At 40.1% G+C, this 72089-nt stretch overlaps 1 protein-coding gene across 2 annotated transcripts; it reads right to left on the reverse strand.

Annotated features, from left to right (window-relative positions):
- Positions 1 to 8447: 8447 nt before the first annotated feature.
- Positions 8448 to 40773, reverse strand: TSPAN8 (tetraspanin 8). 2 transcript variants are annotated; one of them, XM_059683642.1, is made up of 8 exons: positions 40572 to 40773; positions 26583 to 26645; positions 22390 to 22524; positions 20915 to 20989; positions 20707 to 20814; positions 15834 to 15968; positions 12986 to 13069; positions 8448 to 8737 (listed from the first exon to the last, which is right to left on the reverse strand). In XM_059683642.1, the coding sequence occupies exons 1-8, from the start codon at positions 40629 to 40631 to the stop codon at positions 8684 to 8686; spliced, it is 714 nt and encodes a 237-aa protein (XP_059539625.1). In that variant the 5' UTR covers positions 40632 to 40773; the 3' UTR covers positions 8448 to 8683. The 2 variants fall into 2 exon arrangements, with proteins under 2 accessions (XP_059539625.1, XP_059539624.1); XM_059683641.1 differs by lacking the exons at positions 26583 to 26645; positions 40572 to 40773 and adding exons at positions 23467 to 23552; positions 24439 to 24580.
- Between the last annotated feature and the right edge of the window lie 31316 nt (positions 40774 to 72089).

Here is a 72089-nt window from a genome sequence, read left to right on the forward strand (position 1 = left end):
ACAGTTTGGGTCTGGAAGATACATATTCTAAGTTGGTGAGGGACCAGCAATGCCCCAAACTCTCTGCCTTGCTTCTCCTAAACATTTGGCTATTCCCCAAATTTATCAAATATCTCTGAACAGAACACACAAACTTGAATGTGTACCACAGCTGCACAGGTGACATAGATGAATGAGAGCCCATGGTGGCCATGTCAAACTGGAGCTCTAGCAGCCCATTCAAGGGGCAGGCATTGTAGAGCTCTAGCCAATTCCTCTCCATGGAAATGCAGATCCAGCTGTGCCTGATCTTCCAGAGTTTTATATTAAGTATCCCAATTTTAAGTGCTAGGAACTATTTATACACTGCGAAGCAATACAGAACACCTCTGAAAGCAAATGCAGGCCAAATCCCACGAGTTTAAGACAACTGCCTCAAAATGTTAAGTTCTCAAATGCAAAAGCTAGAAGCACTGCTGATTATTTCTGCTTTCCTCTCTATCCCTTCCTCCTAGAGCAGTGGTTCTCAACCTTCCTAATGCCGCGACCCTTTAATACAGTTCCTCATGTTGTGGTGACCCCCAACCATAAAATTATTTTCGTGCCAAAACCGGTTTGGCTCAGTGGATAGAGCGTCGGCCTGCGGACTGAAAGGTCCCGGGTTCGATTCCGGTCAAGGGCACGTACCTGGGTTGCAGGCATATCCCCAGTAGATGTGCAGGAGGCAGCTGATCGATGTTTCTCTCTCATCGATGTTTCTAACTCTCTCTATCTCTCTCCCTTCCTCTCTGTAAAAAATCAATAAAATATATTTTAAAAAAAAATTATTTTCGTTGCTACTTCATAACTGTAATTTTGCTATGGTTGTGAATCGTAAGGTAAATATCTGGTATGCAGGATGTATTTTCATTGTTACAAATTGAACATGATTAAAGCATAGTGATTAATTACAAAAATAATATGTAATTATATATGTGTTTTCCGATGGTCTTAGGCAACTCCCAAAGGGGTCGCGACCCACAGGTTGAGAACCGCTGTCCTAGAGGATCCCTACTATGTGCTTGATCACTGTGGAAGTTTAAGGGTGGTGGTGAGACAGGAAAGAAAGACCAAGATGAAAGTGTATAGCTTAGTATGTCAAAAGTATTATACAGCAACACAAGATAAAGAAGAATTCAAGCCAAAAATGGGCAGAAAACTAATTTATTGTACATTTTTATATAACCAATAACATACATGTGTTATCTCACTCATCCTTATAATGATCCCAGTAAGTATGAATCATTATCCTCAATTTACAGGTGAATAACTGAGCTTCAAAGGGATTAAGCAACTTGGCTGTGGTTACACAATGATGGAGCTGGAATTTAAACTCAGATATTTTTTATTGCAAAAGTCATGTTCCTATTCAAACTGCTTTCCAAATGGCTGATTGCTCACATAATGAGAACTGTGGGTTTTGCTAATATAAAATATGAATGTGTTCAGGGCCATCTGTTTCTCTCCATTCCAATACCCATTACCATTTTCCTTGGGGAATAATATACGTTTTGGGAGCTGGCCCTTGTCACTGCTCCAATGACGGTAGCTCCTATTTCATTCCATCCAAGCTCTTCCTCCAAATCTCTTTGTTCTTCCATACTTGTAAATTGCCTCATCAATAATGTTGCTTAAAATGGATTTTTTCTTTATATATATCCCTAGTCCTATGTTAGATTTTGGTATATTTTTGTTACTGATGAAACTAGCATCGCTAATTATAGAATTTGTAAAACAAAAACCAAAAACCAAAAAACAACCTATGTATCTACTTTGCACACCCATGGAAGATACCATTTCTATTCAACATTGCACTAAAGGTCTTAGTCAATGAAATAAATCAATAAAAAAAGAAATAAAAATGTGTAATTATTGGAAAGGAAGAAATAAAGCTGTATTATTAGCCAAGCACACCGTGACATACGTAGAAAATACACAATATAATCTAAGATAAATTATTAAAATTAATTAGTAAGTTTAGCAAAGTTACCAGATTCAAAATAAACACAAAAATGTGTTTCTTTTCTTTTAACATGTTTTTATTTATTTAAGAGAGGAAGGGAGAAGGAGAGAGAGATAGAAACATCAATGATGAGAGAGAATCATTGATCAGTCACCACCTGCACGCCCCACACTGGGGATCAAGCCTGCAACCTGGGCATGTGCCTTGACTGGGTACTGAAACATGACCTCCTGGTTCATAGGTCGACACTCAAACACTGAGCCATGCTGGCTGGGCCTAAAATTGTATTTCTATATACATTTATTTCTCCTAAGGATGTTTTTATAAATTTTGTATTAAAAGGCTTGCAATTATTCATTATATTTATTATTAGGTATTTAACATTTCATGATTCTTTGTAAATAATTTTTTTTAAATCCCAATTTGTACTATTTATAGTTGATATAAAAACAATTTTGCATATGGTGACATTGATTCCAGCAACTTTGCTAAACTTACTTATTAATTTAGACAATTAAAAGATTTCTAACAGAAAAATGCTAAAACATTATTAAAAACAATTAAAGGAGTCTAAATAATTGGATAGCTATTCCATGGATAGGGAGACTCAATGTAAAGATGTAAACTACAGATTCAAAATAAAAATTCCTGTAGGAGTGTGTGTGTGTGTGTGTGTGTGTGTGTGTGTGTGTGTGTATGCGCGCTCACAAACTGACAAGCTACTTCTAAAATTTCTATAGAAACACGAGGGCAAAGAATAACCACATCACTCAACAACAAAGTGAGAGAGCTTCTTCTATAAGCTTTATAATGTTCAACAGCAGGGTATTGGCCAAGGACAGAACAAAACAGAGTTCAAAAGCAGACCTTGAGGCAATTTGGGACAATATCCCACCTTTGCCAGTGGCTCATGGTGTTTGTCTCGTACAGAACTAACTCTCCAAGGAAGGTGCTTAGGAATGGTTTGTATTGTCATCCAACACCACCATCTCAGTGTGTTTTCCAGTCTGGGCTACAGAAGTTACTTTTTTTTTTCAATTGTGCAGATTTTTTTCAATTGTGACTCATGTTCAATTTAGAAGACAGGCATCAGAGAGGGTTTCTTTGATAAAATATGATAAAATTCTACTCTAATGCTCTATGTGGGGTCCAATAAATTTAGTCTCTTAAAAGATGCTCTTATGTTTTTGAAAGATTAACTAAAAATGAAAGAAGCCTGCTGCTGTAGAAGACTCACTAATTAGTGTACACAGTGTGTGTTTGCTAGCTGTGTTAAAGAGGAGTTTCACTACAGTAGGTGGTGGTAAATAAAGCATTTTACTTGGGCTCATTATATGCCCATAAATATCTGCAATATATCAGTAACAGAGACAAAGAAAGAAAGAATATTGAATAGACCATTAGTTATTTCTACCTCAGGAGGGATTGTGAGAGATCAGATAGGATGGTAGCCACAGGGAAGCAGAAAAATGGACAGATTTGAGAAGCATTTGTCAAAACATAATATATATTTTATATATCTAAATGAGTGCAATTGTATAATCTTAAACATAATGGAGATAATTTCTACATTTTTCTTCATTAGAAGAAACATTTCTACCTACATTGAGTTATCAATTTGACCACAGTTTCTTTTTATTTTTTTCTTGCTGTGTTCTCAAGTAATTTAATAAAATGTAATATGTTTTTTAATATTGTGGTTTGTTCTGGGAAGCATGAAGGTAAAAGATGAGCTTACTCTTAAATCTGATTTTCATATCCTTCCCTTATAATTACCTTCAGTACCAAAGATCAAAATTAAGATTTCAATAAAATATCATAAGCAGATAAATATCTTCTAGATAAAAGTTCTCATTTGGAGTTGATGAGACTTAAGTGACTTGCAAAAATCACACAGTCATCAGGTTCAGAGCCGGGCCTAAAACGACTCCTGACCCCAGTGCAGTTCACTCTCCATGATAACAGGCACCTCCTACCCTGGGGCAAGAGGCCATGTTATTCAGATGTGATTCTCTAAAGCAGGGTTTCGTAAGCACAGCACTATGGACATTTGGGACCATATAATTCTTTGTTATGGGGGCACATTCCTGTGCATGGTAGGATGTTTAGCAGCATACCTAGTCTCTACCCACTAAAGGCCAGTAACATTGCCCTTCCACACCAGTTGTGACAATCCAAGTATCTCCAGACATTGCCAACTATCCTGAGAGGCAAATGTCTTCCCAGTTAGGAACAACAGTCCTGAAAAGTTCTATCCCTAAAATGCTTTGAATTTTTGTCAAAACATAAAAAAACCAGGAAACTTTGTACCATGTCTCTTAAGAATATTAAACCTGTTATGCTTTCTACAACTTAGAGTTCAGCACCTGTGTGCTTCCTCTCGAAACCTCCCATTGTTAAGACAGTCTTCCCAGTCTGCTCAGTGCAGTCCTTGCCACGTTCAGCTTAGCTTTGAATCAGAGGAACTGCATTACCCAGGAGCCCTTGTTTCCTGGTCTCTAGGTGATTTCAGCCAGTGGGAGGTACTGGCAAAAGTCTGGAGTGGGCAGGAGGGAATGAACCTGGGCACTTCTCCCTTTCTCTGTTCTGACAGTAGCCCTTGAGTCCCCTCCTAGACATCCTTCCCTCTGTGGTCCCTGCCATGGGTTCCGTTATCTCGGTCTTTCCAGTCTAAGGGTGGTAGCAACTTCCTATGGTTGCTAATTTCTGGTTTACCTTGCTATCCTGTTTGACTTCTTCTTCTATCATCTGTATAAACAGTTGCTACGGACTGAATGTTGTCCTCTCCCTCCCCAAATTCAGGTTTGGGCCCTAAGCCTCAGGGTAGCTGTATTTGGCATCAGGAAGTAATTAAGGTTAAATGATATCTTAAAGATGAAACCCTGGTCCAATGGGATCAGTGTTTTTTATAAGACACCAGAGAGCTCATTTTTTCTCTCTCTGCCATGTGAGAACCATCAACGATTCTCTCTCATCACTGATGTTTCTATCTCTCTCTCTCCCCCTTCCTCTCTGAAATGAATAAAAATATATATACTTAAAAAATAGTACTAACCTAAGAGTGTCATTATGGATTAAATGAGTGACCCCCATGCAAAGTACAAGAAGGTGATTCATCCATAGGCTAGGAAGAGGGCTCTCAGCAAGAACGGATCTGCGGCACCCTGACGGACTTCCGGCCTCCAGAATGGTGAGGAAATCAATGTCTGCTGCTTAAGCCCACTAGTAGTGGTCGGCAAACTCATTAGTCAACAGAGCCAAATATCAACAGTACAACGATTGAAATTTCTTTTGAGAGCCACATTTTTTAAACTTAAACTATAGAGGTAGGTACATTGTTATTAACTTAATTAGGGTTCTCCTAAGGCTTAGGAAGAGCCACACTCAAGGGGCCAAAGAGCCGCATGTGGCTCGCGAGCCACAGTTTGCCGACTAGACTATTATAGTGTTTTGTCATTGCAGCCCAAGCTGACTAATATAGCAATTCCCTCTACTGTATTTCCATTATTTAAATAGCTAGAGATTTTGTTTTTCTGTTTTAGTTCTTTATGCCATTGATACCATAACATGTCCTAATATGTGCCCGACACTATGTAGAGGCACTTCCATGTTCACTTCCTCACCCACTTCTCTCAGTCTCACTGTAAGGTAGGGCAAAATGGTATGACGTAAGGAGCACAGGTTTTGAGTTACTTAGACAGAATCACAAGTCCTCCACTGAACTAGCTGCATAACCTAAGGAAAATTAGTTAACCTCAATGAGCCCTGGGTTCCTCGTCTGTAAATTGGATCTAGTAATAGTACTAACCTGCCCTAGCCGGTTTGGCTCAGTGGATAGAGCGTCAGCCTTCAGACTAAACTGTCCCAGGTTTGATTCTGGCCAAGGGCACATGCCCACGTTGTGAGTTCAATCCCCCCCCAGTAGAGGATGTGCAGGAGGCAGCCAATAAATGATTCTCTCTCATCACTGATGTTTCTATATATCTCTCTGTCTTCCTCTCTGAAATCAATAAAAAATATATACTAAAAAAATAGTACTAACGTAAGAGTGTCATTCTGGATTAAATCAGTGACCCCCATACAAAGTACTCAGAATAGTTTAGGCATATAATAAACTCTCAATAATATAGCTAAAGTATTATTTTTAGCTACAGTTTATTGAGTACCCTTTATGTGCCAAGCCCTCCAATGGGTACTGGGAACATAATGGCAAATAAGAAATAACTAATGCCTTTAAGGACTTGCAGTTTACTAACAGAGGCAAACCATGAACAGGTAATTATAATACAACTAGAGGCCTGTTGCACGAAGATTTGTGCAATAGGCCTTCTTTCTCCTGGCTGCCAGCACCAGTTTTCCTCTGGCACCCGGGACCCAGACATGCACTCCGGTCACCGCCTTCCATCTTCGCTCTGGACACAGTCTTAGCTGCAGCTGGAGCCTTCAGTCTTTGCTCCTCGCTCTGGTGGAAGTCTTCAGTCTCTGGCCAGAGCTGCTCCTGTAGCTCCTTCCGTGCCCCCACCCTCCCCCTCATAGCTTGATCACTGTTTCACCCGCAGACCTCGCAGGCGGGCTCCTGGCTCCCGGGGTGCCACCTTGTCGCGGCCTGGCTTCCCGATCATGATCATGATCATGGGCTGCAGGCAGGGTGGCTCCTGGGTCCCAGGGTGCCGCCTTGCCTGCGGCAAGGCTTTCCGATCATGATCATTATCACAGACGCAGGGTCCCGCCACCCAGGGCTGCACATGGGGGTCCCGGCTTGGGGCGGGGCTTAGGCAGTGCGTTTGCACTGCCAAGCCCCACCACCCAGGGCCACACACAGGGGTCCCAGCTGGTGGTGGGGCTTAGGTGGCACATGGGGGCCCGTATGGCGGCTGGCACTGGCCCACCCTTCCTGCAGTATGCAAATTAGCCTCCATCTTTGTTGCTGGTTAATTTGCATATCACACTGATTAGCCAATGGGAGGTGTAGCAAAGGCACGGTCAATTACCATATTTGTCTATTAGTAGATAAGATATGGAAAATTTATTAATAGACATGTCATGGGAAAGCCAAATAATGATTCTCAGCCAAGGCTTGGGAGACAAGAGTCAAGGTTTGTGTCCCAGTTTTGCCAGTTACTAATGGTTTGGCTCCGGGCTGAGAGCTCTAATTCTCTATTTTCTCACCAGCAAAATGAGGATAATAATAGATAGTATTTGCCTCATAAGAATGTGGTGAGAGGAAATGAGGTAATAAAAGCAGAGTTTCTGGGACATGGCCTGTGCTCAGAGGCCAGTTACCTTTACCATCAATAGGGGAGCACAGAATCAGGCTGTGTAACCCAGCCAGCACTCCCTCAAGTTTTCCACTCCTTGCTGGTCACTCTCATCTACTTGACAATGACTGCCTTTCTTCCTCTTTCTCCTCAGAAGAGGAGTACAGATACAGACTTAAAAATGTACAAGAATGTTTATAGCAGCTTTATTCACAATAATGCCAAAATTGGAAGCAAATCCAACAATGCCTGTCAACAGGAGGATGGATAAATACATTGTGATATATAGTCCTCTACAATGAAATTCTACATAACAATGAAAATTAACTACAGTTGCATGCAACAATATAGATGAACCTCACAAACAGAATGTTGAAGAGAAAGAAGCCAGAGTGCAAATTTGACTATTCCATTTATAGAATGTTCAAGAATAGGCAAAGTGAATCTGTGGCCATAGAATAAATTCAGAAGAATGGTTATCTTTGGGGAGGTATTAGCTGAGAAGGGTGGTGACATACTAGTAACTGTTTAACAACCAGCTCTTGGGAAAAAATCCCCAATTGTATGCCATTTGCCAGTTTCCATTGTGTAAACACTCCCACCACCATGGATTTAAAGCACTGTGTGATGCCTCTGAGCACAGAGTGGGTAAGAGACCCTTATGGATGGTCTGCTCTGTCATAGCACTGGCCGGTGGCATGCAGGGGCACTCTGGTGTGCTGGAAGTGTCCTGTATCCTGATCTCATCATGCTTACACAGGTGCATACTTAAGATTGTTCACCTCATTGTGTGTCTCTTATACCTCAAGAAAAGGTTGAATGTAAAAATGTTTATGAGAACTAGAAAGATAGAAGCCGTTGTAACTATGTTCCAGAGAAGGTCCAGAGAGGAATCAGGGAGTCAGTGTCTGGAAAGATGGCACTCACATCTTCTTGTCCCCTAAACAGACAGAAGAGAGAGACGCCATCCGTAGACACTGGCATAAATAGCAAACAGCCAGCCCACTCTCTCAGTCTTTCAAATTGCGACTTAATCTTATCACTAATGGCTGAGACACCACACAAAACAGTGTTGCTTCTGAAGAGCCCTAGATGCACTGCCTTGACTACCTGTCACTCAGAGATGGCTATTCCCCTGGCTGGCTCCAGATGAATGTTTTAAGCACAGTACCATCTGAACACAATGATCGGACACAAAAAAGCACCAATGTAAAGAATGTCACTTTTATTTTGAGTAAAAATGCACATTTATATTACTTTTCTAGCATCACTAAAATCCTAAGTATATTCAATATGTCTGGGAGATAACTAAAGTCTAGCTAAATAAGAAATTTTAATAAGACAGCTGCTCCTAACATAGACAGCACTCATATATTTAAAGTTACAAAGGCAAAACAACCATTTTAAGGAGCTTGACTGATGATAGCTCGACATATCCACAGATTCACTTGTTCCCAATCTGGCAGAACAGGACCATAGAAAATACCAGACCAAGTATCTAGAAAACAAAACAATAGAGTTAACATGGAATTCAAGGGAAAATGCATTATAAATAGACAGAAAGAACACTATATAGGAAAACATTCTGGCTAGGGACAGTTTTAATCTTTTTAACCTACGTCATCTCTCTTCCTGGGAAATTAGAGACTCCCATGGGACAAGAGAGCATTGAGAAAGTTCTCTGAGTGAACTGTTTTAATCAGGGTTTTCTGCTGCCAGTCCACCCCTAATTTGCCCAGTCTGGTTGTTCAGTAGCTGCTGCCCCCAGAGCACTCCAACTTTGGGGGACACACACCCTTCTGTGGGGCACCTGCCCCAGAGCTCAGGGGAACTCCGGCCTCTGGATGCTCAATATACCTATTGCTTCCATGAAACAGCTATGATCTCTGGGTTAGATCATCTGCATACAAATCAAGGAGTCTAGAATTTCTCTTGCCATAGTGAGGGCATTGCCAAGAGGAGTGAAAAAAAAGTAACATTTAAAACACAACAACAAACTTCTAAATCTATGGAGAATAGCTTAATTTAGAAATTTCCTCTGAAGTGAACAAACACAGCTGAAAATCGGGGGCATAGTTTCCCATTTATTAAGTGGCTCTCCCAAGAATGAGGCATCTCAAAACTTGCCCTAAGTGTCTTTGCAGTTGGTGACTCGCATGCCGTGGCTTTGATGTAGAAAGGACAGAAGGACCTGTGTGTTTTACCAATCAAAAGTTTTCCTCCCCACCAGCCTGCTTTGGGGGGAGGCAGGAGGAGGGTGAGCTGCTACTTATGCTGAGTCGTCACAAGTGCTCCTACTATATTGAGACGTCCTGCTTAAGAATTTGTTCCTGAAAATGCATTTCAGATGAGAACTACTGCCCAATATTTGTCACCTTAAAAAAAGAAAAAAGAAAAAAAGCAGACACCAGCTCTCTGAAAAAAAAATGATTTTCATTCAGAGCTTTCTCAGAGTCATTCTTTTAGAATGACTTCAAAAAGCCTTGAAATTTAGTCTTTTTGCCTTGATCCCAAGCCTCAAGTCTGGGAGACAGGTATCAGGAAAGAATAAAGAACATGGGCAAAATACTGAGATAAGGCAACTATCATCTTTCATCATCACATCCTTGAAATAGAAGCCTGATATTTATCAGCTGACTAGACAGTTAATATCCCACTTTCTTGCACTTCGCAGCCTCTGAAAAATTTTTTTTATCATTGTTCATAAAAATAGCAGGTAATTAAAACGAGATCCATCATATGGTCATGTATGCGAAGACTCAGGATAAACTTGCTATACGTAATGTGCATGAGTTCCCCTATTCTGGAAAAGTCTAAAAAAATGTAAAGTTATCATTTTTCTCTCTCTTAACTATGCTATTCTTGGGACCTTCTGTCAGGATAACGTTTATCCTACAAAGTGATGGCTACCAGTGTCAGTGCCCTTTTTTCTTAGTTGAAATGAGAAGAGAAAGTGCTGATCATTTTTGTGCTTGTAAGTTCTATAGTCAAACACAGCAAGGTATGTTATGATGGTCTGATTATTTAACTTGGAATAATGAGGATTCCAAGAATGTCTACAGCATTTTCTTGCAAAATAAAGCATTTTGCATAGATTCATAGCATCCTCTCTAAGAAGAATTGCCCAGGTATGTGGTCTTACTTAGAGTCTTGAAAATGACTATTGGCCCACTCCATCAGAGCCTATGCATAAACAGACTAATGCCAACAGTCTAAATGTCAAAGGGTCATGTTTTCATATGCTATTTTAATGGAGATAGTTTGAATATATTTTATGCATGGAGATATTTGCCCCATTTCCTTCTTAGAAATATTTATTAGAGAGATATTTTTTCTCTCTGTGAGTCTGTGTGTTTACTTGAATGTAAACTTGGGAAACAAGGCCTAGATATTAAGCCTTAGAAACGGGCCTAAGTGTTAGTCAACTAGGAATAATGAGTATAAGATAGACTAATGTACATTTTTGGATACATTTTTATAGGCTGAATATCAGACTATTTTCAAGGCTATAGTTCTTTTTTTAAAAAAATATATTTTACTGATCTTTTACAGAGAGGAAGGGAGAGGGATAGAGGGCCACAAACATCAATGAGAGAGAAACATCGATCAGCTGCCTCCTACACATCCCCTACTGGGGATGTGCCGGCAACCAAGGCACATGCCCTTGACCGGAATCGAACCTGGGACCCTTCAGTCCGCAGGCTGATGCTCTATCCACTGAGCTAAACCGGTTAGGACAAGGCTATAGTTCTTTAAACCAATTACCATATCTACATATAGTCTAGAAATCACACTAACTGGCATAACTAAAAATGTTATATTTTATGATATTAACATATATAAATTTCATACCCATAAAACGGTATTTCCCTAATCATATATTTAGAACATTCAATAAAATATCTAAATATGTAACAAACACATGGATATACCAATTTCATAGACTATGTTACTCCTCTTGTAATCTTACTTTCCATTACAGATTCTTGGCAATGCCTTTGACTATGATATACAGTGGGGCCTTGACTTACGAGTTTAATTTGTTCCAAGACCGAGCTCATTAAGGAGCGTGTTAAGGAGCTCGTTAACTCAAATTACTCTGTCAACTCAAAGCAAAAAATCGGCCGGGAGACAGCTGGTATCTCAAAAAACTCGTGAGTCGGGACACTCGTAAGTCAAGGCCCCACTGTATGAGATATCAAACTCCCCAGTTGATTATGTCCTTATTTTCTCTGGCTTTCCTTTTGAGAAACTTCTTAAAAGCATCTGTGGGTTGTAGCCAGTCATAGTCAATTTGAGTCTAATATGGAATTTGACACATATTGATACTTGCATTGAATACTTCATTTAAAGCCTGCTCTTTCAACCATTCATTTAAAGTCTATTCTTGCAACACATGTGTGTGTGACTTATGAAAATATGTGAGTGTATGTGTGTGTGATTTCTTTCTCACCTCTAGGGCCACTAGCTCATATTTCTAAATTAACATTAACCCAGAATACAAAGCAGAGAAATAAAGGACATTTCGAAAAAGGAAGAATCAAGAGAAATAGACTTAATACTTTAAGTTTAAGCCCATTATCATATCTACATATAGTCTAGAAATCACACTATTCAACTTCGATCATATATCAGACGTAGAGAAGGACATCCATGTTTCCAGCAGAGAATGCTTCATATGTAGACCTATTCTGGGCTACCAGAAAGAATACTCAACACCCCAATTTACTGCTAATTGTCCCAACCCCTTTTCTAATGATTGGCTGGGAATTCCAGCAGTAACCTTAATGACCACGTAGGACACTACATTGCTTCAGTCCCAGCTAAAATTCCTTTCTGGCACTGATGTGGCACAAGAGGTAAAAAGGTACCAGAAATCCCAAGGAGGACGCTGTACAGCATTCCATGCGAGTGAAGCAGCAGCCGCTCAGCTGAGCTCACCAGCCCTCAGAGGCGTTAACCACAGACACCCCACACCTCATCAGGACTCCTGCCAATGCCCTGCACAGGATGCAAGGGAATTTGACTCACCTGATATCTATATTCACCAAGAGCTAGGATGATTCCAAAAACCCTTCCCTGAGATTGTTTTATTTCATCTATTTGGCAAACATTTTTAGGCCATGTAAAAAGTATCATTCAGATTCTTTTAAAAAATGCCAAGTAAGGCCGTCCAGATAAAAACCCTATTTAGGAATTGCTTTCAACATCAATAATTAAATTGATGAGAGTACATTTGAGAATTTTTACTCAATGAGAAAATTAAAGGCAACTGCTTCAAAATTTTAAAACTAATTAGATTTCTGTGGAATGGAATAGCAGGAAAACAGCTCCCCACACTCTTGAGTTCAGTTTTTATTTTCTCTTTCAAAATCAGGAGGAGAGATAAGAAAATGTAAAGACTGTGTTTTGGATTTGTCTGGGCTCTTTCTTCTAACTTTAACTCTTACATTAGATTCCAATGGGAAAACAATATATGGGACTAAGAACTATGTGGAAGTTAATTCAAAATTTATTCCCCAGTAGAGAGATCATTGAAAAATAGGCTTAGCCATGCTCAATTCATACAATTGTAATCCCCTCCCCAGACTCAAGGTTGACAGAGGGAGAAGCTGGCCCTTGGCACTTGGTACCCAGTGCTTGTCTGAAGCACCTGGTTTTTACTTGGCTCACCATAAATGTGCTAGCAGGATTAATGTACAAGCAAGGGAATAAATAGAGTAATTAATGAAAGGTTATACTGTACCTCAATAAATGCTATTCCAAATGCTAATCCAATAATTACGAGGAGATTTTTTTTAAGTATTTCTTTTATAAGAACAATGCATGCCTGTTAAAAAATATATACATAAAGTTAACTTTAATCACATTTTGATGACCTTATCAGAATTAATTTTTTCCCCCCCAGTGGGTTGATTTTTTGCACTGTTACCAAGAAACATATTCAACAAAAAGAAATTGGATTATCTCCTCTGCTTCAAACTCCTCCCCCCATCTGAAAGGTTATAGCAAGTACTCGAGGAGCAAAATTTTGCTTCAGCTACATCATTGCTGAATCTAGGGATCTCTAGTTATAAATAATAATTAATAATTTTATCTTAACTGGCAACTTAGAGTTATGACATTGGCTATGTATATTTTTAGGTTTGTAATCTGCAGATTACAACCAGAGTTCTCTGGTTGGGGTTTCAGTTAATTATAGTGAAATGTTTCACTTTTAAAAGGAGGTTTATAAAAATTCCCTTTCTAATACTTATCAGTAATTTTAGCTTAAAAATCATATGTCCACTATTATGCCCTTAATTGAGATAAAAAAGGAGAATTTTGGAAGTTATCTCTCTACCACATTTTTTTTAATTTATTCAAACCAGTATGCAATTCCAACCTTAAAAAATTTCAGACCAACCTAAAAATTCCAAAAATTGTAAATTACATGAATAATTTTAAAAATGAAAAATACTGCACAATGTAATAGTCCTATTATCTGTATTGACAGAAAACATTTCATTCCCATAATAGTCTTATATGTTCAATGGGCTAGCAAAATATTGCTATTTGTTAAATAAAATATAAGTTTTCCATAAGGTTTTTTTCCCCCTTTGTTCCTGCCTGGGTTTCTCCATTCTCATCTGATCCAAAGTGGTCAACATTAGAAGAAGTGATTACATTGTTTAGGGTTAACTATGCGATTAATGATCTATGGAGTCATATTTGTTACTCTTGAGGAGTTTTCTCCCCCATCCCCTTTAGATAACCAGGTTATCTTGGCAAAAGAGAAGGCGGGTGGGGGTTGGGGGAAGAAACAAATTATGGCCATTCAGATTTCTTATTTTTCCAGACTTCTTGCAAATGACAGAAGGCAGATGGAAGTATTTTGTGAATTTATGACCATCCTGTTGGGAAACTTGGTGAAGCTATCATCCTGTATTCAGCTGAATTATGTGTGAATTTGGAGGGAATGTCTATTATTTTTGAGGATAATGTTAGGACTTTTCAAAATGTATCCTAAGGAAAAACATCTTTGCATTGAATCTTTACCAGAACACAACAATCTGCAATTTGCTATTGAATTTACCATTTTCATCATCCCAAGCAGAAACTACATTTGCTTATACCATATTTATTTCTCTCTTCCTCATACATACCATGTCACTAACATTAGGTAGAGGAAGGGAGCAGGGAGAAATATAAAAAGTAAGAATAAAATATTTTTACTGGTATTACTTGGACAATGAAAGACAGGGTAGCTGTGTAGTCGGATAGATAACTTCTTCCCCACCTGTTACTTTAAACACCAGTAACCGAAATTCCCTTTCAGAACACAGTCTCCCTCATTGTGATAAGATTAGTAAACGGGATGTGCTAGTCAGCAGGAGAGACGTTTCTCCTGAGACGCTTTCTATGTCCGGAAATGTAATTCATCTCAGTAGCCATTACTAAGCCAATACTAAATTGAAAATAATCTTAAGGCATTACAGGAATTAATTTATTGGATCACGCAGCTGTTATAGATCTCGCTTCCATCTAACTATAATCTCCTTGAGGAGCCAGAAGTCTATCTGACTCTAACAAGGGTCTGTCTGACACATAGTAGGCACCCAAGTATAATAGCAAATAAAGGAAACATTAATATCATTCATATCAATTGTCATTTCTGTATACAATCCTTTCAGGCATAAGGAAAAAATTATATAAAACCCTGTGGCAACAGGCAGATATCATGTCCTCTAGGAAGCCATAGCTTGTACCTCCAACCCTGAATTAGATGGTGTCCCATAACACTTATGCTTGCCCCTATCCAAGAAATACCAATAGTTCATTAAATGGAAGTTGCCGAGTTATCTTCCTCTCCTCCCTATTTGGGCTGACCCTGTGCCCTGCACAGAAATTGGTCTCCAATGGATGATAGGAGGTAGTCAAGAAATATGGGATGAATTAAGCAGTAAGAAATATCACATGCATATATTGACATCACAAGTGACATAGTTAAATAGGACATCTACAACACATAAAAAATAAACCCAGCTTTTTCAATTGACTTTAAATATCTGAGGCAACTTTTAATTGGAGCACTAATGAGACAAAGCAGTAAATAAACATGAATCCAGAGCTGAAACCACTAAAGGCCAAGTCCTTTCTTTAGGCTGATACAGTTACTTGAGAAAAGGAATCTTTGATTAGAAAACGGAAGCTTCAATTTTAAAATTAAAGTGAAAATAGAGATTTCTAGAATTTATGTTAAAATAGAAAAAAAAATGGAGAAGAATGATAATTAAAGTCACCAAAAAGAGGACAACATAAACATGTATCTGTTAATTTGGACGTTGCTTCCCCTTGCAAGCAGAATGTTGCTTTGATCTATTAGAGTTGAGTTTAAATGATTGCCAGGCTCATAGAAGAAATGAAATACTTTCATCTTTTATATTGGCTTTTATCTTTAAATAAGGATTTCTTTTTTATTTGGGAAATTCCTGGGACGTTTATGTCATGATTCCCATTATAATTGCTGCAATTTAAATTTTTGTGAAGTCTTTCATTTTGAAAAAAAAAAGTGAACAGAACCACTTGCTGTGACAAGTTTGATTTGTTCTTACCTGTTGGTAAACATATTTTCCTTCATATGGTGTACATGGGGAATCGGATGTATCTGAACATTCACACGACTCAGAATTGGGTTGAAAATTCTGTCCCCAGTCAGAAGCTCCATCGACCAAACCACAACATTTGAACTGTTTGATGAAAAAATAGATATGAGAAGCAGGCACTAAAGAAGATAAAAAACATTGTCAATACTCTGAATCACATTCTCCTGAAACCATTAAGATGTTTCTTATAATAAAATATCACATATTTTCACCCACCTCTCTGAGTATAAAAGCAAAAATAAAGGACTATTCCTTTTGGTCTTAATATTAGAAAAGGAAAAATAGGTTGCAGGAGCAAAAGTCTGAGGAACTTGGAGATGAAAAACTTAGCTTCTAGATTTTAATGATGAAAGAGGAGCAGAATCAGTTCTACTTGGCCTAGATTTTAGGAAAGAAGCTTCCAAAGAGTTCATGAGAGAGTCAAGATCTCTTTAAAGAACTTTTGCTCAAAAGAGATGAGAGGTTTTAAAAATGAAATTTCCATCTCATGATCTTTGACCACTTACGAAGGCTAGGAAGAAAAGGGCGAGAGGCCTCTCAAAAGCCAAAGATGCTCCGTGGGCCTCCCGTGGGATGAAATGTTACATGGACATCTGCACAAGAGGGAAAGGGGTGCCAGTGAGAGATGAAACTCGTAGAACAATGTCAGAAAGACGGAGGCCCGGAACAAACCGAAACATGGAGAAACACCAGCGGCACTTGTGGCCATGCTTGGGGAAGAAAAACAAGGAAGTGATGAGCCCAATAGCACAGAGTATAAGGCGCAGATTATTAGATGAGAGAGAGAAGTAATTATCCCTCATCTTGTCCTACTTGTTCTATTAGAGGGAGAGAAAACTCTTCATGCAGAAAGGCAGAAGAAAACGGAGCCAATCCTGGGTGGTTTTCCAGGCCCAGAGGCGTCGCCATGCCAGGAAACTGAAAGAACGTTCACGTACTGACTGCGTGACCACATTACCCACTTACTCAACCCTCTCTGTGCCCGTTTCTTCATTTGTAAAATACAGATAATAATAGGATCAATTTGTAGATTTGTTGTAAAGATAAAAATAAGAAAAACAATGTGAAGATATGAAATGCTTTACTCAGGGACTGACGTATAGGAAGCACTCACTGTGTCAGCTGTTGTTGATGTTTCTGTTTTGCAGTTGCTGTTATTTCCGTTATGCTTACACCGCACATGATCTACTCAACATTGATACCAATGATTTAGAGAAAGATATAGAAAGTATCTTTTCAACTCTGTAGCTGATCTAGAAGCTGGGAGTGATGATCAATATATTGGAGAGGAGCAAAGATAGTTCAAACAATGGACTCAAAGTAGCAAGTTTAACTGGGTGGGGGGGGGGATAAAAAATCTGCACTTTGGCCCTAACTGGTTTGGCTCAGTGGATAGAGTGTCGGCCTGTGGACTGAAGGGTCCCAGGTTCGATTCTGATCAAGGGCATGTACCTTGGTTGCAGGCACATCCCCAGTAGGGTTGTGCAAGAGGCAGCTGAACCATGTATGTTTCTAACTATCCCTCTCTGTAAAAAAAATCAATAAAATATATTTAAAATTAAAAAAGTCTGCACTTTGGCTCAAAGACTCATTTGCACAAATACAGTGGGGGGCAAAAGTATGTTTACAGTTGTGAGTATGCAAAATGCAGATTTTATTCTTGTATTATTATTCTTGTATTATTTTCCATGTGAATAACTGTAAACCTAGTTTTGCCCCTCCCTGTATATGACTTAACAGGCATTTATATGAGAGAGCTGAAGATTTCCGATGGTTCAAAGGCCAATCAATATTGCAAAGAGGGCAGTTTTGAAATAACCTCCTTTCCTGTTCCCACGGTAGACATCATTAATTGCTCACTCTTTCTGATTAAATAATCTTGAATAGTGTTAATTGATAGAGATACTTCAGACCAAAATGAATATAAGCCCTACTCTATGCACTCACAGATCAGTCCATATTAGGAACACAGTGTACCCCAGGAACCCTCAGGGAGGTACAGAAGACAGGGTAGAAAGGCTAAACTTGTCATGATATCTAGTCCCAGATCGGATGTGGGAGAAGTTGGGAAGAACTTGGTCAGAATGTGTTGAAGGAGTTATAACTGCCACATGAACAAGGCACTGTGCAGGGAATGAGACACAACAACCTCTAGACCAGGGGTGGGCAAACTTTTTGACTCGAGGGCCACAATGGGTTCTTAAACTGGACCGGAGGGCCAGAACAAAAGCATGGATGGAGTGTTTGTGTGAACTAATATAAATTCAAAGTAAACATCATTACATAAAAGGGTACGGTCTTTTTTTTTTTTAGTTTTATTCATTTCAAACGGACCGGATCCGGCCCACAGGCCGCAGTTTGCCCACGGCTGCTCTAGACTAACAGTCATCACAAGAACCCAGAAGGCACATTCCATTAGCACGTTAGCAGGTAATTTGTGTGGGAATTCCCTGAAATCCAAAGAGAAAGCCATTTGTTATCTAGAACTTCTGTCCATGTGTGGTGGAGTGCAGGTCACCCAGCCAGAGTTTGAAGTAGAATATTTTGTTCCCAAAGAAGCATTAAAGAGGAAGGAAGGAAGGAAGGAAGGAAGGAAGGAAGGAAGAAAGGAAGGAAGGGAGGGAGGGAGGGAGGGAGGGAGGGAGGGAGGGAGGGAGGGAGGGAGGAAGGAAGGAAGAAAGGAAGGAAGGAAGGAAGGAAGGAAGGAAGGAAGGAAGGAAGGAAGGAAGGAGGAAAGTCCTGGTGGATAACAGAAAGTAAAGAGAAAAAAAACTCAGAATGAATAATAAACAGGAACTATTGTCCTGTGACAATGATGGCGAACCTTTTGAGCTCCGCGTGTCAGCATTTTGAAAAACCCTAACTTAACTCTGGTGCCATGTCACATATAGAGATTTTTTTTGATATTTGCAACCATAGTAAAACAAAGACTTATATTTTTTATATTTATTTTATATATTTAAATGCCATTTAACAAAGAAAAATCAACCAAAAAAATGAGTTCACGTGTCACCTCTGACACACGTGTCATAGGTTTGCCATCACTGTCCTATGACATAAGGAACTTCAGATAGAGGGTTAATGTATAAGAATGAAAACAATTCAGAATTGTACTACAACAAAGAGAACATTTAGAACCCCACTGTTGGCACTGAGACCTTGGATAACAAAGAGAATGTGTAATAAGTATGACTCAGGACCCAACCCAGAGACCCAGTGGCTAACTGTAGTACATTTGATTCCAGGTCAGCTACCAGGGAGAGTCAAGGATGCTCAATCCCACTCAGTGGAGGAATTGAATTGCCTAAATTCTTTCTTGATTAATCTGGGGGTCAGGGTGGGAATGATCCAGAGAGGAGTGGACCAAGGGATGCAGCTATGGGGAAGCTAAGACAGCTCAACACAGAGAAAGTTACACAGGGACGGACTCATATCAGGTTTTGGCTCTTGAAAATGATTCTTAAGGCAGAATTTTTACAAGCTGGAGTCTATCCAAATGGGGACTGAGTAATGCTCTGGAAAAAAAAGTCATCTGATAAATAGCTCAGGAAAGGATGTTTGAACTTGAAAGGCAACGCTTTTAGAAGTCACATGATAGCCATTTTCAAAGAAAAAGTTGCAGCATATAGGCCCATCCGTAGATTTTCTTTTTCCTCTGAAACTCCAGAAGAAAGAATGGGACTAAATGATGCAAATCCTAGGGAGGAAGATGTTGTGTCCAATTAAGAAAGAGCACACTAATGATCAGACGTGGCTATAGGTGGGATGGGCAAAAACTGGTGAACTTTCAGCTCTTCCATATTTAATTAGCGGGTGTGTGAACATAGATATAAAACACTTCAGTCAATGAGAAGTCAGGTTAAATGTTCTATCAAACCCAGCTCTCCTCTACGATTCTCAGTTTCCACGACATACATGAAATGCTACATGTAGTTAAGATGATGGGGATTATGAATAAAGAAAGTGTGGTTGGAAGGAGTTTCACAGAGTAAGTAATATTTCAGTCAAGCCTTAAAGCACATGTATATTTGGAAAGCAAGAGAAAAGCAGTGAGTGCGTTCCAAAGGTGGGGAACCATGCAAAAATGCAAAAGAAGAGAAGCAGAACCGTTTCACGCATCCTGCACAGATAGGCCTGGCTGGACTAGAGTGTTTCTGTTATGAAGCTGTGTTTCAGAAAGTTAAACTATTAGGCAGGAGCCCGATAGGAGAATACCTTCAAAGCAGACTAAATAAATAAACTAACTAACAAATGGGGGATGGGGGTGTTAATGTGCTGGTTCAAAAGAATAAACTAGTCAGATCTGAGTTCAAATTCCAACCCTATCACTTGTTAGCTGTCAGACCTCTCAAAGCCCTAATCCCCTCATCTGGCAAATAGGGACGATGAAGATAATTATATTATCTGCCTCATAGAGTTGTGAGGATTCAATGAGCTACTAAATGTAAAGCCTGGTACTTAGTACGTAATAAGTGACCATTATAATTATTTTTATGAGAGAGGGAGTGGTCATGAAGAAAGGGAGAGAGAGATCGAGAGAGAGACTCTCCAAATGCCCAAGCACAATATAAATATTAAAACAATGATTTATTTGGCCCTGAAACTTAATCTATTATGAACATATCTTCTTAATCTCTGTCCTTGTGAACTGCTTTAGAACTTTGTAAGATGCTGGAAAAAAATAGAAATGTTCTCGGATTTTTTTTTTTTATTGCATGGTGACAGAAAATCTGCAAAATGGATTTTTCAACCTTTAAGGAACCCACCTGTTGAAAATTAAGTAAGCACAGAAGAACTAAGTCTAACTCCCCAAATGACCTACCTCTTTCTGAAAACTAATCAGGTTTTTCTGGAATGACTTTGCTTTTTCATCTGTTCCCCTCAAAAGCTCTACGTTTTTATGGAGAGTCTCATTCAGGACTCGTTCATACTGAAAATTAAAGAATATTGTTAAAATTGTTCATGCCAGAAGGTAGTATTTTTATTTTTCAGAATTTTCCAAAATTATCAAGTATCATATGTGCACGTACCTCAGATCTGTAGGTAACTCCTAAGATACCTGCCGCCACCTGCAGGAGCAGGATCAAAAGCAAGCATATGAAAAACTGAAAAAGAGAAAAAGGAACATACATTATCCCCCAGTGCATTCGGTAACATCTTGGGCATGTCAGCATGGCGCTTCATTCTACAGTCTAGGTCATGTTACAATTTGAAGTAGTAACCATGTCCTTTATTGATTCTAACCTTTGCCTCAAGAAGCAATTCTTGGGACCATTACTACTGAGAAATATTTGTACCAAAGACTGACTATAGAAAGCAGTTAAAAAGAAAAATTATTCATAGATTTGCAGGCATCAGTATGCTGTTGAATGTGGAAAAGTTTCAAAAGTCAGATGAAATTATTTGAATATTATCTTTCTCCTCTTTCTTCCTCAAACACAAACTTCAGAACTGACTACAAAACAACATTTCTACCGCTATCAGAATCACCCAGTCTTGTTATAAATGCAGATTCCCAAACCAGCCTCAGATCTATTAAATCATAATTTTGGAGAATATAGCCCAGAAATTGATTTTTAAAGCAAGCTCTTCAAGTAATTGAATCCCCAATTGCAAATGAAGCCTTATTAATCTAAGGGCAACCACTATGGATGCTAATAAAGTTCTGTTAAAACGCTGTCCTTCCCTTCCCTCATAATAAACACTTAAAAAATATTTTTTAGGGAATGACACAATACTTGCTTTATGGGAGAAGCAAGTTGAGGTGAATTCCCATAAACACTTATGTCAGATTTATACCTAATAAATATGTGATGGTTTTTCGAATGTGTTTTTTTATAACCATTTATTATTTTCTACTCTTTATTTTAAAAGTGGAGTCTGTGGGTTAGCCCAACTGAAGCCATCCTCTGCAAAGCTTTCTAAGTGACAGATCGGATTATCTAACTCTCTTAACATGAAATGTGATTTTGCTACAGTCCATACTCAGACCCATCTCCCATTGTTTACCAAAAGAGCCTCTGTCACTCTAGCCAGACCCAAGGCCTACCAGTTCCCCAAACAGGCCAGCCATGCCCAAAGCCCTATAGTTCCTCCAAAAATCCAGGGTGTTTTTTTCTTGGAAAGCACATCGCAACCACATCCGTGCAAATACCTTATTTACTTCTGCTTCTGGCTTGAAGTTCCCTCCTATATCCTTGCCCTTTTCTTCTTGGGCCACTCCCACAGTAGCTAATTATTTATTTGTCTGTCTTCTTTAATGGGTTCTAATTGTCTTAATGCTTCTGCATCACTTAGCACAGTATCTGGCATGTAGCAGGTACTCAGCAATAATGAATAAGTGAATGCTGAAATTTGTCTTCTCTCAGGGCACCCTCTAATCTAAGCTAAACATATTAGCTTCCAGAATCAAACCTGCTAAACAGAAGTCAAGGGTTTCATCAGTCTTGGCAAGTCCTTTTGGCAGGCGATGGGGGTGGGTATTGGGATTGGCTGGAGAACTCACCACCAGAAGCATGCAGCGGCTCTCTTTCATGGCACCACAGCATCCCAGGAAACCCAGAATCATGATGATAGAACCCACAGCAATCAAGATATTCACAGCAACATAAGGATGCATGCCACCGTCCTCACTGACAAACTGAAAATAAAAAAAAGAAATCTGAAAATCCCTTTCCTTGATGTGTTTTAGTCAACAAAAATCCATTGGATGCCTACTATGTGCCTTAGGACCTTAAGATACTTCAATGATTGCCCCTAACCAGTTTGGCTCAGTGGATAGAGCATAAGCCTGCAGACTGAAGGGTCCTGGGTTCGATTCCGGTCAAGGGCATGTACCTTGGTTGTGGGCACATCCATAGTAGGGGGTGTGCAGGAGGCAGCTGATCGATGTTTCTCTCTCATCGATGTTTCTAACTCTCTATCCCTCTCCCTTCCTCTATGTAAAAAATCAAATATATATAATGATCTACACCAGCAAAAGTATCTGCCCTCAAGGAGCTTACATTCTATTAAGGTTTTACTTGTCTGGATAATGTTTCCAACATTATACTTTTCTAAGAGGAACTGGATATTGGATGGAGGCAATGTAAAAGGCTTTGAAACACCAATTATTTTAAATTTAGAAGGACATGTACTTTCACCTATGATGTGCTCTTTGGTTTGCATATTTTGTGTTTTATACATAAAAGTAGCATTGTAAAGCATGTGTTTCTATGGCAATTAAATGAATTATAAAGCCCAAGTTTCTCAAACTACTGAGAGACTCAAGAATATGAATGATCTCAAAAATGAATTAATCTCTTATTGAGCTAAATAAGCCACATTCAAATGAGTGATTATTGTATGATTCCATTTATATGATGATCAAGAATGGGTAACTCTAAACTATGATGATAGAAATCAGAGCAGGGGATGACTGTTAGCTGTGTAGGAGAGAAAGGAGGAGCTGACTGCAAAGGAATGAGGGAGCTCTTAGGGGTTAATAAAATGTTTTATACATTGATTATAATAGTAATTTCACAGGTCTATACATTTGCCAAAACAAACAAAAAATTTAAACTAAGAAAAAAAAATCTAGTACCTGATATTTCATATCAATTCTATCTCCTTGTTCCCAGAAGATATATAGTCCATAGAGTCTTCCAGAAAACTCTTCAATTTGCCTGACTGTTAAGTAACAGAATGTTAAGGGAAAAAATCTTAGGTCCCTATGTGGGGGGTTAGGCTATACAACTTGCATAATTTGATTCCTCTTCCCCACACATACTCTTCTTCATCACCTTCCTAACACCTAGCCTCAATCTACCACTTGCTAGGTATAGTGGTTAATAATGCAGATTTTTTCAATAGATGGAGTTACTCATATGTTGATATATATGCGATTTGATATGTATGTTATTTTGTTGTATTGACAACAAGCTTCAAAACTTCATATGCCAAATTTTCTGAAGGTGTTAACATCATGGATATTATTACACTTAAAAAGGTCAAATTTCATGCCCCAAAAAAGAGCACTTTAGTACAAAGAGGTACCCCAAAAGATGTTCACCTAACCCTCTCTGACATCCTTCTTTTCTGTGTTTATGCTCAGGTTTCTCCTTCTAAAATTGCAACCACTGCTTTCCACTAGTAAAATCGGTTCTTTGCACAGTCTGGATTCTTTGTCACTGACTTTGAATAAATACAAATCAAGCCAATTTAACAGAAGTCAAGCTAGGTAATGTTGTCCTGAAAGATAATGACTTTTGTTCAGGGTTAGAACCTGGCAGAGGACAAGAAGCAAAATGTGACTAAAGATGCTGTCTAGCTCTATTAATTTATTCTTATCCTCAGGGACACTTCTTTAATGCATTCAATTTGGATAATTTCTTAATAGACTAAACACCAAATTTGTTTACCAGAAGCACTGGGGGGAAAGAAAATGTTCCCATATCAACCAGGACTCTTACCTAATAATAAACAAACATGTAAATTGACCGCCCCCTGCTATGCCTACCAGCCAATCAGGAGAGTATGCAAATTAACCAACAAAGATGGTGGTTAATTTGCATACCTATGCGTGAAGCGGTGGAGCAAAGACTGAAGGCTCCGGCCGGAGCGAAGACCTGGGTCCGGGTGCCAGAGGAAAACTGGTGCTGGCAGCCAGGGGAAGGGAAGGCCTTTTGCACAAATCTCTTCATGCAACGGGCCTCTAGTAGTAAAATAAAATAAAATACAGGCTGTACACACATCTTAAAAGGCAAAGCACCCTCTAAATAGGTGGCTGTTATGAGTAATCTCTGTGCTTTAATTTGAGGCTCAAAGTCAGACATCAGTTTCTAGAAAACAGAGAGTCTGTGCATCTTCAAATACCATCAACAGGCTCAAAGTTCAAAGCCCAAGGCCATTAGGAAGTTACAGTTACATTTATCAGCATAAAACAACACATGAAATTCTGATGGACTAGAATGTTATCAACTAGTTGCCACACCTGTCCCTCACCCAATTCACCCAATTTCTTCAACAGGGTAAGACACAGAATGAGGAAGCAGCTAATTCCCACTGTGATTCTCTGGTTTCTCTAATGGTAGAAATCATACTTTTAAATGAAAATAAATAAAAGAGAGAGAGAGAGGGAGGGAAGGAAGGACAGAAGGAAGGAAGGGAAGGAGGAAGGAGGAAGGAAGGAAGGAAGGAAGGAAGGAAGGAAGGAAGGAAGGAAGGAAGGAAGGATAGAAGGGGAAAGCCATCCATTTAGAATAAGTGCTAATTTTCTTGTAATCTTTCTTTCAACTAGGCTATATCCAAAGGCATTTAGCTGCACCACACTATAATAAGAATTCATGGAAAATGCTTTACCTGTACAGTACAGGGAGTATAGTCAATAGAATTGTAATAACTATGTATGGTGTCAAGGGATACTTGACTTATTGGGGGATCACTTCATAAGTTATATAAATGTCTACCCACTATGATATACACCTAAAACTAACATAATATTGAATGTAAACTTCAATTGAAAAATTAAACAAAAAATTAATTAATTAAAAAATTCATTACCTTAATTGATAGCTTAATAATAACTTAATAATCATCAAATAAAAGTCAGCACTTCTCTTAGAGGAAACTTTTTGGTAAAGTTCCTTGGAAAGGCCCTAGCAATAGATAATGTGATCCTGAGTAGTGGCAGAAGCCCAGACAACAAAGAACAAGAAAACTGTCCTGAGGGCAGTAAGGATATTACTTTGAAGGGTGGAATGACTCTGAGAAGATAGGAGAGAAAAAGGAAGCAAGGAAGCAGGAAATAGTGCCAGGCATGATGTTGGGTTAAACTAATAGAACCCCCTCCTACACACACACACACACACACACACACACACACACACACACTCACCCTTTTCCCCAAACACACATTCTTTCCACATTTGTGACACGACGATGTGGAACAGAAACAGTGCATGTGGAATTCAAAAATTGGACACAGAGCTAAATATATGAACTAAACTTCCTCTAGACCTATGGAAATCTGGGTAAGAGCTTTGCCACAGGACAATGCACAGTGTGTGTTGAGGGGGAAGGGGCATGCTAATCCTATCTAGATAGCAAAGAGCTGGAAATCCCCAGCCCACTGTTGAGTTACACCAGTGTGACCAGCCTCCTGCTGTTACCAGCAGTTACCCTCATTGCCAGTGGCCACAGGTAACTACCAACCATCTTTGTACACTGCTGCCTTTAAAACACAGATTCAAAGTCTCCAAGAGGACTTCTTACCTTCTTTCCTTTGGACCACCACCCCACCTTGGGATCAGCCAAATGATTGCCAATACCTTATACTACAAAAACCATTCCTGGTGGGGAGGAAAGGTGATCATTATCGTCCAGCTACACTTCAGGCTGGTCTTAAGCACATGAAGGAAAAGGCTAACTTCCACTCAGGCCCCTTCCCACCTCCACTTTCTTTGCGATCTTCCTATTTTTGGAATAAATAACACCTCCATTCTCCAGAAGAACTGATCCATGCCCAACACGGGCAGGCACATAGTGAGTACTTTTGATTAATTAAATTTAAGTATATTAAAAAATCACTTACCAATGTAAATAATTATATGAGTCAGTTAAGGAAAATGATATAGAAACATTTATTATAGTCGTTACTCTCATCATTATAGGAAAAATGATCTACTTAGGGATAGGAGAGGTTTGTATTTATTTATTTACCTCTTGCTCAAATTTGCTTACTCGTAGCCATATTGCCAATGCCAGGATCAAGATGCCACATAGCTGCAGGAAAAGAAAAAAACATATATTAGAGTACAACTAAGATAAACTGCAACTCTTATCCCATATACCCCCAGGCATCTGGTTACAATAGTCTGTCTGTTAATTATACCTTTAAACCCTAAAAGACATAAATAGGGCATATTCCCATGCAGATAACTGCTAAAATGATCCACCGTAATTGGTAAGTTTGATAAGAATAATGTTTCCCGTCTACAGTCCAGTCATAGGTCTAGGACAAAAAATCATCTCCAATAGCTCAGTGGTTTTGCTAGATTTTAACCTACAAAAGATAAATCACAACAGTTTAAAGACAAAACATCCTTATTAGGCCCTAGATTGTCTCTGAGAAGCTATCTTAGACCAAAATAAGGAGAATAACTGACTAGTTACCAAACATTAGTCAAGATCCAAGAAACAAGAAGTTGGATAGACAAAGAAAAGTAGAACATTTGACAAAATTTGCAGTTAAGCAACAAGCATTCATAGCACTTTCTGTACCCAAATAAACTCTTTTAAAATAAGCTTTTAGGTAGTAAAGATTACTCGGAGAAGAGCAACAATGAGGAACAGTACTTAAAGTCTTAAATTCCATAAATGACTTTACCAGATTATTTAATGTGGACCAAGGCCAAAACATAAAATGTGAAACACATTTTACTTTCGTGTAAGGAAAACCCCTGTCTTTTTTTTTTCTTTCCTTTTTTTTAAGATATTTATGTTGTGGTCTCAAAAAAAAAAAAAAAAATCAAAGGTCTATTATTAGAGATGTTGAGAACAAACTAGGTAACATACCAAATACAGCAGGCCTTGGAGGACTTTCTAGACTATTCTGACCTTATGGTGCTCTGACACAGACCTGGCTGAGTCCCCCCAAAGCCCAGGGACCCTGCAGTATCATTGCTTTCATGCACAGTTGGACCACATGTCTGGAATCCCAAAGCAACAGTTTCAGAAACTAGAACCCTTCGCAGATCACAGACATATCGTGAAAATCCAGCACTGCAGCTGATCCAGTCCTGCCTCTATTGCATGCTTCTACTCCTACAAAATAAGGAATGCAATGGAAAACCAACACTCTTTATCCAGTCACCAAGTCAGTTGTACAATTTAATTATCTCATAGGCACACACTGTAAAATACAAACCATTCTTTGAGCCTGAGAACCCTCCTTTTTTCCTCTCCCTGTTTCACCTAGTTCTAATTTCATTTGCAGATGAAGATAAAATACTCATGTTAGCAGTCCTTTGTTAATAAGTAAGTCTGTAAGAATTTATGTCAAATAATAATGAGACTCTCTGGTATTATCTGTAATTTTATAGCAGTTGGATTTTTGTTATTTTCTTTGTTCACTGATATTTTCTTTCTTTTTCTTCTTTTGTAGGAAGGCTTATATTGATTGTCTTAATAGTTGCTCTAGCTTTTAGATTTAATTGAAAACAGTATTAATTATCTAAATAGATATGATTATCATCCTTATCTGATATTTATTGATGTCACTATTAAAAAAAACTTTAAGAATTCTAAGAGACTAAGAGTATAAGATTGTTTAAACTGTTACTTTTTTTTTTGTTTCTATGTGATCTGTAAGTTCACGTTTTCAATGTATTTAGACATCAAATTATTCCAAAATCTTTTGAAATCAATCATATTTTCCCCTTAAATGATAACTTTTAGTCTTCTCAACCACTGGCAATTACCTGTTACATTAACATTTAAAGGAAGGATATGAAAACAATGAGATGCCACTACACACCTATTAGAATGGCCAGAATCAGAACACTGACCATCCCAAAAGCTGATAAGGATGCAGAGTGACAGGATTTCTCATTCATTGCTGACGGGAAGCAAAATGGTACAGCTATCTTGGAAGACAATCTGGCAATTTCTCACAAGCTACATATACTCTTACCATGTGATCCAGCAATAATGCTCTTTGGTATTTATCCAAAGGAGTTGAAAAACCTGCTCAAGGATATTTATAGCAGCTTTATTCATAATTGCTAAAACTTGAAAGCCACCAAGAAGTTCTTCTTTATGTACATCCAGGCAATGGAATATTACTCAGGGCTAAAAAGAAATGAGCACCCTAGCTGGTTTGGCTCAGTGGATAGAGCACCGGCCTGCGGACTGAAGGGTCTCGGGTTCGATTCCAGTCAAGGGCACATGTCTGGGTTGCTGGCTCTATCCCAATTAGAGGGCATGCATGAGGCAGCTGATCAATGATTCTCTCTCCCTCTCCCTTCCTCTCTGAAATCAATAAAAAAATATTTTAAAAAAATAAAAAATAAAAATAAAAATAAATGAGCTGTCAAGCCATGAAAGAGTATGGAGAAAGCTTAAATGCGTATTACTAGGAGAAAAAAGCCAATCTGAAAATGCTACATACAGCATGATTCCAACTATATGACATTTGGAAAAAGGCAAAACTATGGGGTCAGTAAAAAGAGCAGGGATTGCCCTGGCAGTGTTGCCCAAGGTTAGAGCATCAACAGAATACTGAGGTTAGATTCCAGGTCAAGGGCACATATCTGGGTTGCAGGAGGCAACTAATCACTGTATCTCTCTCCCCCCCCCCTTCTTCCTTCCCTTCTTGTCCACTCTCTCTAAAAATCAATGGGAAAAAATATCCTCAGGTAGGGATTAACAACAACAACAACAACAACAAAAATCAGGGATTGCTGGAGGCAGGATGAAATGAATGGGCAGAGCACAGAAGATTTTAGGCCTGTGATTCAATACTCTGTATAATAATATAATGGGTATATGTCAATGTCATTATACATTTGTTCAAACTCCTATACAAGACTAAGAGTGACCCTAATGTAAACTATGGTCTTTGGACAATTATAATGTGTCAATGTTGGTTCAACAATTGTTAACAAATGTACCACTGTAGCGATATCAATAATGGGGGAAGCTATGCATGTGTGGGGACCAGGAGTGCATGGGAAATCTCTGTACTTTCTTCATTTTGCTGTGAGCTTAAAACTGCTCTAACAAATTACAGTCTTTTAAAAATAAAAATAAAGAGTATTCAATTATTTCAGAAGTCAAGAATATTTTGTCCAACTTCAATCTTCCCAATTAGATCAATATTCTTAGGGTTTTTGAAGTTGGCCGAACTATCATTTCCATCCCTTCTTCAAACATTATCATTAAAAACAAGAAATAAATGCTCAAAATATATCATCCTCATCTTATTGAAGAAAATCATACGTACAAATCAGTCTTAATAACATGAAATCATTTATAAATCTGTTAAATTACTTTAAAAGTAAATTGATTTTCTGTCAAGAACAATCATTCTGTGTCAGGATTGATACCAGCCTAATTTATCCCAATTGTTTTTAGATTGGTAAGAATAGTTCTTGAAGCTCTTTTCCAGTTTGTATTTGAAGGTTTGTTCCCAATCCAATAAAACAAAGCGGTATATGCAAATTGACCCTCACACGTAACGCCGTCACAGCAGAGGCAGGGTTCCAGTAACGAGCCATAACGAGCTGTCAGCACGGACCTGAGGCTGCGTAGCGCCAGGCTGGGCTGGGGAGTGGGTGACCTGAGGCTGCACCCCCTGCCCAGTGAGGCTTGACAGGGGACCTCAGGCCACGCCCCCGACCCTGGCGCCAGGCTGAGGGATCTGAGGCTGAGCCCCCCACCTGGCAGGGCTTGACAGGGGACCTGAGGCTGCACCCCCTGTCCGATGCCGGGCCAGGGGACCTGAGGCTGTGCCCCTCACCTGGTGGGGCTTGACAGGGGTGGGGCCATCCAGGTCTGGATCTCGCCCAATGGGGGTGGGTCTGGCTGGGTCTGGGTCTCCTGCAATTGTGAGGAGCGTGCAGGTGGGTAGGGACTTGACTCTGAGTCCCGCGGTGCACCCCAAACTCTGACAGGAGGAAGATTTTCATACACATTTTACTAATTTTCTTTCATCTCTGACACTTCTATTATAGAGAAAGGGCAAATAGCAGTATTAAAATATTTCCTCTAATTAATTCCCTTTTAATGTGCATGAATTCAATGTGCACCAGGCCACGAGTCTTTTTATAATGTTTTAAATAATTGGGAATATAAATTAAGAAAAAAATGTCTAGCTCTGTCCTTTCTGTTGATAAGACTATAAAAGGAAATAGTTTATGTGGGGCCCCCAGGTTAGCTGAACTACAGAACTGACTAGGTTTACTTCCACTCCCATCCCAACCCCCAATGAGTTATTGCAGTTGTCACTCTGCTCTCATGGGACATCTTTCTTTCTTTTTCAAAATATTTTTTATGAATTTTTTTTTTTAGACAGAGAGAGAGGAAGAGAGAAATAGAGAGAGAAATATTGATGCAAAAGAGAAACATCAATCCCCTGCCTCCCACAATTACCCCGACCAGGAATCAAACTTGCAACTTGGGTATGTGCCCTGTCTGGAAATCACACCGAGCCGGTACATAGGCCAATGCTCAACCAACTGAGCCACACTGGCCAGGGCAGGACATCTTTCTTTTTATGGAATTAGGATGCTGTTGGTCTGAGCCAGCATGCTAAGAAATGAGGTAATTTTGGTTTGCTTATGAGCATGCTGTGGACTAAATTATATTGGGATGTTGGAAGTCCTAACTCACAATGTGACTGTATGTTGAGGTAGAGCTTTTAGGAGGTAATTAAGGTTAAATGAGACCATAAGGGCGCGATCCTAATCCTGTATGATTGGTGACCGTGTAACAAGCGGGAGAGAGAGAACTCTTTCTTCTTCTCTGTACACATGGAGGGAGGAAAGGCCATATAAGAACACAAAAGAAGGCAGCCATTTGCAAGCTGGGAAGAGAGACTTCACCAGAAACCAAATTAGATCTTAAACATGATCTTAGACTTCCAGCCTCCAGAACTGTGAGAAAAAAAAAAATCTGTTGTTTAACCTACCAACTCTATATTATCTTGCTATGGCAGCCCAAGCCCACTAATACAGGGCAGGAAGAAAATGGGAAGCCACGTCCAGAGCACAAACAAATGGTATAGAACAAGCCCCTTTGTCCTCATCTCAGATAATGTGTCCTTCAGCCACCTTACACACTCTCTCTCAATCCTATCTTTCTATGTGGGTGATTATCAAAGTGTTTTTGAAGAACGTCAGAAATGGAAGAAGTGCATGGTGCTGTGCTAAGAGCAAGAGTATATTATGAGCTATGTCATTATTGATCCAAAATAGACACTTTTAAGATAAACTTAAGGGACATCTTATGCTGCTCCTGAGAGGTCACAGATGAATAAGAAAATATCCGAATGGATACTGTGGAGAACTACAAGGTTTGTTTATACCATAACCCAGAGCACAAGAGATCATGAGTACAGTCCTAACATTTGGGGGCAGTACTACTGGTGTTAATTTTCAAGCTTCCTCTTTTATTAACCATGACTCAAACGTCTAGTTCAATTGCATTGTAGTAAGATAATATAGCCTGTGAAATCATTGCTCATGAGAATTTTTATAATTGATTGTTGATATAATTGATATAATTGATCGTTGTTCTGTTCTCTGTTCTCTCGCTCTCTCTCATCTCCTTTCCCATCATTTATCTCTTTTTGATTCTCCTCTGGCAGAGCCTCTCAATTTGGGACTCTATTTTACTGTCTCCATGTAATGTGATTTCTGGAGTGGATTTTAATTCTATCATTGTGTTTCTGGCTTACTCAAAGTACTTCTTTATTTTATCCATTTCCCTGTTCATCTCATCCTATGGTTTCCCAGTTAACTTTATCTTCTCTTATGACCTCCAGCCACCATTTCATGGGGGGTTATTTCTTGCATTGCATGTGGATACCAATTTCCTGATATTTTTTCAGGATGCTGGAGTGTTTTTTTCAGGGGTGTGCACTTGTCCTCTAAGGCTTCACTGGTTCAATGGGTTTGTTTTTTTTTTTATCAGCACTTATGTTGGTTTTCCCTTATTCACTATTTTTTTATTTTAAAAATTGTTTTTATTGATTTTAGAGAGGAAGGGAGAGTGAGACAGAAACATCAATGATGAGAGGGAATCATTGATTGGTTGCCTCCTGCATGCCCTCCACTGGGGACTGAGCACGCACGCACCCCGGGCATGTACCCTGACCAGAAATCGAACCATGACCTCCTGGTTCCTAGGTCAACACTCAACCACTGAGCCATGTTGGCCAGCCCTTATTCATTCTTTATTGAACCTGTTCTAATTTCTTATTAATTTACCTCACTCTCTAACAACAGGGGAGATGTTAATTCTCAGATCTGCTGTTAGAGGGAGGTTGCTGTGCATTTTCTCTCCAGGTATGGCCTAATGCCATTCTGACTTACTACAGAGATGGCCCCCAGCTGTCAGATATATTGAATTTTCTGATGCTCTAAACCAAGGGAGTAAATTAAAACCTTCAATTCTTAGCAGGCTCTACTACTGCGAGTGATATTTTGGGTTTTCTATCTTCCCTATTAATATGTGTGAAATACACAGTGGCATGTCTCTATGGTTGCATCCATGTGCATTTTCTAAACCTCTGATGTAAGCCAAGAACCCCGTATAACTACTGCAAATTCTAACTTTAAATATCTCTAAACTTAAGGGAAAGAAATCAACCACATCTCCTTCTGACACAAATAGGTCCTGGGTAAGCATACTTCAGGTTATCTTTCCTGAACTGAAGCTTAAAATCACTAAAATTCACACAACTTCAAAATATATAAAGAGAGATGAATGTTCAGCATTTGGTTGGCATCCTAATGTTTCTGAATGATGAAACGATGCACATTCAGGAATTCTTTTAGCATTTTGTTTCAAAGTACATTTGCAGGGCTTGGGGCAAGAATACAAATAACAGACCACAGGCCACAGGTCTCTATATTGAGAAGTTATAACGCAAGTGATAAATATATACCAAATGTGTTCCATCTTTCTGCCATCGCAAATGTACCCACTTAATGACCTGAAGGACAAGGTTTGATTTAGAATTTTCAGAGTTCACTAGCAGAAGGAGGTGGCCCAGGCCCCCATCCCTCACTTCCAGCTCTGTCTTAAATTCTAAGGGGTATAACGGAATGGGTATGGATAGCTCAGCTTGCAAGCCAGATCTGTTTACAATTTGTTCTCATTCCTGGCAAATAGCTCCCTCTTGATCACCCCTGCAGAAGGGTTTGTGCAGACCCTGGAAACAGGGCCATTTGGGGAGGAAAATTGTGGTCTTGGGTGCGCAAAATAGAGGTTGAATTTAGGGTGAGCATATTCCTCTAGCTATAAGATTATACAGATTTCTTGCACTATGAGGCTAGAGGAGAATCAGAGGAGGGCTAAAATTATATTTAAAGACCATCTACACTAATAAAAGAGAAACATGGTAATTGGCGTACAACCGCTACCCTTTTCATTGGCTAATCAGCGAGATATGCAAATTAACTGTCAGCCAAGATGGCGGCCGGCAGCCAGGCAGCTTGAAACTAACATGACGCTTGCTTGCCTCAGTGACTGAGGAAACCAACGTTCCCCGCCTGCCGCTGCAGGCCTCTGAGCGGGCAGTTTAAGAAACTCTGTAACAAATACCACCGGACTTCAGCCAGCAGATTCGCAACATTATAAGCAAAGGCCAGAAACCTACTTTTAGCCGCGGAGGCCTAAGAGCTGGAGCCAAGCCTCAAGCTAAAGCTGGCCCAGAATAAAAAAGAAAAAAGAAAAGAAGGAGCAGTTGGGAGCTCCAGTCACCCCTAGCCTGAAAACAGCCCTCAGTCCCTCACCCAGACTGGCCAGGCACCCCAGTGGGGACCCCCACCCTGAAGGATGTGTGACCAGCTGCAAACAGCCATAATCCCCTCACCCAGGCTGGCCAGGCACCCCAGTGGGGACCCCCAACCTGATCCAAGACACCCTTCAGGACAAACCAGCCGGCCCCACCCATGCACCAGGCCTCTACCCTATATAGTAAAAGGATCAGCGGAGCCATGAGGCATCCCGGCACTGGGATAAGCATGACAGGGGGCAGCATCCAAACCCCTTGATTGCCCTGCGGCTCTGTGTGTGACAGGGGGAGGGGCCACAACCTCCCTATCCACCCTGCTCTGTTCGTGACAGGGTGCGGTGCCCCAACCCCCTGATCGGCCCTGCTCTGTGCCTGATAGGGGGGAGCTCCCCAACCCTCCCCCGCCCCACGGGCCCTGCTCTGTGTGTGACGGGGTAGAGCCATAACCTCCCCATCGGCCCTGCCCTGAGTGTGAGAGTGGCTGCACCCCAACCCCCTGATCGGCCCTGCTCTGTGGGTGATAGAGGGCGGTGCCCCACCCCCTGATGGGCCCTGCTCTGTGTGTGATGGGGGCAGCGCCCCAACCCCCTGATTGGCCCTGCTCTGTGCGTGACAGGGTACAGAGCCCCAACCCCCCTGATGGGCCCTGCTCTGTGCATGGCAGGGGGTGGCGCCGCAACCTCCCCATCGACCCTGCCTTGAGTGTGACAGGGGACAGTGCCCCAACCCCCCAATCGGCCCTACCCTGAGCGTGACTGAGGGTGGCATCACAACCTCCCAATCTCCTTGCTCTGTGCATGACAGGGGGCAGTGCCCCAACTCCCCAATCGGCCCTGCTCTGAGCCCAACCAGGGGCTGCACCTAGGGATTGGGCCTGTCCTCTGCCACCCGGGAGCAGGCCTAAGCCAGCAGGGTGTTATCTCCCGAGGGGTCCCAGACTGCGAGAGGGCACAGGCCAGGCTGAGGGACCCCCCCCTCCCCGAGTGCACAAATTTTTGTGCACCGGGCCTCTAGTCATATATAAAATACTATCACACCAGATTCCAATACTTTTAAATTAAAAAGCAGTATGATGGTTGGACTTGGGGAAAATACCATTAACTGGACTATAATTTTATGTCAATCCTTGGTTATAGGCATTCATAAAACATCTCAGTGAATCCTGAAAAAGAAAATTATCACCCTCATTTTACAAGTGCAGAGACCAGGGAACAGAAAAGTCAGGGAACACGTTCCAGGCCACAAAGTGATATGGGTGAATTCAGGAGCTGAATCTGTCTGTCTGTTTACAAAACATGCTTTCTTTCCATTCCCTTAATTTATGATAGAAGAATTTCTGCCTTATGACATCTTACTTCCTCCTCTGTTTGAAAATCCAACACTGTAATGTATTCTTCACTGCGCACAATGGTTTTATATTTTTGTCTCGTAGAAATGCCTATATACCCCAGCTGGTGTGGTTCAGTGGTTGAGCATTGACCTATGAACCAGGAGGTCATGGTTTGATTCCCAGTCAGGACATGTACCTGGATTGTGGGCTCGATCCCCAGTAGGGAGTGTGCAGGAGGCAGCTGATGAATAAGTCTCTCTCATCATTGATGTTTCTCTCTCTATCCCTCTCCCTCTCCCTTCCTCTCTGAAATCAATAAAAATATATCTTTTTAAAATGCCTATACAATGTTGGCTGAAGTGTTTGTTTTTTAAACATTTATGTAGTGTTATTCTGAGTTCTTTATAGAAATTAAATCACTTAATCTCACAACAACCCCATGAGGTAGATACCACTACTACCCCCATGTTACAGATAAGGAACAGTAAGGCACAGACAAGTTAACTAACTTCCCCGTCACACAGCTGGTGAGGAAGCAGCTGAGGTTAGCCTGAGCTCTCAACCACTGAGCTCCCGTGCCTTTTGTCACAGTAATAGTTGCACACTGATTGCATACTGGCAGACAAATGCTTTATTTACAAAGCTCACACGTTTCTGCCATGGTCAAATCTTTATCTCGAGGGAATTTATCAGCTGACAGAATGAAATATAATTGTGCCCTATTTTCTAATACAGCCTATCTCCTAGTTATGTCTGCTCTGCATCAACTCTTTTAATTGCTCTCAGAACATCTAATCTAGAGACCCAGGCACCACATAAAATACAATGATGAACATCAAAATGCTGGTTTCTGGACAGTCTCCAAACTCTAGCTTCCCTCTGCTCTCTTCAAACTGCTTCATGCATGGGCTTCCCTCACTTGCTGATCCATTTGGCTTTACACCTTAGCTCCTCCTTCTCACCTCACCTCATTTGCCATTGGTAATGATCCTTCACTCTGCTTTCCTTCATACAGGGCTGGCCTCTCCATGGCTCTCCGCCACTGGCAATGGCTCCTCTGCACCCATGGGTCCAAGGCCCTGTGCTCCATGCTTCCCCAGACTCCTAAGACACCCGAAGCATCTACAGTACTCCCAAGCCTGACTCATCTGAGAGGAGCATGAGAAAATGTGGGCAGTTCATCTGTTTTGACAAGACTAAAGAAATCGGTTTTGTACCTATCATTTATCTATCACTTATAGCATTTGCAAGTCACTGTAACGCACACCACCCTCCAGCATGAGCGATTAGAAGCGATATTCACTTACACATGTTTTCCTTCAATTACTAATTCTAACAAATGGAAATCACGGCATATTTGTGTGGCATATCTCAAGTTCTCTCACAAAAGAAGCCGGTATGTTTAACTTAAGTGACCATTATGCATATCTTACAGATATCTCAACATCTGGCCCTACTTTGCAAAGGCTTAGTTTCACAAGTTACACCAGAAAGAATGCATTTAAAAACATAAGGCCCTGGATATCTATACGAAAACCACATCAGTGGGACCCTTGAAATTTTGTGTAAGTAAACATTGGGAATGTGACAAATTGCTAATTTCCTATGAAGGACAGTAAAATTCCAGCTGAGAACTCTGGGTTGTGGGTAGAGAGAAGAATAGAAATAGGAATGGCTCGCTAACCTCAGAGACTGCTCCTGCTGTCTAGATTTTGAATGAAAACATGTTGCCTGGAGGCTGAGAAGTTATCATTGGTCTTTACAACTGTTGCTCACCCAAAGCCTCCATTTCAAGATGCTCATATACAGATTGTAGATCTCAGCACTCTGCTGGCGGTAAGAACAAGGCCTTTAGCCCAGGGAAGTTAGTAATGTCTAACTGAAATCTACAGCATCAGACTTTGTCTTCATTATCAGAAAAACAAAGAAATAATGGTACCCATAAAATAATCAGAGCACCCCAGGAAAGCAACAGTAATGTCAAGTAACAGCATGGTACAGATGTCTCCAACTCACTTTGAACTCTGCTCTTAAATGTATCCTGCTGAACCTATGGCATATCCATTTCTTACACTGTCTTTAACATAGTAGTTTAAAATTTGGATTTATTCCAAATTCCTGCTTACCTATTTATTCTGACCTCTGATGTATTCACTTTGTAAGCTGTATTTTTACAACAGCGATATATTTCCACTGTTTTATAATGTCATAATGAGGACTGCTACTGGTTTGAGTACTTTGGGACATGTTATTAAAATAGGAGCCATGCACTTATTGGCATATTCATATTTTGGTTTGTTTAAATGAGACACATTCTGTATCATGAAAAGACAATGGTTACAGTTTTTTTTAAAAATGGGTATCAGGATTTCTTGGAAAAATAGCTGAGTCCAGGCTGGGGCAGGAAATAGGGAAGTGAGCCTGAAATATCTTGTCATATCTAATAGTGAAGAAGTTATCAAAGTTCTAAGAATCATGGTAAAATAACTCAGGAGACAACTTTTAAGGATGCTCCCACTGGCCAAAGATGGAATAAATTATACATCAATGAGGATGAGAACTCTGATGGTATTTAAATGTATTACTTCATAGGCTACTTAAAGAAATACTTGCTTATCACTGTAGTCTGATACCAAAAACTTAACTCATCATTTTGAAATCTGCTGGGTAAAGAGTAAGAAACATTTGTGCTGCTTTTTTAAAATAAAAACTGAGAACCAATGAGTCAATGATACATTTCTCTTCATGGAAAACATTATTGCTAATAAATAAAACAAAAATAATAGAAATGTAATATCACTCATTTGAAACTCTTACAGAACTAAGGATTTTGGTTCTTGAGCATCAGTGGCTACTAACATCATCAAAAGTAACATGGTCAGACATTATGTGCCTCCTGATGAAAAAAATGCAGTATCACTTATAAAGTAGTTATATCTGACAAAAGGAATAACCTGAATCTTTTCAAGTTGCCAGATGTGACTATTAAATTAGAGTAAATACAGAGAATGGGGAACATGTTAATCTACATACGCTGTGGGTATGAAAATAGCAAAATCCAGATCGTGAAAACTGTGACAACACACAGCAGTACATAAATTTCAAGGAGAAAAAAATAAATAAATAAAGATGGAGGGATAATCTAAATGTGAAAATAGATGTAAAAGATGTATCAGTGTGTGGGCACAATGTATGGGCCTTATCTGGATTCTGATTCAAACAGGGACATTTACAAGCAATGGGAAATTTGAACCCTGGGTGGATATTTGATAATCAGTTAAGAAATTTTTGATGTTTTTAGTGTGATAATGACATTGTGGTTACATTTTTTTAAAGAATTATCCTTTAGAGATATATACTAAAGTATTTATAGATGAAATACTATATCCGAAATGTGCTTCAAAATAATATGGGCTGGGGAAGTTGGATGAGACTATGTGCAGGAAAAAATTGACAATGGTTTCATGGCTATTGGGGTTAGATGATGGTGTTGATTACCCCTGTCCTGTTATGTGGATGTTTCAAGTTCTCTCTAATTAAAGCTAAAAACAAAGCCAGCCATTTCTTTGTTTACATTCTACTCTCAATGTATATTTGAATATCCAATCAATTTTAAATAGCCAAGGAAAGAAATTTATCAGGACTAACTTAAAAAACCAGCATATATTCATGAGCTTCATTTACTATTTACAAAGACGGCCCATTTTTCTAGAGAAAAGAGAGAGTACAAAGAACAAACCTTCTTTATTTTATTGTATCTATTTATATGCTCACTCACTTCACCTATGTATCATCTGTACTCACTGTGGCTACTGGACATTGAATGGAAAGTCAGTCTGTACAGTAAGACTGTATTCTTATAGTTATTGTTTAATTAAGTACATCATTAGTTTATTAGAACAGAAATGTACCAATATTTAAATTTACCAGCTGCCTGTTTACTACAGGTAACCAGGTAGAAAACAAAACCACAACTCTCTTCTGCTTATACTGCATTAGCCAGTTTTTAAATCAGTACACAAAATGATTTTTTCTTTTGAACAGTCTAAAATTGTGCCATCTATACTAAAAGTAATGTCAGTTTTCCTACATCCCTGCCTGCCCTTTACCTTATTGCCTTTCCATACCTTATTTTTCCATTTTCCAATGTTAGATTTCACTTATCAATTTATTTGCTATGTCTCATGTCAATAGACTTTTAAGGGAAACATAAGAACTTGCTAAAATACTAAACTTGTTGATTAAAAGGTGGGGAGATGACGCATCAAAATCCTAACTTTAAATTGCTGATACTAACCGAGTTGCTTAGTTTCACCTTTTCACGATTGAATACTTTTATTGTTTCCTTCTCAAGTTCTTTATGACCCATTGTTTCTTCTGCGGGTTTCTGAAAATAATCCTTTTCTCAGGCCTTTATCTTCTGACATCCCACCGTCCACCTGCTACAACCCCAGATGTAAAGGTTACGATTCAGGGGCTTGGGCTCCATCCAGATGGAATCAGATCAGAATTTTCCCACTGGGTCCTAACACCAGGGAGGCCTGCATGATATACAACTAAGAATAATTAGCCTTTAATTAAGGGGTATTTCTTTCCTCTGTGATTGTTTTGCAACAATATCAAAACATTTATAAAATGTTTATCCTCACAGATCCTGAGGTGCATTTTCTTGAGTCATTGGCTCCTTTTCAATTACTGAAATAACCAAAGAAAGAACAAACAAATCTAAACAAGTAAATGGAAAATACATTTTCCTCCTCCTCTTATTTCTCTAGTACAGAGCCTGCTCTCGTTTATGATATTTATATCAAGATCCCCTTTGTTGCATAAAATTGATAATTAAAAGAAAAACACTTACCCAGAACAAGAAGTTGAAGACAAACATAGAATATTTTAGACAGTTATTCACACCTGCCATGTCGGAAAAGGATCAGGAATCAGATGCTGAGAATTTAGCTGTTCGTTATAGGATTGTCCGGCAATGTGCTCAGGAGTAATTTGCCTGTGGAGAATTCTGTGCCCGTGGCTTCAGAGCAGAAATAGAAAGCAAAGAAGTGAGGGGGGCAGAGGAGGGGGGTTAATCTAGTTATTAAAGTGGATAAAAAATTAACCCACACATTTAAATATCTCAAGGGCTATCTCTAGGCGAGTATGTTCTTTTGCTTGTCATGGCTCTGGGGCACCAGGCCAGGATATTTATGGTCCTTTTTCAAAAACTGCCTCCTCTAAAGTAAACAGATATCAAGTTAAGGGAGTGGCACTGAACCCGGGAGAGAATGGCACAGTGATACTAGGTTGTTAGATTTCAGAAACCACAACCTGACTTGCCTGCCCTCTATTTTAACTATAAGGAAGGAAATAAGGCTGCGTTGCAGCTTTGAGATAAAGGGATATGGCGTCTCAACTCATTTTTGCATTGCATTTTTCTCAAGAATGCAAAATTTCTTTCAGGTGCAATAACATGCATTCAGAAATCTGCCTGATCTGAAGGCTTAGACATAGCAGCCTTTTATCCTTAACTGCAGAATAGTGGTAACAACCATTGCTTGTACCTGCCTTCCAAAGTTTCTCAATGTATTTCGAAACAATTTCATGGAGCTTCTTTAAATGCAGCGCAGTTTGGGGGAAGTGGGGAGGGAGAGGCTGCCCTGCCTGTCATAAGAACATTCCATTTTTATCTTTATTTCTTTATGATGTAAAAAGAAAAAAAAATTCTCAGGCGTCACTCTCTGACTCCCCTACTTGCATTCATTTTATAACGTGTAGCCATTCTGATAAGTCAGCTTGTTTTTAAGGTGGACACTGATAAGTTATGTCTATCAAAGTTCCTCACCACCAATTCAATTTCTGGATTCCGGGTCTTTTGGACAGAAAAAAAAAATTTCTTTTTTTTCAAAAAGAGAAGGTGGTCATAGTTCAATGACCATAGATTGTAGAGTTTGTTTCCAGTACTAATAGAAGGCAGCTGTGGCAGGTAAAGGCAGAGTTTTCTGACCTAATTAGGGAGGTGTGGACTGCTTTTGTGTAAACAATTTGGGTCATGCTAGTCTCCACATCCTGCCTCTAAAAAGAAGGATTCCCTGCCCCCACCCCTGAAATAAAAGAACCCTGTACTTCAAAAGGTTTTTTGAAAAGAATAATTCTTTAAAATCTTTGTTATGTTCTATACAATAAGCAAGCATGAACTCCTAAAAAATGTGAATAGTTAAAAGAATATTTTTCTAACTTTTACTGACATACAAAGATGCTTTTGAAACAATCCCAGTACTTGAGTATAAACATAATATGTTTTTCATGTATTAGTAGCAATAATATTTAGTGTCAAAAGCCAAATTTAGAACTAATATTAAAAAGTATTGCTTAACATTTAAATCACTAAAATTATTGGTGTTCTGTGCTGTTTCCTCCTAGAAAATGGAAATTATTTTGAAATTGCTATTGAGATATCAGTACATTTAGGATTATCCATGGCTAAAAGAAGAGAGAGTTTTTAACTGAATGAAAAACCAGCCCTGGCTGGTTTGGCTCACTGGATGGGGCGTCGGCCTGCGGACTGAAGGGTCCCGGGTTTGGTTCCGGTCGGGGGCATGTACCTGGGTTGTGGACACATCCCCAGTGGGGGGTGTGCAGGAGGCAGCTGATGGATGTTTCTCTCTCATCGATGTTTCTAACTCTCTGTCCCTCTCCCTTCCTCTCTGTAAAAAATCAATAAAATTATTTAAAAAAAAAAAGAAAAACCAAATGGATTTGGTTTTTATTTATCAAAAGAAACATACAATATAGGTTAAAATACTGTTTTGTTGACAACCATGTAATTGAGTGTCTACCAAATTTCAGTTTGGAATAGATGTTTTTTATAGGTGCTGAATCTCCTTTAAAAAATTATAGTCTTTAGTTTAAATCATAATTGAACTTTGAAACACAAAAATCAATGGATGTGTTTTTAAAGGAAAAGTACTCAATGTAATAGATTCCCCAGTCTAATTCAAAAATCTATATGAAACAGTTCACTCCCCTAAATTCTTATCCCAGTAAGTTTGAGAAGACACATTTGCCCAAGTTAAATACCATAGAATCATTTTACATTCCATCTTCTTTCTTGTCTCATATCCTATCATTTCACACAATCTGTTGAGCTTCTACAGTTTCTCCAAAATCTGTTTCTTCCACCTCATTCATTCACCACTGTCATTACTCAGCCTTTTGTCATCTCTTACGTGAACCATTTCAATAGTATCATAATTAGTTTCCCTATCCTACTTCTCTACACTCAGCACTCTAGAATTTTCTCTTTTGCTTTCCATAATTCTCTTTGTAGAATACTTACTGATCATGTAATTTTCCTGATTAGAAACCAAGCGAAGGATGCTTTCCTGCTACCTACTGGATAAATTTCAGGCTCAGAGTGATAGTGAAAGCACATGGCAGGCAGACCCCTACCCATCTCCCTGAACTTTGTCCTGCTCCGTTCTCCCCAGGCAGCCTCCACAAAAGTGTGTCACAGGACTAGAACACACGTTGGTATTTTATCCCTCTGCGCCACGGCATTCCTTCTACCTGGAATATCCTTTCCCACTTTCTCCACCTGGTGAGTTATTACAACCACTCCTCAGTGCTCAGTTCAAATGACACTTCACCTGTGGCACTTCCTTACCTACTCTGGGAAAACCTTGTTTCTCCATACTCATTCCCATTATAATTTGAAAAAAATAAAAAAAATAAAATAAAAAACCTTTAGTCTAAAATTGATATCCCTTATAACACTGATTTTCCTCTCTGCCCAATTTGATCTTTTATGCCTGAAAAACCAAAATCCTGACCTACTTATCTCTATACTGACAGCAGCTGACATTGGAGATGAAGGAATATATAACTGCAGCCAAGATTCCCAGAAAGTTCAACTAGGGACTCCTTCATAGAGTTATATGGAACTACCAACATGTTAGCCTTTCCCCATAAAAAAAAGTAAATATCAGGTACAGAAAAATAGTTTCTTAATTCAGGACTTGTCAAAACCTTAACTTGCTAACCGTTAAGAAGGTGACAAAGTACATAGCGATTTCCAAACAAATGTGCCTCAGAACATATTTTTGAAAAATATATTTTTGGACCAGTGTTATAGCACTTACTTATAGAAACACTAACCTATACCAACCCTCACACTTTATACATGAGAAATGAAGCTCAGAGGGATTGAGTAGCCCAAGTTCACAACACTGGTTATTGTCAGAGCGCTTTCCAGAAAGGAGGCCTCCTGGTGATCAGATCAGTATCCTTGCATCAACTATTTCTTGAGTTAAGTTCTAAGATTGTGAGTCAGTTATCAACTTAACTTATCTTGAGAAATTGTCTTAACCGATATTTAACAGTAGAAGGTTATAGTAGGGAGGGATTGGAGAGTGTTAGTAATAAATCTTAGACCCAGGGAAAGACCAAGCCAGGAAAGAGAGGCAATGGAGAGTGGGATATCACAAGAAATAACTATTAAAGGAAGGAGCAGAAGGAGAGTTTCAATAAATTTAGATAAAGTTTTCTTAATGCTTCCATCATGTCAATGACTATCACTCATAGGGAATGCACTAGGAAAAGCAGGACGAAGATGCAAGTCTGATTAATCGTGAAAACTCTATAAGAGGCAGTCTTATTAAACTGGGTTTTGATAGCAGTATGGGAACCCTGACAGGAAAAAGAGAGAGAGAGACTCCTTGTGCTCAGAGTAAAGAGCATGAATAGAACCATCCGATACCCTATGCAAACTGGCATTTTCTCTAAATCATAAGCAAATCAGGCTTATCTTTGAGACTTGAACTAGAAAGCAGGCATATATAGTGGTTTACATTTTCATCATGACATCATGTTTCCTTCTACTAGATACACCCAGTAATTCATTCAACAAATGTACTGAATGACTAATATACTCAAGGCACTATATACTAGGTACTGGAGATATAGCAGTTTAAAAAACAAGACAAAAATATTGTTATCTATGTACACAAATATATTGGGCAACAAGATTTCAGAAACAAAAATGTAACAATGAAGCTTCTGTTCCCAAAATCTAGTTACCCAATATATTTGTCTGTGGAGTAGGTACTGAAAAAAATCATGTGTTTTAGAGAAAATATTATTTTATGTACTAGAGGCCTGGTACACGAATTCATGGGGGGAGGGGCTGCACGAGGTTGGCTGGCTGGCCTTGCCCCCGATCAGGCTGGTTGGTCAGCTGGAGTGCATGTCTTACTGACTGGTTGTTCCAGTCATTCTGGTCGTTCTGGTCACTTGGCTTTTATCCTATATTAGAGGCCCAGTGCATGAAATTCATGGCCAGGGGAGGGTCCCTCAGCTCGCCTGCACCCTCTTGCAATCCAGGACCAATCTGGGACCCCTCAGGAGATGGCCGACTGCTGGTTTAGGCCCAATCCCTGGGGGACATCCCTCTCACAATTCAGGACTGCTGGTTTCTAAATGCTTGCCTGCCTGCCTGCCTGATCACCCCTAACCACTCTGCCTACCTGCCTGATCACCCCTAACTGCCTCTGCCTTGGCCCCTGCACCAGGGACTCAGGCTTTCCTCCTCTGGCTATCCGTAAGCACCCAGGACCCGGGCCAGCTTCACCCAGGCTGGCTGCAGGCACCTGGGACCCCGAGCGGCTTCGCCCAGCTTTGCCAGGAGGGACATTCAGAATGATGTCTGGAAGACATCCAGTCTATCCAGTCTAATCAGCATAATACCCTTTTATTAGTATCCTTATATAATAAAAGGCTAATATGCAAATTGTCTTCTCTACCAGGAGTTCAACCAGGGGGCAGGGCCAGCCAGCCAACCTCCCGTGTCCCCTCCCCCCTACCGGCACAGCTCGATCAGCTGCAATCGGGGCAGGCCGGCTGGACCCCACCCGTGCACAAATTCATGCACCGGGCCTCTAGTAGATAATAAAAGGCCAGCTACCAAAAGGGTGGAATGACCAGAATGACCAGAGACCAGAACATGGCCCCTCGCCCAGGCTGGCCCTGCCCCCCAGGGAGCGGTTAGGGGCGCTACTAGGCAACATGATAAGGTACGAGTTTGATGGGGGAAAGTCGAAGAAATAGCAGGGATGCTCTTAAAGGTCTGCAGGGTTGGGGTGGTCAGTCCGGAGTTGGTTTGGAGTGTGCTGGGGAAGGAAGAGAAAGATCCAATTGGAAAAAGGCTCAGCACAGCACCTTTCTCATTGCAAACAGGGACGGCGCCAGCCATGGATTGAATGGAGGTGGTTTCATGACTGTGCGGCAATACTCCCAAAACTTCACTGATTTCAAATAGTAAACACCTATCAACATCAAAGAACAGAAAAATCCTCTCCAACTAGAGACCCTGGATGTCACAACACGACTGAAGGAAACACCACTTAAGGAGGAACTAGAAAAATCGGAAGTATATGACCAGAGGATTGTGGGATTGTGGAGGATGCCTGGACGCCTACCGCTAGAACGTGAGCCTGTTATTGCACACGTAGATAGTCAGCCCTATAGTCCTCAGTCTCACAGTATTTGGACATGACTTCTGGCGGGAAATTATTTCAATTGAGGTTTGCTGTTCCCTTGTGGCGAGGAAGATCAGAATTAAAGGTTTCATTTGTTATCTTGGTTTGAAGTGAAGCGGAGGAAAATGAGATAGTGATGAGTAAGAAACTTTGGAGATGGTGAAGGGCAGTTTGTCCAGACTGTTGAGAGCTCAGAATTAAAGTTTAATTGGGATAGAAATCCTGCTAATAGCACCTGATGCCTGAAATCTGAGCATCCTACTTTTAGGTTTTCCAGTTCAAATTTTTGGAGACTGCCTATTAAAACATTCCTGGTTGGAAAGTGCAGAACACCACAACCCCTCACCCAGGCTGGCCCTGCCCCCAGGGAGTGATTAGGGGCGATCAGGCAGGCAGGCAAGTGGTTAGGGGTGATCAGGCAGGCAGGCAGAAGTGTTAGGGGCAATCAGGCAGGCAGGCAGAGTGCTTAGGGGTGATCAGGCAGGCAGGCAGAGTGCTTAGGGGTGATCAGGCAGGCAGAGGCAGTTAGGGGCAATCAGGCAAGCAGGCAGAGGCAGTTAGGGGCAATAGGCAGGCAGGCAAGTGGTTAGGGGTGATCAGGCAGTCAGGCAAGTGGGTAGGGGTGATCAGGCAGGCAGACAAGCAGTTAGGAGCCAGCGGTCCTGGATTGTAAGAGGCATGTCCAACTGCTGGTTTAGGCCCGATCCGCAAGGCCTAAACTGGCAGTCGGACATTCCCCAAAAGGTCCCGCATTGCGAGAGGGTACAGGCTGGGCTGAGGGAACACACACACACACACACACACACACACACACACGAATTTTGTGCACCAGCCCTCTAGTATATACATATATTGATGAAAGAAAACTTGTTGCCACTTGGATGTCAGACAAAGTTATTCACACTTGAAATTGCAAATATTCACATTTTTCTGTGAGGTACTATATGACAACAGGGTCTTGGGAGAGATATGGTCAAAGAAATGTGAAGTCAGAGCCTGCCACAGCAAAGTTAAAGGGTATGATACAAAAGTTTCACACTTTCATTCCTCCCAAATATTGTCCAGGTGTGTGTTTGAGGAAGAGATAAGATGGAAAACCATTCTTTCTACTCATTTGATCATTTGGAAATGTTGTAAAACCAGAAAGGGTTTTATGATTCAGATGAGAGGCTTCAGCCTTTAGGATCTGATCCACAATACTTCTATAGCTCTACCATGGTAATTTTCCATTTGAATTGAAACTCAATTTGAGAAGGTGAGAGGGATAAAAGGACAGGGTGACAAATAGACTGAAGAAACAGAACAACACAGAGAGGCTGCTTGCTTGTGACAGCCATGGGGGCTACCACACTTATCCAATGTTTGCCAAATCACTACCAAATCCCTCCAAGAGGAAGTTTTTATTTATAGACTAGAGGCCCAGTGCACGAATTTGTGCATCAGTGGAGTTCCTCGACCTGGCCTGTGGAATCGAGCCAAAACCGGTTCTCCGACATCCCCTGAGAGGTCCTGGATTGCAAGAGGATGCACAATCAGGGCCGGGAAGGGGCGCAGGAGCTTGACCAGCCAGGGAGGGATTGCAGGAGGGGGCCAGGGCATGTTGGGCCCATCTCGCTCAGTCCCTATTAGCAGACCCCAGCAGTAAGCTAACCTACCAGTTGGAGTGTCTGCTCCCTGGTGGTCAGTGCACATCATAGTGAGCATTTGAGCAGCCTTAGCAGATTATTAGCGTATTATGCTTTGATTGGTTGAATGGACAACCAGACGACTGGACACTTAGCATATTAGGCTTTCATTATATAGGACTAGAGGCCCAGTGCACAAAAATATGTGCACCCCAGGGGGGAGGGGTCCCTCAGCCCGGCCTGTGCCCTCTCTCAGTCTGGGACCCCTCGGGGGATGACCACCTGCTGGCTTAGGCCCACTTCCTGGGGGAATGGGCCTAAGCTGGCAGTCAGACATCACTATGGCAGCCCAGAAGCCATTGGGGGATGTCCACTTGCCAGCGGGGAGCAGGCCTAAGCTGCAGTCTGACATCCTTAGTGCTGCTGAGGAGGCGGGAGAGGCTCCCACCACCACCACTGTACTGGTAGCCTTCAGCCTGGCTTGTGGCTGAGCAGAGCTCCCCCTGTGGGAGCACACTGACCACCAGAGGGCAGCTCCTGCATTGAGTGTCTGCCCGCTGGTGGTCAGTGTTTTTCATAATGACCAGTCATTCCCAGTCTTTCTGCTGTTAGGGTCAATTTGCATATTACCCTTTTATTATATAGGAGTGCCTGGCCAGCCTGGGTGAGGGGCTGATGGCTATTTGCAGGCTGGCCACAGGCCCTTCAGGGTGGGGGTCCCTGCTGGGGTACCTAGCCAGCCTGGATGAGGGGCTGATGGCTGTTTGAAGGCTGGCCAAGCCCCCCAGCAGGGACCCTCACCCCATGAGGGTGAGGCCAACCTGGGTGAGTGGCTGATGGCTGTTTGCAGGCTGGCCACAGTCCCTTCAGGGTGGGGGTCCCCACTGGGGTGCCTGGCCAGCCTGGGTGAGGAGCTCATGGCTGTTTGCAGGCTGGCCACAGTCCCTTCAGGGTGGGGGTCCCCACTGGGGTGCTTGACCATCCTGGGTTAGGGGCTGAGGGCCGTTTGCAGTCTGGCCATAGCCCCTTCAAGGTGTGTGTGTGGGGGGGGGGGGTCCTGCTGGGGTGCATGGCCAGTCTGGATGAGGGGCTGAGAGCCATTTTCAGGCTGGCTAAGACCCCCAGCAGGGACCCTCACCCCATGAGGGTGTGGCCAGCCTGGGTGAAGGGCTGATGGCTGTTTGCAGGCTGGCCACAACCCCCAGCCACCCAAGCTCCCAGTGGAGGCTGGCTGGAAGCAGGTATCTGTGATTTATTTGTCTTCTATAATTGAAACTTTGTTGCCATGAATGGAGGCCACAGCCAGCTCAGGGAAGGCCTCCTGCTTGTGGCTCCCGCCTGCCATCTTGGTTGGGTTAATTTTCATATAGTCACTCTGATTGGCTGGTGAGTGTGGCTTAGGGCATAGCGAAGGTATGGTCAATTAGCATCTTTGTCTTTTATTAGTGTAGATTGCTGTCACTCTATACTTACGGGGGGGTTTTTATGGTATTGTGAATATTCCATTCATTGTCTCAAAGGCTGGTGGCAGTAGCAAAAAAAAGTGATGTTGAAGTTTCTCTTCCTTATGACTGTTCTTACGTGTGGTTATGTAAGTGCATGAGGTCATGTGAAGAAAAAGATCTGGTACTCCTGAGCATTTCTCATTTCGAAAAATAATTTTTCTTATTTTTGGAAAATTGAGGTTCTCACTTACAGTTTTTATGACCCTTTTTACAGGGACAGAGCCTTGGCTCATGTCCTCTAGTTCAATGCCAGCATCCCTGAGACCAACATTCTTCTTATGCTTTATTTGAACACACAGTCTATCCTTCCTACCCGGGATGCTTATGGAACCTGGCTCATAAAAACCTTCTGCATATTCCCACTGGGAGGGGAAGCATCTGGTATGAAAATGATCCCTCTCCTTCCTTAGGATATTTTGAAGATATAATATCTACTTGTAGTATTAATTCCAGCTCAAAAAACGTGTGGCTTGGAATAGTCATGAAGTAGCAATACAGTGTCTGTGAAGAATGGACTTCCAATAGTCTTCCTCTTTTATAGATATGCTTATTCTGAAATGTTCATCATTTGCACCTGGACATAAAGTTACTAATCATATAGGTCACATAAGGAAAAGTATGAAGGTGTGTACGAGAAAAAAAACGTAGACTTTAGATCACCCAAATCTATTGTTAAGAGTTTATCAGTAAAGACAGGCAAACAGTACAATGATTTCAAATGCAGTTTCTAGCCCTGATGGATTAAACATGCCCGTGAATTCTTATTAGGCTTCACTGCAGTGTTCACAGCCCTTTCATACTTGTAGCAGTTGCAGAAAGATGAGAAAGAGGCCAGCTCCTGGGTCAGGTCCTTGGCTCAGCAGCCCCTGAAAGTCAGCTTTGCCAGCCTTTCCTAAAGTGATCTGCTTCTTAGGACTGGTTCACCTTAAGTGATCTCACAGAAGCCAGACTGTCAATTTCTTTGTTTATCATGAGAAATGCACCCATCAAGCCTTCCAGCATAAGTTAGAGGCTGATCAGAAAATCTTCTCTCTCCCTGTAAGAAAGCAGCACAAAAGCCAGAGCATACACAGATGGTTTCTTGGAGGAGAAATTCAGTAGAAGAGTCAGTGAATGCATTGCCAAGATTTGATAGGCTGATGAGTCTAGAACCACACCAGGGATCCGAAAGCCAAACCCTCCAAACTGCACTCTCGATGGGGGCAGCATCCCCACTCCCACCCCCAAAATATCACTGACATGCCACCAAATTCTTTGTCCTGCTGGTTACCTTTGCTGAACTCTGTCCAGTCCATGTCTCCTCTGTGCTCACAGCCTCTCCCCAGACAAGGGGGCATGAAAATTGACTAGACATCCATTTAGGAGACTGTAATTACAATTCAGTCCTGCTCCAAGATCGCATTTTAATTGCATTTAAGATATTTTTTAATTTCTTCACGTAAACATGACTGCTCTCTTGGTCCGTTCCTATAGATTTTACTAGCTGATTTCTCAGAGGTCAATCTTATTTTCCTTTTCTCTAAATTGGAATGTGTGGCCACGTCCAGACTACAATACTTAACACAAAGATAAAGAATACAAAACAGAGCTTTGTAATCACCAGCCCAGGATCACTGGATTCTCCATTTTTGTGCTGAATATTTGCCTGGTTGTTTGCTTTTTGAGTTTGAAGTTTAAATGCCAACCTGCTTTTCTGTGAGTTCTCTCTGAATCAGCCCTTTGTTTGGTCAGTTCACAAGGTACACATGAGCTGCCAGGCATGGTTAGGCTCTGAGGTAATAGTTAAGAGGAAGGGAAGTGACTGAAGGCCACTAACACAGAATTTTTTTAAAAAAAGAAGAAGAAATGGAATAGGGTGGGGATGCTAATACTCTTATCAGACACCAACTGCTTAAACTGAAGGACTCAACAAAGTGTTACAATGAATTTAACACGGGCTTACCCTATGACTGGTCCAAAATAAACATGGACATTTTACTCATAATGTTAATTAGGATCTCACAAGTGACTAATTCTAAATTAGAAAGGTTTATTCATCCTCACACAGTGGGAATGTATTGCATGGCTATTCTGGTTCCCAGGGGGAAACAAAATAACAGGAAGTCACTGTAAAAGGTCATTGATCAGGAAATACCAAATTTCCACTTTGCACCTTTATAAGAAGCAACAAAATGTGCCCCAAATAAGCTGGCGAAAGGAGAAAAGTCAGACTCTGGTTTAAATTATTTTAAACCACTGAGAATACTATTTAGATTTCCTTGAGCGCTTGGAAGATCTAGTTCTTTCTTAATGTAAGAAGGCAAAAGAAACTGAAATATTCCAGGAAACCTGTGGCTTAGCACCTAAACCATAGTTCCAGAATCAAAAGGACCTGGCTACACTTTCTTCACTGTAATCCCACATAAATCGATCACCCTAAATTCAATTCATATCAAATAAGAGTATGTGTCTTTAAAAATACAATATTCACATGCAATCGTTTCAAAAACTGGGCACGAAATACACCATTTCTCCTAGAATTCTCTTCTAGATCCTTTCTTCCTTTATACTCAGCCACAAAACTGTCCTTCCCTGACTTTCTCAGTAATTCTTTTACTTATTAACACCCTGATTCATTCTGAAAGGCTTCATCCATAGGCCAACAGTGTGAGGAAATAAAAAATGTTTTCAATAAGCTACTTTGGGGATCACTGAAGTGCCTATGGGTAAAACAACGCAGAGGGGTTATTTTGCTTTGCACAATCATGCTGATCTCTAATTTTGCCTACACTAATCATTAAACCTTCAGAAAATATTCCAAAGGAGAACTTACCGATAATGTTTTTATTATGGAAAGGACCCAAACACTTTCTGCGTACTAATTTATTTATGCCATATTCATACTTGAGGTTTCAGAGAGCCAGGAATTCCCGTAAGTGCTCTGCTCTCTTTCCTCTCCACTCTTCATACTTCCTTAAATACATGAGTATGAAGAGGTATTGTTAAGCCAGAAAAACTGGCCTAGCCAAGGCCCCTCAAAAAGGAATGTGCAAATCTGGGAACACATTCCAGGATTTCCAGCTACCAGTACAGGGCTTGATGTATCGAAAATATCAGCCAGAAATGTCAAGTTTCTCGAGAATCACTGATTCTCAGACAATCCCCCAAGGAGCTTTCTGAGAAGGAAATAGTGCACAAAGCAATTCTCTGTTCAGTACAAGATTATGTCACTCCCAGGCTTTGAACCCCCTAATGGATTTCCATCACAATTAGAATGAAATCCGAAGCCACACAATCTGGGCCCTTGGCTGCCTCACTGGCCTCCTTTCCTCCCACTTTCCCCTCACTCAAGCTGCGCCAGCCACAGCCACAGTGAACTCCGTGCTGGTCCTTGGAGTTGCCGAATGTATTCCCATCTCAGGGTCTTCCCATTTCCTCTTCTCTCTCTGGAATTCTCTTCATCTGTAGAGCTAGATGGTTTATCCTCTCCATTCATTGTATTACATGTTTTTGTATTACATATTTTGTAATACATTGATTTACTTGTATTATCTGCTTCCTTTCTGGAATGTAAACTTTAGGACATCAGGAACATTTTCTATGTTGTTCACTGCCATATCCCCAGAGCTCAGAATGTAGTAGGTGTTCAATAAATATTTATTGAATGAATGACTAAATAGCAAGTTACCTGAATATACCACCTAATGCATTTTTAAAATAACAACAAAGAGCATCCGTTTGTGTTCACCATTATATTGCTATTGCCTGTGCCAGTGACTGGCAGATTATAACCGCTATATGTGCTAGAATATAGCACTGCAAGATAAAAATAAAGTCCAGGCTGCTTTCACAGACTTTATAGTCTGCCAAATTGAGATAGCAAACAAACACACAAACAAATATGCAGGAAAAGAAACCAGAAGGGGGAAAAAAGGCAGGATACTGTCTACAAAGTAACTGAGGGAACTATTTCACATTAAATGAAACTCTGACAGGGTAACACTTAAATTGAGTACTGCACCTGGGTCAAATCATGGGGAAACACTTAACAAACCTAAATTCAGGGCATTCTACAAAATAACTGGCCTAAAACATGTAAAGCATTACGGTCATGAATGTTAAGGAAAGACTAGGGAATTATTCCTTACTCAAAGAGCTAGAGAAAGACACAGCAACTTGGTGAAAGGCATGATCCTAAATCAGATCCTTTATATAAGAGATGCTACTGGCCAAATTAATGAACATGAATGGGTCTCCAAACAAAACTACATGAGGATTATTTATATACTTTCTGTAATTTTGAGATTATTTAGAATAAAAATAAATGGCTGCTGATGGGGGCGAAAATGAGGGACAGAAAAGTTAAATAACTTTCCCAAGGTCCCAAAGTAAGTGACAAAGCCTGGATGTGAACTCGGGAAGGCTAACTCCAAACCATGTGTCTTCAACCACTCTGCATGCTGTTTCTATCAAATAGGGCATGTAAGTGCTTAGCATAGTGCCTCATGCAAAGTAAGCTCTCAAGTGATATTCATTATTATTATTAAAAATTAATACACTGAATAAATAAATATTACATGTCCTGCATGATAAGAAAGCAAAAACCAGGGTAACATAATTCCAGACAAAAGTAACCGGTAGTACAAAGGCCCTAAGGTGAGCACAAACTTGGCATGTTGGAGGGGAAAGGTTGGTGTGCACACACTACAAAGTGTTATGGGGAGCGTGGTTTGAGGTGAGATCAGAGGAAGTTCTTCAGGTCCTATCCTGTAGAGAGAGCTGTAAGCTAGGGAAATGAGAATGAAGCGCTCATTTAAGTGTGACTGGAAGTATAGGCAGGTGTTATAAGCTGAATCGTGCCTGCCCCTGATTCATTTGAATATGATATCAGCAAGATATTGAAGTAGGAGGCCCTAGGCCATGCGGCCCACAAACACACCAATTAAGCAACAATTCATGGGAAGATTTCCTTTATGAGAAATCTAGAAACTAGTGAAAGGTTCCTAAACATGAAAAAGGTTCCTAAACACAAAAAGAGATTGATTAGCCAGTAAGGAGATTCAGGACACTCTTTCCCTAGAGTCCCTCCCTCTGATGCAAAGCCATGCGATTAGAAAGAGATCTCCTGGCACCCAACTCTCCCAGGAGAGGGAAGGGTTTAGCTTGCCTATCCAGTGCTCCAACTGCTCTGAGGAGCCTCCCCAGAGAATTAACCTCAGTCTTGCCAGTTTGGGAACTTGGATGCGTCACCACAGTCTAGCAGCCTAAGAGAAAATGGAGACAGCAACTTGGGCCCACAGACACATAGCCCCACCTCCTGTTCAGCATAGACTGAGCAAATAAAAAACCTCCAGCCCTCAGCTTTCCTGGGGAAAGAGGAGAGCCATGTACAGAGCACACCAACTTCTCTGAGGGGCTCCCCAGAAGACTGACCTCTGCCCTGCCTGTCTTGGAGCTCAGACAGGTTAGCCAACCATAGTCTAGCAGCTTGTTACCCCCAAGGCACAGGCAACAAAAACAAACAAACAAACAAACAAACAGGTGGAATTACAACAAACTGAAAACCTCCTGCACAGCAAAGAAAACAATCAACAGAGTAAAAAAATATTGTACAGAAGGAGAGAAAAAGTTTGTAAACCATATAGCTGATAAGGAATTAATATTCAAAACATATAAGAAGTTCATACAACTCAACAAAAAACTAATAACCCAATTATAAAAATGGGCTAAGGATTTTAATAAACATTTTTCCTATAAGACATGCAAATGGCCAACAGATATATGAAAAAAATTGCTTATTGTCACTAATCATGAGGGAAATGCAAATCAAAACCACAATGAGATATCACCTTATATATGTCAGGATAGCTATTACTAAGAAAAAAAATGTTGGTGAGGATATGTAGAAATTAGAACCCTTGTACATTGTCAGTAGGCATGCAAATGTGCAGCCACTATGGAAAACAATATTACAGTTCCTCAAAAAATTAAAAATAAAACTACCATATGATCCAGCAATCCCACTTCTGTATATAAGTATACCTAAAACAATTGAAATTAGGTTCTTACTAAGATTTCTACATTCCCAAGTTCATTGAAGCACTATTTACAATGGCTAGGATGTGGAAACAACCTAAACTTTGATCAGCAGATGAATAAATAAAGAAAATGTGGTATAAATACAAAATGAAATACCACTCAGCCTTAAAAATGGAAATTGTGCAATATGTGACAACATCAATAAATTTTGAGGACATTATGCTAAGTGAAATGAGCCAGTCACAGAAAGACAAGCACTGCATTATTCCACTTATTTGAGGTATCAGAAACAATCAAATCTATAAAATCAAAGACCAGAATATTGGTTGCCAGGGTGATGAGAGAGGGGGAAGTGGGGGGTTATTTATTAACAAGTATAAAGTTTCCCTTAAGTAAGATAAAGTAAGCTCTAGGGATGTGTTTTACAATTTTGTACCTATCCTATATACTAAAGAGGTAATATGCAAATTACCCTCACACCCTCACAAGATGGCTGCCTATGACCAGGCCAGCAGGGGGGTTAGTGAGGGCCAACCAAACGACTGAGCAGCAGGCTGCATAGGACAACCAGGCCGGCAGGGGGGCTGTGAGGGGCGACCAGGCCAGCAGAAGGGGGCAGTTGGGGGCAACCAGGCTGGCAGGGGACCAGTTAGGGGCGATCAGGCAGGCAGGCAGGTCAGCAGTTAGGAGCCAGCAGTCCCAGATTGCGAGAGGGATGTCCGACTGCGGGTTTAGGCCTAAACCAGCAGTCGGACATCCCCTGAGGGGGTCCGGAATTGGAGAGGGTGCAGGCCGGGCTGAGGGACCCCTCCCCCCGCTGCATAAATTTCGTGCACCGGGCCTCTAGTAGTAAAATAATAGGTAAATAAATGAAATGTGTCTATATTTGGACACAGGGTCTTTAAAAAGATAAAATTAGGTCATTAATGTTGACCCTAATCCAATAAGATTAATGTCCTTTGGGGAAGAGGAAATTAGGACACAGACACAAAGAGGAAAGACCACGTGAAGACATAGAAAGAAGACAGCCACCTATAAGCCAAAGTTAGAGGCCTGCTGACAACTTGAACTCAGACTTCTAACCTCCAGAATTTTAAGACTAATTTCTGCTGTTTAAGTCACCCAGTCTGTGGTACTTTCATATGATGGCCCTAACAAATTAGTACAGAAGGTTTTAAGCAATTAAAGTGACATAATGAAGTCACTTAGGCAGAAAATGATGGTAGTTGGTCTAAGGTGATAGTTGTGCAGAGGAAGTGAAGTGACTGGATTCAAGACAGCTTTAGAAGAGGAATCAACATTGAGGATGGGAGAAATAGAGGGACATGGAAGCCACCCAGACGGCAGCATGAACAACTTGTAGACAGTGAGCTACTAGATGCAGGAAACCAGGGGAGGAGAAGTTCTTACAATTTGAGATCACCTATCAGACACTCAAGTGGAGATGTTAGGTGAACAGTTGAATATATAAATCTGGAATTGATATATAAATCTGGGCATCCTTGCTACATAGATGTTTAAAAACAAAGTACTCTGTAAGATTCCCTAAAGAGAAGAAGGCATGGATAGTTAACATCAGAATCCTGACCCAGTTCCTGCAGCATGTCAAATTTTAAGGCTTAACAGTGAAGTAGATAAGACTGACAAGCAGTTAAAAGAGAGTTAAGGGGAAAACTAACAAAGTAGTGTCCATGAATCAAGGGGGCAAAAGTGTCTTAAGAAGAGAGTGGGACAGCTTCCAAGTGCTGTTGAGAGGTCTATTGAGTTGAGAACTCTCAGTCACCACTGGTGTGGGCAATATGAACATTACTGCTATCAAAGAGAAACCAGTCAGTCACATGGCGAGAACAGAGTCCAAATGGAAAGGGTTGAAGAAGAAACACAAAACATGAAGGTGAAATCACTTACTTTAGGCAAATACTTTAAGTGTCACTGGAAAGGGAAGCACTCAGTATATGGAAGCTGCGATAAAATATAGTTCCAATGGAAATTTCAGAAGGATCTGGAAATTTGACCCCATATTAATTAAATGGAAGGGCTTCTGACCATTTGTACAGTTAAGATTATGAGGCTGTATCATCTAGAATTAAACTGTTCATTGATTCTATGAAAATCTATAGGAAATCATAAATGTAGATTACAGCTTAGAAAGTGGTCATGTAAAACAGAAAAAAAAAATGGAAATGTAGGGTGTAAATGAACATTCCACAGGACTCTTTTGAGGAATTAAAGGTTAATTTTATTCTGGTCTGATTTGCAAATCAGAGAACATAGCCTTTGGCATGAACCAAGGACATGCTTTAAGATGGGAAGAATAAGGCAAGTGTTTTCAAAGTGAGGGTCAAAGGGATAAGTTGCTAGGAAAATAGGACTGTCCCAATTATGCCCCAATTAATTAATTATCTGTCTAGATTTAGTGGGACATATGCAGGTGACCAGGGGCCAATAATAACAGCCTATCCCCTGGTACTTCAACATTTAGACAGCTGAGCCGAACCGGAAATCATGAACACACAAGACAGAATTAGCATGCAATCACACAAGGTTTATTTACCTATTCCTAGTGGGTCCTAGGCTCCAGCAAAGGCCACCTGGCGATTCACACCAAAAGACAGACGACGAAGACAGAGACAGACAGGAGGCTGCAGTTGGTTCAGGCTCACACAGCAGAGCAGTCAGTCAGGGGCTTGTCTCAAAGAGTGACATGGAGTCCTCCTCTCTTCAGGCAGGTGTTATCGACTGAAGAAAATCTGGTGCTTATATAGCCAGTAATAAACAACTTGTGTCTTATCAGTGTGGGCCAGACAGTGTGCCTTATGCTAGGAGCAGGGTGTTTACGCTTTAAGGCTTAGGGCATTCACATCAAGACAGTGGGGTGTTCACCACATTTTGGAAGTTACAGAGTATTGGGGGTCTTCACACAGCAAACATTTCACACATTAATTATTTCACACAATAATTATTTCCACACATAAGAGGGGTTTCCTTATGACGATAACATTATTATAACAAAGACCATAAACTTTTCATTCATTTTTGGATTGGTGGAGGTAACTGGGCTCTCAAGGGTCATCTCACTCAGTGGTCAGCAAGCGAGGTTACAAGATGAGGACAGTGAATAGTTTCAGTTCACTCATGGTCAGTAGATAGAGTCAGGGGATATGGCCAACAGTTGGAGTCATAAGACATAGTCAGCAGGGGAAGAGGATTATGAATGCCAGAGACTAATGCCTCAGTTTCCCGTGAAGTCTGGTAAGACAAGTTATGTGGTGAACTGAAAAATGCAAGGAATGCAGTTCTTTAGGTAGACAGATTCAGAGTTTAAACTGCAAAATGATCTAGTCACTCCAGCAGGGTCAGAGACCAAATTGCAGTAGGGTTTAGATATTAGATCACAAAATTATGATATTAGAAACATCAAGGGTTTCTTGTCTTGGATAATAACAACCTATAGACCCTTAGGCAAATCTCTCTAAAATGCTTCAGTAACTAGAAACTGTACCTTCCACAATAGATATTAAAAACTATTACACATTTCCCAACTCTATCTGCTGACCATGTCAACTGAAACTACCCATTGTTCTCATGCTACAACCTCACTTGCCGACCACTGAGTCAGAAGACTCTTAAAAGTCCAGTTGCCCCCACCAATCCAAAAATGAATGATGTAAGTTTATGATCTCATTTCCTAGCAACTCATCCCATTGACTCTCACTTTTAAAACACTTGCCTAGCCCTAGCTGGTTTGGCTCATTGGATAGAGCATTGGCCTGCAAACTGAAGGGTCCCGGGTTTGATTCCGGACAAGGGCACGTGCCTAGGTTGCAGGCTCGATCCTCAGTAGGGGGCGTGCAGGAGGTGGCTGATCAATGTTTCTCTCATATCATTAATGTTTCTATCTCTCTCGCCCTCCCCCTTCCTCTCTGAAATCAAGAGAAATATATTAATAAATAAATAAATAAATAAATAAATAAATAAATAAATAAATAAATAAATAACACCTGCCTTATTGCATTAGTAAATCCAACCAAATTTTTAAAGCATTAGATGGCAAAATATATGGTGAAAGTTTTAATAGCTTTATCATGCCATGTCCCAGAAAGAATCTTAGGCAACTTACACAAATATACACATAATTATAAAATACATAAGTAAACAAGGAAATTAAAGGTTGAGGAATGGAGGAGGCAGGGTGGAGGCAAGACTTCTTATGGTATACTTTTTATTTCCTTTTTATCTTTGGATGATACAAATGTATTAGCTATTTAGAAAATTAACATTTTAAAAACCCAGAGTCTCAATCTAAAGCTGAAGAGACAGAGAACTGGACAGGTCTCAGCATTAGGCGGATGACGAGGCTTTAGATCTGCTTTGGTTCCTCTCAGAGGGGAAGCAGCGAGGTGTGAGCAGCGTGTTGCCTGAGTAGAGACAGAGCCTAAATCTATAAAGAGGAAGTCAGGGACCAGGGCCCAATAAAACATTTAGGAAATTTTTCAGGATAAGGAAAATGAGCACAATTATCTCAGGATAAGATGCAGGCAGGCAGATATACATAAGAAAACAAAGTTGTATGAGCATCCATTCTAGAACAGGGATACTTTGTTCTGTTTCCATTTTAAACTTTTTCTCAAAGTATAGGGGCCAATTTGGTACGTTAGAATATTCTCCAGAAGAAAAGCAAAGTGGGTTCTGCCAGAGCTGGAAGCTAATGAAGACGGTAAAGGGAGAGTATTAGTTCCTCTCGAGGACACTTAGGGTTCAAGCCCCAGATCTAGTACGGCTTTCACGAGGCACAGCAGTCAGATACAGGCAGTGTTCATAATGTGTGTGTGTCAGGGGGCAGGGGACCTCTCTCTTCCAAAAACCAGGATAAGTCACTGTTCTCAATTTGTTGGTGTTTTGCCCAGCATTTTGTTGGCCGTCCTACTTGGGTCACTTTTTCCTCCTGACTGTGAAATTCCTTTATGTACCATACTGATATCTTATATATCTCAGGACTTCAAACTCAAGACTGTCAAATTAAACTATTTGTTGCCCCCTAAACAACCATTACCTCCTATATTTACTTTGTTGTTGTTCTAAATAACAGGCTTCATTTTAGAGCAGTTGTAGGTTTACAGAAGTACTGAGCAGGAAGTACAGAGCTCCCATATACTCCTTCCCCTGACCCTGTCACACCTTCCCCTATGGGTAGCATTTGCTTTACTGTGGTACATTTGTTACAATTGATGTGTTCATATTAAAACATTGATAACGAAAGACCATAGTTTACATTAGAGTTCACTCCTTGTGTTGTACATTCTATAGGCATTAACAAATATATAAGGATATGTCCACCATCACAGTATCATACGAAATCATTTCAGTGCCCTAAAATCTCCTGTGCTCCACCAACTCATCCCTCTCTCCTCCTCCAACTCTTGACAACCACTTATCTTTATATTCTCTCCATATAGTTTTGCCTTCTTCAAAATTCCAGAATTAGAATCCTACAGTATAAACGTGTAGCATAATAAGAAATACATATTTGGTGTTTGTCTTCTAAAACCCTTACAGTTTCCAGAGGGATAACAAGTGTCTTTGTATGCTAATGTGATGACTGGTGGTGGGGAAGGGGGCCCTAAATAGCTTGCTGAGGATGGCTGGTTGCCAGAAAGACCAAGGCTCGCATGCAACATTCAACTCCACCCCTTGACCTCCAAGAGGAAAGAGGAGCTGGAGATTGAGTGTATCATCAATGGCCAATGACTCAATCAATTATTCCTGCTTCTTAAACAAAATATAAATTCTTTAGAAGAACATTCAAGGCCCTTCAACACCAGTCTCCCAATGCTCCTTTCTAATCTTCATTCCTAAAACTTCCTATCTAGTGCCATCATGACAACCAATTTGGACATTTTGCCTTTTTCTTGATTTTACCTCCTGTTCTCTTTTATTCCTTCAATTCTCCCTATCTCAAATGTTCTCCTCATATCAACAATTTCATTGATACAATCAGATCTGTTTGATTCTTAACTCAAATGATACCTCTCAGATGAAATTTAAAAATATTTTTTGCTTAGAGTAATTGAGTATAGCAATGATTTATTGCTTATAAATGTAATTTTTACAAACTTACTTGCCTGGTTGAATTTCCCTCCACTTTTTGCCTTTGAATTTCTGGCTTTTTTAAATTTTATTTCTTAAATTTATTGGGGTGATATTGGTTAATAAAATTTTATAGGTTTCAAGTGTACAATTCTATAATACATTATCCATATATGTATTTTGTGTTCACCACCCCAAGTTAATTCTCCTTCCATCACTATTTACCCCCCATTAACCTTCTTCTACCTTCCCCCACCCCTTTTCCCTCTGGCAATCACAATACTGTTGTCTGTGCCTATGAGTTGTTTTGTTGCTTATTTGCTCAATAGCTTCAGCTTTTTCACCCAGCCCTCCAATCTTCCTTCCTTCCAGCTATCACTCTCTTCTCTGTATCTATGCTTATTTTGTTCATTAGATTCCACATATCTGTGAAATCATATGGTATTTGTCTTTCTCTGGCTGGTTTATTTCACTTAGCATGAACTCTCCAGGTCCATCCATCCTGCTGCAAAAGGTAGGACTTCCTTTTTTACCACCTAGTTGTATTCCATGGTGTAAATATACCACATCTTTGTATCCACTCATCTACTGATGAGCACTTTGGCTGCTTCCAAATCTAGGCTATTGTAATAATGCTGCAATGAACACAGCAGTGCATATATTCTTTCAAATTCGTGTTTCAAGTTTCTTTGGATATATTCCCAGAAGTGGAATTTCTGGGTCATAAGGCAGTTCCATTTTTATTGGAACTCCATACTGCTTTCCATAGTGCCTGCACCAATCTGCAATCCCACCCATAGTGCACAAGGATTCCCTTTGCTCCACATAGTCACCAACACATGAGATATTTTTAAAATATATCTTTCTTCTAATCTCTTATATCCCATTTTATTCCATAACTCAATTTAAGCATTTTCTATTGCAGTTATTTGTCTATTTTCATTTTCTTTCTACTAGCATGCCTGTAACCCTGGCCTATATTTCTTCAACTTTATGTTTCTCATACCATAAACTGTGTCTAGTAAATTTTGAGTGAACAGAAGAGTAAATAAATGTTGTGATTCCCTTTTTTCATAAGGAATTTCTAGAGAGAAGAGAGGGTATGATTTTGAAAAACAATCATTTTTTGGCAATGAAACAACTGTTCCCCAACTCTGTCTCATCATCACCATAAGTGGAGATTTTTCTGGTTGTTTTGGCACAAAACCCGGTGCTTCCTTTCATTAAACCTGCTGCAATATTTTAACCTAATGTGAAAGCAGCAAAACCAATAACTGCGTTCTAACGTGTCAGCATCCTTTTTTTAATCTCTTTTATCTCTTCACTAAAATCCTTTCCCAACTTGCCTATTTGACATCTTTCGAGTGCTTTCATGTTAGCATTGCCCATCATGAAGTCACCTTGCACACCCCAGCCCTCCCAAGAGGAGGGCAGGTTCCAATTATGCTAACACACAGCAGGCTGGGAACAGTGTCCATTGACATCACAAAAACACAATGTTTTCAAGAATGAGAGCTTCACAACTTTTTTCCAGAAACGGTAACGTACAAAGCAGCTCAGCTTGCAGGGAAGACAAGAAGGCTCCATCAGAGAGGCTGTGAGGTAAAAGGGCATAAAGAGAGAGATAATGAGCGCTCCAAAGAGGAGGAGTTGCAAGCCAAAGACTCTTGGCCAAAGCATGGGCTTTGTCTTCAGAGTTCTGAGTCTGAGTGAGAATCTGCTTCTTACCAGCTTAGGGAACTCTGTTCTTTTGTCTGTCCCACAAATATTTTTAAGTGCCTATAAAGTGTTAGATTCCTGGTATATTATAGTCAGTAGACCAAGTATGGTCAGTGCCCTGGTAGAGTTTACAGTCTCTAGCAGGATAGAGATACAAAGCAAAAAAGCAACAAGTCAGTTTGTCCTTACAAAGTATGATGAGTGCCATGAAGAAAAAGGACAAGGTGTTAAGAATGTCAGTAATGAAAACTAAAAAGCCAGCCATAAAGGAGTGTGAGGCTTCGAAGGAAAAGGTGTATTACTTCATTCACAAGAAGAATGTTCTTGTGGGAGTTTACATATAAGGTGCTTGGTACAAGACTGGCCCTTTGTAAATTCTCAACAAGTAATCATTCTTATTGCTATGGCTCTTGACCTTATACACTTGTTAGCCAACCTATATAAGCCTACTGATCACTGAGAAATCTTTGACACCTAACATTCATTCAAATAATAAGCATCAATAAATAGTTATATCTTCAAACAGGAGGAAAATAGAAACTTTTATAAAACACAAAGAAAATCGCATGAGAAATTCAGCATCTTTTCCCCCATCTTTCCTTGATTAGTCCTTCATCTTTATTTCTGTAGTATGACAAAAGCTCACTAATTATGCTGATAATTAAAGATTTTACATTTGTTCTGTGAAACAAACAAATAATGTAATCAAAATGTAAGGAGCAGAAGGCTTTAATTTAATTAAGGAAAACTGTTGTTTCTGAGCAGATTTAACTACATACATTTGCACACAATTAATGTGTTGATTACAAATGACTTGAATTTTCTCATTAAAGCAAGGCAAGTTAAGATCTTACTCTGTAACTCGTGACCTTCATAAACTTTCATTTTTTGTCAAAGTTTGCCATAAATAAGGTATGCCACTAACTCAGACTGGTTATTTTCTTCAGTTAGTCCAAATTACACTTTTCTGTTTGGACAGACCTAACCTGACCTGCTTTCCTTTAGTAGTTTTTCATCATTTATGTTTTGTCATTTTCCAGAAATTAGTGGATCCAATTAAGGTGGACTCTTTTGTGGTTAAGTGATCTTTGTAGTAGTTATAATTTGATAAAGATTGAAAGGGTGTTCAAGGTGTAATTTTCCTTCCTTTATTATTCTGCCAAATCTTCCTTTTTATAATCCTCAGGACTATTCCCACATCTCTGATTCCATATGCCCAGAGCCCCATAAGGGCCCCATATGATTCCCCACGTGCTTTAAAAAGAATTGTCTTTGTTCTCCGCCTCATGGGAAGAGGAGATGAGTTGTTAGAAGAGTTTTGCAAGTTTGAACATAGAGATCCTGAAGTCAGGCCTCCCATTAGACAAAAGGCTTCAAAGTTGGCCCTGAATAACTAATGTGTTTTAATAATCTTGAATGATAACCTTGATATCGTTTAGGAAGGATGGTTTTAGGTCATCTCTAAAGTGTGTCCTATTTAGACCATCTCATGAAATATTTTAAAAAATACACAATCATCATTAGACAAGTGATAGGCACTGTTAGAGAATTTTTTAAAATACATATAAAGTCACGATGCTCATAAAGATATCAAATGAGCATGTGTTAAAGATTTCATTTAATTTAACATTAATGAGGGAGTTGATACGAAGTTACAATAACTTTAAAGAAGACTCCAAAGATAATTTGTAGATCAAGAATATTGAAATGAATGTACAAATGGAAGCAACATTTAGCTACTTTTATAGTGAGGGAAAGGAATCAATAGAATCTCTACAATGCTGAATTTATTTGCATACCCAAAACAAAAATTATTATTTATTGCTATCAATTATCTACAATTTGCAGAATTAGAAAATAGCTCAAAGGCAGTTAAAGGCCCAGCACCTCCATAAAATCAGAATTGAATAACCCAGAAGGGAATGCTTTAACCAAAGCAGAGTTTTCCACTGAAGCACAAATTTTTCTCTAGAGTAAAAATGGCACATATGCTTCCCACTCTTATGCTCATATTCACTCAGCCACAAATATATATTGAAATATTTTGGTATGCCAGACTGAATGCTCTTCTCTGGGCACCCAGAGGTGAATTATAAACAGTCTTTGTCATCAAAAAGCTTAAAATACCACAGGGAGAGAATTATGTGCAAGCAAATAAGTGCAAAAAGTGCCAGAGGAATTACAATAAAGGCTTATTTAGAACAGATAAAATAAGTAACCTTCAGCAAGTACTTATATGCCTGGAATTGTTTTAAATGCTTTTACATGATTGTTTTCTTTAATGCTTATAGCCCCATGTGGTAGGTACAATTTCTAGTCCTGTTTTACTGATGAGGAAACTGAGGCACAGAGGAATTAAAGAAATGTATCTAAAATCTCACAGGCCATAAGTGTTAGAGCCAGAATATAAGACAAAGAATAATTACAGAGCTTGTACTCCAATTTCTATACTATATGTTTCACAAGGATAAGACATTTACTTCTATCTTGGGTGAGTGGTGCACATGGCAAACCAGAGAAGGAGGCAACTGAGTTGAATTTTGAAAGATGACTGAGGTACATTTATACATTGGGACATGAGCTTCCCAAAAAGAAAGAGAGCCCAGTCAGTGAGGCTCAGCAGTTGAACATGGACCCAGGAACCAAGAAGTTACCAGTTTGATTCTTGGTCAGGGCACATGCAGGCTCAGTCCCCAGCAGAGGTGTGTGCAGGAGGCAGCCAATCAATGATTCTCTCTCACTGATGGGTCTATCTCTCTAACCCTCCCTTCCTCTCTCTCTAAAAATCAATAAAAATAAAAAAAGAAAGAGAGCCACATGAGCCAACACACCAAGAACTGTATTGCGAAGGAATAGCCAGATCACAAAGATCCTTTTAGTCTAAACTAAAACATTTACCTTTATCTATAGTAAACAGATAACTCACAGTTTAAAGCTGGGGGCAGTCATGAACTATTTTTCTTTTTAGAAAGAATTATGCTGTTGTTTTTCTGATGGCACTATGAAGGATGGATTAGAGACTGGGGTAATCATTTACTAGGTGTATCAATTAAAAAATGCAGATTTTGTAATAAAAGAACACACAATAATTTCAAGAGAAACATCAAAAATGTTTTATTCAAAATAATGTCCATCACTAGCTACACATTTCCCCATCTTTCAGGGAATTTTGTGGATACTTTCCCAATAGAACTTTTCTTGTTTTGAGGCAAACAAACCATTCAGAGACCTAACTTTCCACTTCTTCATATGTTTTGAAGTGCTGCTCAGAAAGTGCGTGTGCCATCGATCAGAACAAGTGTAATCTGAAGGAGCAGGCTCTGGTGAATACAGTGGGTGGGTTAATACTTCCCAGGCAAGATCTTTTATCATGTCTTTAACTGGTTTTGAAGTGTGTGATAGTGCGTCATCATGAAGCAAAATTACTTTGCTGTGTCTTCTGGAACATTCTGGTCATTTCACAATCAAAGCATGGTTCATATTGATTATTTGTTGTCAGTAGCGATCAGTATTAACTGTTTCACCTGGTTTTAGAAGCTCATAATACACCACACCTTCCGGATCCCACCAAATGCAGAGCATTGTCTTCTTTCTGAAGTGATTTGGCTTTACAGTTGATGTTGATGGTTGACCTGGATCAACCCATGTTTTTGTGCATTTGGGATCCTCAAAATAAATCCACTTTTCATCGCCAGTCACAATTCGATGCAAAAAGACTTTCTTTTGTGCTGTTGAAGCAACATTTTACTGATAACTTTTCAGCTTTCCATTTGTCTTTCATTCAGTTGATGTGGCACCCATTTTCCTTCCTTTAAAATCTTTTCCATTGCTTGTAAATGTTCGGAAATTGCTGAGCAATGTTTAATCTTTCTGCAAGTTGTTTTTGAGTTTGACATGCATCTTCATCCAATAATGCTTATAACTGTTGGTCTTCAAACTTTTTTGGTTGACCTGGATGTTCTTTGTCTTTCACATCAAAATCATCACTTCTAAAGCATTTAAACCAGCATTTACAAGTATCTTGAGATGGAGCATGTTCACCATAAGCTTCCCGAAGTATACGATAACTTTCAACAGTACTTTTCTTCAAAATAATGAATTAGAACTTCCTGCAAATGCTCTCTTTTTTGGCACAAAATTCAACATTTTTAAAGCAAAAAAATATCTGATGTTAACACCTTCAGAAAATTTGACATATGAAGTTTTGAAGCTTGTTGTCAATACAACAAAATAACATACATATCAAATCGCATATATATCAACATATGTGTAACTCCATCTATTGAAAAATATCCGCATTATTAACCAGTACACCTAGTAAAAGCTATAGAAATAGGGCACATGTGTGTGCACACACACACACAATGTGAAGAAAGTAGAACTCAGAATAGAGCTATCAGAGTCCAGTGATTTTAATATTACTTATTTTAATGTGACTTGTAACAAAATTCTTATTTTAAGTTATTAGGAGATGTTATTCATTGAGGTAGAAAAAAAGCTAGAAGAAACTGATTAGCAGGAAAGATGAGCTTAGTTATGGGCATATTGAAGTTGAGGTCAAAACATCTAGAAGAAAGTGAAATATCAAGGACTAGAGCTCAGGAGAAAACTCTAAACAGTGATAGATTCATGAGTCTCTCATAGCAAGGAGGTAGTTAAAACCATAAAACAATGCAATGATCCTGGGTAGGCAGAAAAGTAAAAATAGTAAAGACAGAAGAAAGAAAGTTGGGGCACAACAGCACTAAAATTGTGGACCAAAAAAGAGAACCCTATGAAAGGACTGGGAAGGAAGAGAAGTAGGGATTCAAGAATAAGAGAGTTGCCTTACCCTTTGAGACGGCATGCAGTGGTTCTCAACCTTCTGGCCCTTTAAATACAGTTCCTCATGTTGTGATCCAACCATAAAATTATTTTCGTTGCTACTTCATAACTGTAATGCTACTACTGTTGTAAAATGTAATGTAAATATCTGATATGCAGGATGGTCTTAGGCGACCCCTGTGAAAGGGCCGTTCGACCGCCAAAGGGGTCGCGACCCACAGGTTGAGAACCGCTGGCATAGAGGGACCTGGAGAGCATCATGCTAAGTGAAATAAGTCAGTCAGAAAAAGACAAGTATCACATGATCACACTCATACGTGGAATCTAAGTAACAATATAAACAGATGAATGGAGTGGATCCAGAGACATGGAAGCATGGAACAGAGTGCAGAATCTTAGAGGGAAGGTGGAGGAGGGTGAGTGGGTGGGTGGGAGGTAATCAACCAAAGACCTTGTATGCATAGATGCATAACACATGGATACAGACAATAGGGTGCTGAAGGCCTGGGGCAGGGGTAGAGGGGGTGGAGAGGGCTGGAGGGGGTCAATGGGGGGAAAGTGGGGAAATATGTAATACTTTCAACAATAAAGAATAATTTTTTAAAAAAAAGAAAGAAGAGAATTGCAAATCCTAGAAAGGGGAATGGTTTTAAGGACCATAGAAATGGTTAATTTCAAATGCCCCAAATAAGACAAGTCCTACTAAGGTAGTGGTTCTCACCCTGTGGGTCGCGACCCCTTTGGGGGTCGAACAACCCTTTCACAGGGGTCGCCTAAGACCATCGGAAAACACATACATAATTACATACTGCTTTTGTGATTAATCACTATGCTTTAATTATATTCAATCTGTAACAATGAAAATACATCCTGCATATCAGATATTTACATTACGATTCATAACAATAGCAAAATGACAGTTATGAAGTAGCAACGAAAATAATTTTATGGTTGGGGGTCACCACAACATGAGGAACTGTATTAAAGGGTCACAGCATTAGGAAGGTTGACAACCACTGTACTAAGGCCACTCATCAGTTCCCTTGTTGGAGCAGTTTCAGTAACATGGCAGCATGGTTGGAAAAGTTTATTGAAACCTGAGTAGGAATATCTGGATGAAGCAGATTGGAAACATGCATTTACCCTGGCTCTCTTCTGAATCCACCAAGATAACAGTGAAGAGGTTTTAAAGCCATTAAAACCTACAAAGACCAAGCAAACAGTCAAGGAGAGAACAGAAACATCTTGAAAGTGAGAAAACTGGTAGATGAGTGGAAGATGATTTAACGAAGTCAAGAAAGAGGAATCTTAAACCAACAGTGAAGAAAGCTAAGAAGCCAAGCAACCACCACCCCACGTCCCCACTCAAGTAATCTGGAAGTGGTGGCATCAAATTCCGATGCAGCTGGAAGTCTGAGTGAAGACAGGGCTGCAAAGAGGACTGTTTGAGTGTTTGTATGAAAAAGCAGTCAGATTCCAAGATGGCCTTCAATACCCAGAAAATAAGCTTCACTGCTTTATGGAATACTGGAAATTTATAGCCTACAGAGTGAAAAAAATTCTTGCACTAGAAGACACCCATACAGTCACTGGAGGTGGGCCATGCTGAATTCAAGAGGATAAAGGAAGATGCCGTACCGGATATTGGAACCTTCAGCCCTCTCCCCTAACTCTGCCTCTAGAAGAGTGGCGGTCAGGGTTACACCTTCCAGGCAGGAGAACAAAAGTGTCTTCTCCAGAGACTCTGGCCAGCCTAAGGGAAAAGACCTAAAAAATACTGACATCGGGGGTTCCCCCAGAGAACCCACTGTGCAGAATGCAGAATGCACTCAACCCTTTCAGAACTTCCCATCAGCTTTTAGCACTACTACCTTAAACATGAGCACAGTCAAGGCTCCCAGACAACTAAAGTAGACCTCTAACATGAAAGACAGAAAACAAAACATAACAAAAAACAGCAAATAATCAACCATACAGGGAGGTGAAAACCTCAAAAACCAACATGTATATAGTTGGAGAGACTAAATGTATTACCCTTTAAATATAAACAGAATTTATAAATAAAGAGAATAATAAAAAAAATAAGAGAGAGCTCTTATAAAAATAAAACCATGTTTGCAGAAATAAAAAACTTAGAAGCGGGATTAAAAGATATCCAGGAAATCTATAACATAGATAAAAAATAAATAGATAATAGAAAAAGAAAATTGGAGAATTGATCAAAGAAGTTCAACCATCCAAAAAATACAAGTTTCAGAGAAAATAGAGGAAAGAAAATCATCAGCTAACAAACTGAAGAATATTCCCTACATTGAAAGCACCTATAGAGCGCCCTGAAAAAATACAACAGATAAAAATATATTCACATCAAGACACATCTTGAGAAATTTCAGAACACTGCACAAATATATGTTCCTAGAAAATTACAAGAGAGAAAAATAAAATGAAATAAAAATTATAAGCAAAATTGAGTCACCTAAGAAAGATCAGAAATTAGAATGGCTTTGGATTTCTTACAACACTGGAAAAGTGGAAGAATGGCCTTAAAATTCTAGGGGCAAGTAATTTCCAACTCAGAATTCTAGACTCAAAACACAGCTACGCTACCAATTGAGTGTGATGATCGACTGCACACATTTTTAGACATTCAAGAACACAAAATATTTATACACATCCCCCATGCACTCTTCCTCCGGAAATTACTGAGAGTATTCTACCAAAATGAGGGTTGTAGAAACAGGAAATCCCCTCAAGGGTGAGGCCGAGGAAATCCTGAGTGATGAAGAGCAATTCCAGGACAGCTGTGTGCCAGGTGTGGATAACAGCCACCCAAACTGGAACCAGTTAGGCTCCAGGAAAGAAGCCTGCAAAAGGTGAATTTGATAGAATCCCTGATGTGTTTGAACACAATGAGAGCAGGTTTAGACATTGAGGAGGGGTTAAATAAGTGCATTGAAAAAAAACTAAGCAAATGAGGAAAAGAAATATTGCTCACTCCAGGGAAAACAAAAAAAAGGTGCACAGGAGAGAAAATGTAATCATGTGATTCACCTGTAAATGATGATTAACAGTCATATTCCTATGACACCAGAATTAATGTATAACTGTAAAAGAAAGGGAGTTCTTGGAGGTGTATGTATGAAGAATATTGTTAGTAAGGGAGCAATCCTCACCTTTCATAGGCGTGGTCAGTGATATTGCCTACAATGGACAAATGAAGAAGAAATATGTTATATAGAGATACAAAGAATACAAAGATAAAGAAAATAAGTGTATTGCTTCTGGACTGCAAGAGTGGCAACTCCTTAGAGAACTATTTGACTCTTTTAACTGAAATTTCTATCAAATTTACATTTTGATAAAAATGTAAACTAAATTAAAAAAAAAAAATGAATGGCAGACTTGGCCAGGTGGTTCGGCTGGTTGGAGCACTGTCCCATACACCAAAAAGTTGCAGGTTCAAATCCCGGTAAGGGCACATACTTAAGTTGTAGGTTCAGTTCCTGGTTGGGGTGCGTACAGGAGGCAGCTGGTCAGTGTTTCTCTCTCACATCAATGTTTCTCTCCCTCTTTAAAAATCAATAAAAACATATCCTCAGGCCCTAGCTTGTTTGGCTCAGTGGATAGAGCGTCAGCCTACAGACTGAAATGTCCTGGGTTATATTCCAGTCAAGGGCACATGCCTTGGGTTGCGGGCTTAATCCCCATTAATTGTAGGAGGCAGCCAATCAATGATTCCCTCTCATCACTGATGTTTCTATCTCTTTCTCATCCTCTCCCTTCCTCTCTGAAATCAATAAAAACATATTTAAAAAAAAAATCCTCAGGTGAGGATTTAAAAAATAATAATAAGTGACTGGTTGTTGAGGTCATAGAGATAAGCACACAATTTTTGGATGAATTTAGTGGGGAAGAGAAGGTGAGTAGGTAAAAAGAACACAGGAAGTTTAAAAAATATTTATGAGATGCTTAAGCATAAATACAAGCTACAATGTCACGGTCAGAAAACCCAGAGGGGTTGAAAATACAGATGAAAGAGGACACAATAAAAGTACAGGGTCCTGGCCATGATGGG

Source organism: Myotis daubentonii, chromosome 2 (genome assembly GCF_963259705.1).
Source record: "Myotis daubentonii chromosome 2, mMyoDau2.1, whole genome shotgun sequence".
Classification (NCBI taxonomy): Eukaryota; Metazoa; Chordata; class Mammalia; order Chiroptera; family Vespertilionidae; genus Myotis; species Myotis daubentonii.

Coding starts and splice junctions, on each gene's coding strand:
- TSPAN8 (XM_059683641.1), bottom strand. CDS start 24,565: ATGAAGAGATTTGTGCAAAAGGCCTTCCCTTCCCCTGGCTGCCAGCAC. Junction 20,990..22,389: donor GCCGCTGCATGCTTCTGGTG/GTGAGTTCTCCA, acceptor TCTCTTTTTCAG/TTTTTCATATGCTTGCTTTT. Junction 13,070..15,833: donor GAAAATATGTTTACCAACAG/GTAAGAACAAAT, acceptor ATTTTTTAACAG/GCATGCATTGTTCTTATAAA.